Here is a 66,890-nt window from a genome sequence, read left to right on the forward strand (position 1 = left end):
TAAATTTAAATATAAATAGATGGGTTTTTTTTCTATATATATGAAATAGGGAAATTAATTAGCAAAATAGATGATGAAAATTAATTTGTAAAATAGTTGAATTCGGAGGGGAAGACTTGCCGACTTCTTTATAATCTTTTTCTGCTCAAATAAAGAATGATAAAAATTCATGAATAGTCCCCCATATTTTATCAAATTCTCATGATAACAAAATTTAGTTAATTTCAATTTTTTTTCTCAATTTCAATACAATATTAATAAGTTTAAAACCAAGACTTTCGTGGGAGCTACAAGTAAATATGATATTGATTTTATTAATTTCTTCTTTTCAAGAATTTATCTTGAAATGTTGATAAAATTACGAGGGACCATATGATAGTATTCCATTTTAAGTCCAAAGCATACAAACAAGCGGTTCTTTAGAGGTTAAGCTCAACTAAAATGGAATAATATCACAGATGGTCCCTCATAATTGTATCAAAATTTCAAGATAGATTCTTGAAAAGAAGAAATTAATAAAATCAATGTCATATATATTTGTAGTTCCTAGAAAAGTCTTGGCTTGAAACCTATTAATGTTGTATTGAAACTGGAAAAATAATAATTGAAATTAACTAAAATTTGTTATCATGAAATTTTGATAAAATATAAGGAACTATTCATGATATTTACCATTCTTCATTTGAGGGAAAAATTTATACGGAAGTCGGCAGGTCAGGGTTGTTAAATAATTTCCTTGTTTCATATACGGATAAAAAAGCCAGAAAAAAAAAGAAAAAGAAAATGAGATTTACCATTTTTCAATAAGATAAATGAAGTTGGTAGGGCAAAAGTCAAAGTAGGAAGGCCTACATTGATGATTTTTTTAATCTTTTCTATATTTCTCTCCCTTTTTGGAACATTTTCTATTTTCACTTTTGGGAATAATTTTTATTTTTTACTCTAAAAAGCGGGCAAAATACCATTAAAAGCATTTTTTAAAAAAATTATTAAAATTAGCCCGGTAAATAATTAATTACCGGAATGGCTCAATTCCCTGAAAACGCATCCACGTCAGCGCATTGTCAGTTGACGAGGTAGGAAAACGCTTCCTCAAGGAAGCGCTTTGTCCACGTGGACATAAAGCGTGCCCTCAAGGACGCGTTTTCCATCCACGTGGACGCTTCCTTGGCGTTTTGCCCGTGCGTGAACAGTAGCAACGGCTACTTTTTTTACCGTTGGTGACCCCCCAACTGTAAAAAAATATATAAAAACCTCATTTCATTTTTTTCACACCTAAATCCTTTCTCTCGATTTCTCTCTAATATTCTCTCAAGTTCCTCTCAAATTCCTCTCAAATTTCTCTCAAAATCCTCTTAAAAAAAGCTTTAATTTTTTTATTATTAAAAAAAGCTTTAATTTTATTTTTTTTATTTTTTTTAAATCGTAAAAATTTGATCGTGTTAGCAATGGCCAGAGAATTAATTTGTCTCGATGACAAGCACATATCCGTCAAACAAATGAAAATGGTAAGTGTTAAATTTAATTTTTAAATACTATTTAAGATTTTTTTTATTTATGCAATTTTAAATAATTTTTATTTTATTATTTCTTATAATAGTCTGTAGATCAGATATTGCAATGCTATATCCATAATATGCATGGTCCTCTATCACCATTGGTAGAGAATTACCTGCGGGAAGTGGGTTTTTGGCACGTAGCGACGGTAGGCCGAGGATGCAAGTTGGACCTGAAACTCATCAGTGCATTGATTGAGTGGTGGAGACCCGAGACGCACACATTTCATCTTCTATGTGGAGAGTGTACTATCACTTTGGAAGACGTCAATTTGCAATTGGGATTGCCGGTGGACGGGTACGCAGTCATCGGGTTTGTTCAATCTGATGATTGGGGAGCAGTATGCTACGAGCTTTTGGGCGCTGTTCCGGAGAATATTAACGGAGGTCGGATCGAGATGGGCTAGTTATGAGACATTCCCGGAGACGAATGACAATTCTACCGAACTAGAAAGAATTCGATATGCTCGGTCATATATTCTTCAGATAATTGGAGGTTATCTGATGCCGGACTTGTCACGGAACCTTGTACATCTAAGATGACTGCTGAAACTCGTTGATTTTAGAGTAGCTGGCGAATTTATTTGGGAGTCTGCCGTGTTGGCAACATTGTACAGGGAGATGTGCAGGGCGACGTGACCGAATAAAGCGAAAATCGGAGGTTGTCTGTCACTACTGCAGTCATGGGCACGGTTTCGCTTTCCATTTTTACGTCCTCGAGTAGACCACCCATATACATTCCTACTCATAACGAGGTAAATTTTATATTAGATTTTACAATTATTATGTAGATTTAAAATATAATCATATGCTAAAAATTTATTTAATTAGGTGGAACCATTCGGCAAGTTATGCTCGATTACCTACCTCTCTTGAAGATATAAGGCTTCTATTAGACCAACAGTCGGAAGCACAAGTAAGTATTAAATAAATTAGATATTTCCATCATGAGCTAGTCGATTGGTATTTAATATTTAGTATTTAGTATTATGTATTATGTATTATGTATATAACTAATATTTCCATCATGTTCATATAGTTTCAATGGACACCATACGAGGATCCGGCAATTCGGGTAGTAATTCCGAATGAGTACTTCCAAAATCCAAACGCTTGGCATGTGAAAGTCCCATTGGTCAACTATGCGACCGTGGAGATACACCAGTCGGACAGAGTATTACGACAATTTGGATTTCGACAATCGATTCCCATGGCACCTGAGGTGTTGGATGATCATCACAAAATCGAACTACGGTAATTACATATGAATTGGTCAAGATTCTGGTCATACTACATCCAAATGTGGGAAGATCGATATGATTATATACCTACTCGAGAACTGATCATCGTTCCAGAGTTAGCGTGCTTGCCGGAATACATATCATAGTTTAGGATCCATGGCAAGCCGTATTTACTGTAGGTAGAGGAGAGGTAGCGGCAATTGCGTGTCCAATGGGAACGACATGGCCCTTTAAATCCAAGAAGAAGGGATAATGACGCAAGCCCATCAACAGTACCCAGACAATCACCCGACCCATAATCAGCGCCCATACAATCATCAGGCCAGCAACAGCACTAGCACAGTCACTCGACCCAGCACTTCAACCGACGATACCCACGGCACAGCCTTTTTAAATGATGTCAGGTGCGTATCCTAGCCCTTTTATGTATCCTAACCCTTATATGTTTCCTTTTTCTAGTCCTATGAACGGTTGGAGCCCATGGCCCAGTTCATCTCCATTTTCGATTATGCCGTGTGGACCGCTAATGTATAGGCCAGTGTCGCACGAGGGATCGCAAGAGGGGCCGTCGGGGAGCTCTTCTTTTTACCAATCCCCATCAACGCATGGGTTTCAAACAGCTTCACCGTTAGTGATGCAAACACCTCCACAGTCACTATTGTATCAAGGTGGCTTATCGTCCCAACACCGACAACCAGATCCCTTACCGGAGGAACTAGAATCCCCGTCGGAGCAACCACAACCCCCGCCGAAAGCTGGACAAAAGAGGAATCCAGAGCGTAATCATCGACGGCCGCCATATGGACTGAATCCGACGACATTGATTTTTTTAATATATTTGTACAAATATTTTGAATATTTTGATATTATTTGATGTAATAAAATAGAAATTATTCTCTATTATATCATGTAATAAAATAGAAATTTACTTTTACATTTTTAATATAATAGAAATTCTTTTAAATAAGGTAATATTTTGAATATTTCTATATTATTTCATTTAATAAAATAAAACTTTGTTTTGAATAAATTAATTGTAATTTACTTTAATATTTTTAATAAAATGGATTTTCTTTTAAATAAGTCAATATTCTGAATATTTCTATATTATTCGATTTAAAAAATATAAATAATACAAAGTTTTTTTACAATAACGTTCAACTATTGCGATTTGGGCATGATCGGCTTGTATGGCCTCGGTTCCTACACCATCAACACAACTTCTGTTGGCTGGCTATTTCTCGGATATCCATATTGTTACGTATTCTAGTTGAGCAAGGTCGAACCTTTGGTTTACGACGCAATTCTCTATCCGGTAACAGCTTAAAGGGAGCAAGCGATACAGACGGCCACTTACGTTTATCTGGGACCGGTGGGAATACGTGTCTCCAGATGTTGTACATGTTTTCTAATTTGTACACTTCGTCGACATAGCTCATTCGATCTAGACGGAGATTCTGACAAGCTGCAATTACATGAGCGTATGGATAACGAAATGTGTCAAACATCCCACAGTCGCAAGTCCTATTTCGCAAGTGTACAAGATATTGCCTGCCAATAACACCTTGATGTGGTCTATCAAACTCTGTGATGCAAAACCATAAGTTGTCTCGACCGTGACAGACTGTGTGCATGGTGTTCGCCCGCGTCTTGGCCTTGTTAATTTCTTGCACTACCTTACTGCACCATACATGGCCTCCCTGCATCTAACCTGCATAACTCGCTGGTCGCTTTGGAAATAGCGTCGCTAAACGAAAATTTGTCTCTTGCACAACCGATGTTATCGGTATATAGTGCGTTTCTTTTAATTAAGTAACCCTAAACCCTAATTTATTTGAGTTTTTCCTTAATAACCCTAAAACTAAACCCTAAACTAATTTTTTTAAACTTTATAATTAATTTACTCAAGTAACCTTAAACCCTAATTTATTTGATTTTTTCTTAAAAACCCTTAACACTAAACCCTAATCTAATTTTTTAAAAAAATTAATTAAATTATTCAAGTAATCCTAAACCCTAATTTAATTGATTTTTTCTTTAAAAACCATAAACACGAAACCTAATCCAATTTTGAAAATTTTATAATTAATTTAATTGAGAAACCCTAAACCCTAATCCATTATTTATTTAATTGTTTTCTTTAAAACCTTAAACTTAAAAACCCCAAAACTCTAACCATAAACCCTAAACCAATAACACAAAACCCTAGCCGCAGGAGACACGGGCAAAACGCTTCCTCAAAGAGGAAACGCTTTTTGTCCAAGTGGGCAAAATGCTTACTTGAGGAAGCGTTTTCCTGCTTCGTCACCTAACAACGCGCTGACGTGGACGCGTTTTCGAGGAAATAGGGCCATTCCGGTAATTAATTATTTATCGGGCCCATTTCAATAAATTTATTAAAAAAATGACTTTTATTTGTATTTTGCCCCTAAAAAGCTTTGGTTTTTAGTTTTTTAACATTTTATTGTATAATACATTCACGGTATATATATTTATACATCGACAAATTACACATTAACATGATATATAAATAATTAAAATTTGAATTAATTGCACTATACATTTTTAAATTATGATTCTCATTTTAAATTAATTCTTCAATTTTAAAATATTTTAATTATATTTTATTATTAAAATTATTAATTTAACTGTTAAATGAAACATCTAATCTCATATGGTATAATATAAAATATATTTTTTAAAATGAATATTATGAAACTAGATTTACGTTTTTAAAGAAAAAATTTAAGGAGGGAAGGAAATTATTTATATAATGCGTGACGATTGTAGAGCCTAGATAATAATGCCATATGTAAAATAAATAATTACATTAAATTAAATTAATAAAAAAATTACTATAAATACTAATTATATATTAGTTACAGCACGTTTGGTTCGCTGTATTGGAATAGAGGCGTAATGGAATAGAGGTATAATAGCAAATCAATTGTTTGGTTGAATATAATGGAATAGAGGCGTAATAGTGTTCTTGTGTTTAGTTGAATGGAATAGAGGTGTAATAGCATAATGGAAAAAAACTAAAATGACTAGAATACCCTTAGCATAAATTTGTTTGGGTAAATGATTATTGTTATTGTTATTTAAATTTTAATAAGATTATTAATATCAATAATAAATAATTTAATCATATTTAAACATAGTTATTATTAAATATATTATAATTAAAATATATAATTTAATAAAATTCTTAATAATCAATATTCTTATATGAATTTACTCAAATCATAATATATGATACTATAAAATATAAATTAACATAATTCTTATTAAATATATTATAATTAAAATATATAATTTAATAAAATTTTAATAATTAATATTCTTATATGAATTTACTCAAATCATAATATATGATACTATAAAAGATAATTTAACATAATTATTATTAAATATATTTTAATTAAAATATATAATTTAATAAAATTCTTAATAATTAATATTCTTATATGAATTTACTCAAATCATAATATATGATACTATAAAAGATAATTTGAAATAATTATTATTAAATATATTATAATTAAAATATATAATTTAATAAAATTCTTAATAATTAATATTCTTATATGAATTTACTCAAATCATAATATATGATACTATAAAAGATAATTTAACATAATTATTATTAAATATATTATAATTAAAATATATAATTTAATAAAATTCTTAATAATTAATATTCTTATATGAATTTACTCAAATCATAATATATGATACTATAAAAGATAATTTGAAATAATTAATATTAAATATATTTTAATTAAAATATATGATTTAATAAAATTTAAAATAATTATAACTAATAAATTTTCTTATATGAATTTGTATAATTTAAAATAATTATTATTACATATAATTTAATAATAATATATAATTTCATAAAATTCTTGATAATATATTTTCTTATATGAATTTATACAATTTAAAATAATTAATATTAAATATAATTTAATAATGATATATAATTTCATAAAATTCTTAATAATAAAATGTTCTTATATGAATTTACTAAAATCAAAATATAACTTGAGAATTATATTCTGCATAAACATAATTAACTTATATTAAGAAAAGGTTAGATGAAAATGAAATTCTACATCATAATCCATATGTTGCATAGTTTTACAACATCAAAAAGTTTGAACATTGATTTTTAATGGTCAGAAAGAAATCTTCTGACCCATTCCAATCGCGCAACAGAAGGTAAACTAAAGAAAACGATCATTTGAGTTGGATGATCTGGAATTTTACTCAAAACTCGATACCGCTCATCGTCGGTTAAACCTTCAATTTCCCATAAGATTGAATATAAATTTGAAGCTTTCTCATGCATGATCTGGAACTCTTCTGACTTCTGCTGAACTACCACATCAGAGGCAATACTCCTGATTTGATCGCCAACGGCCTTGATGTTTTCAGCCAATAAAGTGGCAGCCTCATCAAATGAAGAGTACATATTATCACGAGCATCAGATTTCTTCTTTCTCTTGTTTGAAGATGAGGAACCCCCTTGGTCCCTATCTCGTTGCGGCTCCACAGCAGAAACATCCATGTCATCCAAAGAGATGTCAGCTTCGCAGTCATAGAATGAGTTTCTTTCTTCATCCATACCTGTAGTAGGTACACCCTCAGCATTTATTTCTTCAAGAACATCAGCAGCTGTTTGAGCATCTTTCCTAGTTGTTCGATCTCTTGCGTATATGGTAGTAAGCTGGTCGTAGTAAGGGAAAGTACGATGTCTGAATTGAGCGGCTTCTTTGTGACTCTAAAAAAATGAGGAAATCATATTAGTTATAAGTTTGGTAAAAATAAGATAATAAAAACTTGAAATAATCTTACCTTTAAATAGGAGTCCCAAACTGCATCTTCAGCAACAACGAGCTACCTATGCTCGTCCCAACCAAAACCGCTATTGTTTTGGCCATTAAGCATGTCATAGATGATTGACCACTCCCTTTTTAATAACCTAATCCTCGATTCAATATTAGGTCTCGCCTTCAACATTGCATTTGGTAAAACCTTTTGTAGCATTCTTTCCAACTCGTTTAAATAATCTACTTTGAACCCGGTATTAACATAAATGTTCCAACATTGTGCAGGTACACCATGTAGGAAACCAATGCTGCATCTTCTTCTGGAACCCATTTTCTTTTGCTTCCTCGAGAAGCTTGAGAAGAAGCATTTGATTCTGAAACACCTGGCATAATTATCTTAAGAATAAAAAGAAACAGATTATATTAATTACTATTTTAATATCATGAATCAAAAGGTGAACACTTTATAAAATTATAATTAAGTTCAATATCATGAATCAAAAGCTCCATACCACAAAAAATTTAAAATTATAACACATGCTGAATGAGAAGAAATTAAATTATAATTCAACAAGTTTAGTACAATACAAAAATCAATACAAAAGTTTCACAAACTAATTTCTAGATGCTTGCCATTCATCAAACATTTGGTTAGCTAGTTCTATCCTCCAAGTAGCCCAAGCATCCAATGGATGAATATTTGTCATATTCGGTTCATCGTCATCCACCACATTACTAGGTAATCCTTCTCCCATCTCCGCTTCAATGGGATCAATACTCATATGGGTTCGAATAAAATTATGGAGCAAACAACATGCAATAATAATTCTATTATGCACCCTTACAGGATAGAACGATGGACTCCTAAGTATTCCCCATCTAAGTTTTAATAACCCAAAGCATCTTTCAATAACATTACGTGTTGAGACATGTTTCATATTAAAAAACTCTTGCGGAGAACTTGGCTGATAACCCTGACGCCACTCGTTCAAATGATATCGTTGTCCTCTAAAAGGTGCAAGAAATCTCTCACAATTTGTGTATCCAGCATCAACTAGATAATAACAACCGATAAAATAATTTTTTTTAAAATGATTAATTCAGCACAAAAAGTTTTATCTTAATGAACAATATCAAAGTCCTCTAACTATCCACTTTACCATGAGGAACTTTTAGTCCATGTCTTCTACTAATGGCATCTCGAAGAACCCGTCCATCGGCAACTGAACCTTCCCAACCAGGAAGAACATAAACAAATTGCATCTCAGGTGTACAAACACCTAACATATTTGTTGCTATGTCACCTTTTCGTGTTCGATATCTAGGTTTATCAACTGTTGGAACCCTAATCTTGATGTGGGTTCCATCAAGAGCACCTAAGCAATTCTATATCACATGATATAAAACCTTGAGTTAGAATACTAATTTAAATCTAAATCAACTAAATGTTGTACAATCTATATATAAAACTCAGTCCAATACCTTGAACCATTTCCACCTTGTGTCAGAAGAATTGACTGTAATTGGCTCCGGCTTTTTAAATAACACATCTTGTAAGCGTATGACAGCATTTAAAACACTATGAAATGCTCTGCTAACAGTTTCTCTGGACCTTCTAAAGTGATGCTTGATAACTCGATTTTTCAGGTGATGGGAGATGATATGTAAAAACATTGCTACTTGCTCATCAACAAGCATGTTTCTTGACGACTTCAATCCTCCTATCGATTCTAACATCTCATATAGTTTAAAAAAGGCAGTTCTATTCATCCTAACTTGTTCAATACAAGTCTCGTCACTAGCATATACAAGCCTTTTCACATAATCCCGTTTTGCATAAAAATCTAAGGTATAGGACCTAATCCTTGATTTATAAGTCTGTAGGCTAAGGCTGGCACCCATTCTAAATAAGAACCAAATCGCAATTCTACAGATTTCCAACCATTTTGTCAATGCAATACCAATTCTTTTATGCCTCACACTTTGTGCAATTAAAGGCAGACGAGCCATTACTGCAACATATTAAAATTGGAACACACTATCAAAGAATTGAAGTTGCAATTACACATTATCAAATAAAAATAAACAATACAAATTTAGAACACACAAAGCAAAAAAGTATCTATTAAATGATATCGTTGCAACTTTAATTTAATTTCTTTATCAATCACCCAAACAATAAAGAAATTATAAAGCATGTATAATTGACCTAAAATTAATTATTGGTATATGTATAATTGACCTAAAATTAATTGTTGGTATTTGTTAGATTATAACTAAACTCATTATAATTTAAAATTATAAAGCATGTTCAAAGTTTGAACATTGATTAGTTTATTTATTGATGATTAGTTTAATTAAGGTGACCTAATTTTAAAACAAATAAAATAAAGAATGAGGATTTGGTTTAATAATGAAATTGAAGTTTATTAAATTTCATTTCGTATAAATATATTGATTAGTTTATTAAAGCATGTTCAAAGTTTTAACATTGATTAGTTTACTAAAGCATGTTCAAAGTTTGAACATTGATTAGTTTATTTATTTATAATTAGTTTAATTAAGGTTTTCTAATTTTAAAACAAATAAAATAAAGAATGAGGATTTGGTTTAATAATAAAATAAATAATGAGGATTTGGTATAAATTCACCATTTGATTCACTGGCAATGCACAAGGTTAAAATTTTGTTTGAATTTTAAAAATATATATAGAAGGATAAAATTCATAAAGTATTTTTATTATTCTATTTTAGATAATCAGAGTTAGAATTCGTAGTGTATTGATAACCTTGTATTATCATTTTGTTAATGAATTATCTTTGATTTTTAATTTCCAAGTTGTTGAATTAATTAGGTTTCAAAAAGTCAATTCCATTCTTTATGAAATTAAAGGAAGAAGAAAAAATGATGGAAAACAATTGGAATGCATGATTTGCGGATTCAAAACAATTCGTAGTGTATTGGAATGCAGACTTTTTCCTTTGTATTATGGTTTATGTTCAAAACACATGCTCTTGAAATCATACTCTTATCCCAATCTATATGCCTGTTACAGCACGGTTTTAAAATTCTCTCAACACAACTATAACCAATTGGGTTAATTATTTTTTCTAATTCAAGTCAATTTCAGGTTGAATTTTTAGACTGATTTATTGCAAATTTAAATCATACCATGTCCGAATAATTTGTATATGAAATCCTTTCGGGTTCATGAAAAACTTAAAAGGCTCCAAATCCACTATAAGATCTTTCAAAAACTATGTTTAAGCTCCAAGTTGGTGGAATCATAGAATACACCTCAGATTTTGCAGCAACAAATGAAATGAGCTGAAAGATAATATTAGCAGTGTTCATTGCCCACGGTAGAATAATTTCAGCTACGGTCCCATTGCATAAGATCCAGGTCATTTGGTTGCAAGTAAATATATGCAGGATGAAGATATATTTCATAACAATTCATTACAAATCAATGCAAGAATATCAACAAACAAAAATATCATTATCATTTCTTAAGCCTAATCCGATAATCGGGTCGTCTGTGGAATGCACAAGGTAAAAACGAAATGAACACCAAAATTTGCCCTATTACAGTACAATTCAATATACAAATCCATCCATATTCAGGCAAATAAGGGTATCAAAAACGACAGTATCATCTGTTAAGCCTAATCCGACTATTGTTTTCAAAGGATTGTCGGTCCTATGCTGATGAATAAAGACATACATGCATAATTTTCCTATAATTACACTACAATTCAATAGCCCCATCCATCCATATTAAAGCAAGCAACACTATCAACAAACAACAGTTATCATTTCTTAAGCCTAACCAACAACACAAAACACATAATTTCCACTTAATTACACTACAACTGGATATATAAATCCATCTATATAAGCCAAGGCACCTTATCAACAAACAACAGTTATCAATTCTTAAGCCTAATCCGAAAATTGTTTCTCCGAAACGGAATGCTGTCCTATGCAGAAGAGTATACATGAAATGCATAATTAGCCCTTAACTAGAGTAGGATTCAATATACAAATCTCGTCCATATTAAGAAACAGCAATAGAAACATGCAATCAAGGAAAACTAAACATTTCAATCGGACATGCAATACAAACAAAATACCTATGGAAAACTAACTTGTAATGAACAAATCGGGGCAGAGTGCGATGAAGAAGAACCTGTAATGAGAAAAGGGGAAACCGATTAAGTGAATAGTGCAATAATCGATGAAGAAGTCAATGCACTAACAAGGCAGTGATTCGAATCTGCTTACATGCAGAAAAAACAAAAGACACTAACAAGGCAGCCAATGAAACTCATTACAGAGAGAAAAAGAGAGTTAGAAACATTAAAGCAGTTTGAGAGCAAAAGAGAGTTAGAAACCTTTACCTTTCAGTTGCAGTAACTTGGAAACCCACCAACTGAGAGCAATCGAAAGAGTGACAGAGAGAAAAGAAAAGAAAAGGTTGACTGGTTGAGAAGGCCAAGCGTAATGTTGTAAAGAAAAAGAAAAGAAACAAAAGACGCAAATCGGCAGAAACTGGAGAAACAGAGGGAGCAAATCGGCAGAAAAGAAAAGAAAAGAAACAGAGGGAGAAAATCGACAGAAGCTAGAAGGAAGGAAGAGAAGACGCAAAGAGAAGACGATCGGGAGGGTAAAACAGGGAGGGTAAACGAAGCAGCACCTAAACTGAGCAAAAGGGGGATTAGAAATCGGTGGATTTCACCGATTAGGTCAGTAATGTATTAGACCCGTAATAGCAATACCATGAACCAAACAACGAATTAAAGGGGGATTAAGTGGGGCCACCGATTAGGAGTGTATTAGCTACCAAACATGCTGTTAAGTAACTGTGTATGTTCTCTCACCACAAATCTTTTTAAAACTAATCACTTTTTACATTTCACCAACTATTTTATTCACATTTCGTAAAATTAAAAAAGGAAAAAGTGTTTAGTTTTTTTTTTAATTAAAAATGGTATATTAATAATTAAAATCACCATAAGAGGAGAGGGACCCTCCTCGAGCTACACATGGTTTTAGTTTTATTTGTTTTTAATGCAATATGTTGTCAGTTTATTTTTTTGGTAGTAACATGTCAATTCTTTAAAAACCATAAATTGTTCAACTCTACACTAATCAACCTAATTAAATCTTTCTTTTAACTATCATCAAGTCTATAAGTATTTTCTTTTGAATATTTATTTTTAAAATAAAATTCTGATTATGTTAATAAAAATTGAAGTTTTAAAATTTCAAGTGTTTAAGTTCAAATTTTATTGTAAATAAATTATGTATGTCTTTTTCAAATATAATTTGAGTTATCGATATTTACAATATTGAATTCTAAATGAAAAGAAAAAAGTCAACGGAATTTAGGTAAATAATATATTCATATGTGGTTATTATTAGTAAGAGTAGATTAAAGAAATTTAATAAAAATGAATGTAACATGTGATGCATAAAATAATTAAGTTTTAGAGATGTATGTATATTTAAATTGTTAATGAAGTAAACTATGTTATTACTCTAGGATAAGATAGTTTTATAAAATTGACTTGATAAAATATTTTTTTAGAAAATTGATTAAGCGGCTCCATGTGTTAGTTTTTCATCCTGTAATAACAAAATATAACAAAGTTGGTATTATTGTGTTTATAGTAATTAGGGAACGTGGGCTCAAATTTATTTTTTTCTGTAAGGATTGGAAAAGGATCACAAGAACAAAATAAAATAAATATTAAATTATTATTAAAAAACAAAAGCTTTCATTTCGACTAGTTTAGTTTGGTTGGTATCAGTATCATTGTTAATAATTTGAATATGCTGAAGTGTGTTTATCCTCTTATTTAAAGATATTAGAGAGATTATAAATAATTTTAGACATTATATAAGAATAAAAATACAATAATTTAATATGATGATATAAAAAATAATTTACTTAAATAAATTTTGAAATAAAAAAATATAGTGGTTGATAAATTCGTTCGAGATTTGTTGTTGCTTTCATGTCATTGCCGTGATTCCAGCTCCATGTGAGGCGTGAAGGTTGGGAAACTAATCTTGGATTCAAATTCCAACATGAATTCGAGCTGTTTCATATATGGATCAACCTTAACTTTGAACTCATTTAACTCGTTTTAAATTTATAATATATGTCTTTTAGTTTCTATCCTACAAAAATTAAATATATTATATTATAATGTCAACAATAAAACATAGGTTAAATTCTAAGTGTCCTTAATATGGCATTTTTAATCTCTATTTTTAATTCCTCAATTAGCTCATGTAACTTTCAAATTATTTATTACATATATTTTTTCATTTAAAAATTAGGTATAATCATAAATTTAGTCTTCAACATTTTTTTTCTTTCGCAAATTGAACAATTTCAATTACAAATTGATGAAATTGTTAAAAAATTACACTAGATATTGACATAGTGGTTTACATGTATTTCATAGCTCACATGACATTATTTTAATATAATAATGCCGTATTAGCTATGAATACACGTAGATCGTCAACTAGGATGTCATGCCAGCGTCTGTTACAATTTCTAATTGTTTTGTTAAATTGTAAGAGAATTTGTCCAATTTGAAAACAAATAAAAGGATAAGGGTCAAATAAAGCAAGAAAAAGGGGTAGATTGATAAACTATAAAAGTTAATGGTTAAATTTGTGATTATGCCTAATTTCTAAATAGAGCATCTAAAGCACTGAAATGAGCAATTGAAGTAGAGAAACCAATTTTGAACAAAAAAAATTAGAGGGACTAAATTTACATAAATAAACAAGTATAAGCTAGTTCATGATATTTCATTAAAAAAGTTAGATAAAAAAAAAAGATAATATCTCAGTGTAGAAACAATTGCTAATTTCAGGAATTATTTTGGATAAAAAAATAGTTTAGACTCCAATATGTGATAACTGCCAAGTTCAGGCCTCATATAGTGTATTAATTTATAAAAAACAGTTGATAAATTAAAATTTTGTATTTTAAAAATTACGAGACATTATTTGTGTGTTTTTTTCTTTGTTATTAGATTTTTATATTATATTTGTATTGTGCAATAAAATATATTAAATTAGTTTTCTTACTCGGTGATGCACTGTTACACCTCAAAATATAATGGGTTAATTGTAATCGATAAATAAGAAATAAGACATAGGTTGAATAGATAAGTAATAGAGTATCAATCCTAAAAGTCTTAGGTGTTGACACCATTTTTTTGACAAAACGGGGTCGACTTGGGTTTTGAAAAATGAAAGCAAAAACGGGAGTCACCACCAATCCTTTTTGATAAGGTGTGATCGGATCACCTTAAAAAGTGGTTACTTTTAATAAATTATTTAATTTTATTAAAACAACGATTTTGGCCTACAAAATTCAGAAAAACAGGCTCGGGAGTCGGTTACGTACGAGGAAGGGTTAGCACCCTCGTAACGCCCAAAATTGGTACCTCGTTGATTAGTTAATGTCTTAATGTCGAAAATTGAAAACTTTGAAGAGATTTAAAATATGATCCTTTGTTTTAAAAACTTATACGAAACGAGATACTCGTTAAGATCCTCTCATTTCAGAATGAGAAAATGTCACACCCAATGAGTTAGGGCACGATATTTCGCCTCTTCGAAAATGAGCTTATCTAAGAGCTCGCACAATAAAATTTAAAAGAATATTCAATTGTTTAAGTCATATAAGAAAAATCGCAACCCAATACTTTAGGGCACGATTTCTCAAAATTCTAAACATTGAATATTACTTTTATTTTATTTTTTTGAAAAATTCTCATCTTGAGAAAGCAACGTGTCATATTCAATGCGTTAGAATACGTCGTATTGAATTCCTGAGGATAAGCTTTTCATTCAAGTTTAAATTAAAAAGTATTCTCGACTACTTAGATTCAACGAAAGAAATTGGAACCCAATACGTTAGGGCTCAATCCTCTCCAAGATCCTAAATACGAGTATTGCCTTTATTTTCAAAATTTTCTATTTTTATGAATTCGAGTAAAAATCAATGTAATGTTACATTGGATACATGCATAAATGCCACATTAATTAATGACAATTGTGGATATGATAATCTGAGCATAAATAATATGAGTAACAATAAAAGAAATAAAATACATAAAAAAACAAATCAAGCATATATGAAATAATAAATAGATAAAAGAACTAAAGCATTTCTTAAAATGATAACGACCACATAAATAAATAAATAAATAAAACAACAATAACAAAATGAATAATAAGAGATAAAGCATTAAGGTATATATATAAATCATATGAAAATAAGTAAAAAAAATATGAATATGCGTATGTGTTCATAAAAGTAAAAATATGTGTATACATATATAAAGTATAGAGCATAAATAATGTATATCTAGGTAGGTATATATATATAAACTAAAAAAAAGAAATTTATGCACACACATACTATAAAAATATGTATGTATATATGTATATAAATTATAATGTATATAAAAATGTACGTATGTACATATATGAAAATTAGAAATATGTAAGTGTGTATATATATAAGTATGTATATATATAAAAAAATCTAAAAAAGGGTATAAATGGGTAAATAATAATTATAATAATAAATGCAATAATAATAATAATAATAAAACTGATTAGTTTAATAATAATAATAATAATAACAGGACTAAATTGAAAACAAAACAAAATTCCAGGGGCAAAATCAAAAATAAAATAAGGTGAAAGATCAATCTGTAATGCGCATTGAAGAAGGGGGACCGATTAGGTAATTATTCCCAGCCTTATGCGCGTCAGTCCACGCAGGACTAAAATGAAACGCCCGAAAAATAAATGGTCGAATTTAAAAAAGTGAAAATAAACAAAAAAGGGAGTAAATTGAAAAGGGCATGAACACGGAAGGGCCAGGGTTGCAAATAACCCATCCGCACAGAAACACGCGGACCCTAGGTACCGCCGGGTCAGGTCGCAGGTCGGATCTCGGTTTAGACTCAAAACGGCGTCGTTTTGAGGCCGAATGAAACAGGCCAAAACGGCGCCGTTTCATTTGGGTATTTAAACCAAATTTTTTGTTCAAAATTTCATTCAGCCCCCATTCCTTAAAAAAATCAAAACTCTTACCCTCTTTTCTCTCCTATCCGGCCACTGAGTTCCCCGAACCTCCGTCGCGCCACCACCATGGCCGGCAACTGACGCAGAGCAAAAGAGGCTTTTTAGCCTCGCTCCAAAGCACCCACGGAAGCCGAGCCCTCTCTGCCCGACCCAAAAGGAGAGACCTTCCCCCTTTCAACCCGATTTCAACGACGAAAGGGGAGATTCCGGTGTCGGGGCTCGCGGCAATTCAGGTGACTGTTCTTCTCCCCCTTTTTTCTTTTTTGTTTCATTTTTTGTTAAGAAGGGTCGTAGAAAATAAAAAAAATAAAACAAAATAAAAACGCAAAACAGAAAAAGAAGAAGCACTGGAGTCAACCTTTTTTTAGGCTTTTTGATCTTTTTTTTTATTAAGTAGTTGTAAAAAAGAGAAGAAGATTACAGTCTTGGTATTCGGCTCTTTATAGTCGATTTTCACAATATTTTGTTTCTATTTTTGCTCTATTTTCTTGCTTTTTGCCTTTGCATGTTCTCTTTTGTTTTTGCAGGTGGAGCAGGAGAGTGAAACAGTGGCGGTGACAGAGGAGGAGATGGGACGGGTTAGCCTGCAGTGACGTGCGGCGCGACGGTGGCGGCACTGGCAGAAAAGTCAAAAGGCCCTAGGTGCGGCGCACCTAGGGTTAGGGTTTCCTCTTTTTTCTTTTTTGAAAATAGGCATTAGGCTTATGGTAGTTGGGCCTAGTTGGGCTTGGTTTGTGGTGTATTGGTAGTTGGGTTTGAGTCTGTCATTGGATTAAAGTTTGTAAACGAGTTGTCTTGGTTTGGTTTGTTTTTGCTGGTACGGGCCCGGGGAAAAATGAGCTTGTACATTAGGTTCAAACCTCATTACTCCTATTTCTTTTACTTTTAATTTTTAGCAACCTAAGATAAAAGTCACACTAAAATATATACTATTTGAAATAAAAATTAAATAAGAAATAGGCCTTAGGCATAATGGTAACGAGCTTGTCTCCCTCCCTTGTGCACCCAAGTTTGAGCCCCCTCTTCTCCTTTTTATTTCATAATTTCACCAAAAACGCCCCAAAAACATATATAAATAATTAAGCGTAAAAAATAAATCAGAAATGGGTGATAACCCAATGGTTAAAGTGTTAGCTTCTTCCTTGTAAACTTGAGTTTTAGCCTCCCCCTTCTTTCCCTTTTCATTTTAATTTCAAATTTGAAAAAAATCTTGGAAAAATTACAGGTGATGCCCCTAGGGTTTATAAGCCTTAGGAATTTAATCAATTCTTTCCTAATTAGAATTCACAACTTGCTCCTTCTCAAAATTTCAATAGAATTAGAATTCCACCATCTTTTTCTCTTCTTTTCCTAATTAAATTTTTAATTTGTCCCTTTTCAAATCCTAATAGAATTTGCTCTCCATCTTTCTATTTATTCTTTTTTCCATGTCTTTACACCATATTTTCATCCTAATTGTTGATAATTATTTTACTTTCCCGAATAAAATAATCTTCCATACAATCGTTCTCTCTATCAATTTCGTAATTTTCATCAAATAGCATCCTTAATAATTGCCAAGAAACGGTAAGTACATCTCATTCCAAAGTTTAGATCCTAAATTTTCGTAGAATTTTTATCTGATGTTAATCTTTCAATTCAACTACTCAATCTTTTACGGTTCTTGACAAATCTTTTGATAATCTCGAGAATTCTTGAAATCAATCATTAATACATGTGTAAATGTCATTTGAAGGACCTGATTTAGGTGCGTCGAATCATATTTGATCATGAGGAACATCGATCGAACTCTCGGTGAAAGATGTGTGTTCTTTTACAAGCGAATTGGGGCGAACCGTGTCTAGGTATAGGGCTACACGGTCTCCCATGTGAGCGTGTAGACCACATTGGGTGGACCACATAGCCCTTCACACTATCATGTACCCTGGAAACCCTAGGCTAGTTCGTAAAGCACACGACCAAAAACCTTCTACACGACCGTATCTCCCCTATAGGTTAATTTTTGCATTTGTCACATAGCCACATTCTGTTACATAGACTTGCCACATGATTGTGTAACCCCTTCACATGGTCTATAACATCCCACACGGCCTAACCACACAACTGTGTGCCCTCTATTTTATAGTTTTTCCTAGAATTTTATGAATTATTCAGTTTAGTCCCTGAATAGACCCTGAACTATTTTTAGAGTTTTATTTCACTCAATTAGGTCACTAATAATACAAATATTTTGGAATCCATGATCTGATTGATTGAATTACTATTGTTATATGCATGATATGTAATGATAAATGCATATTGTCCCTGTAATTCTGATAAACTCTTACTGTTAAATTCTGTCACTATATTATTGTTGATTGCATGTTAAGCATGCCTACTGTTACTATTAAATCGAACACATGCTAAGAAAAGTTTATTTCTATTGTAATGATATATTATAAGCATGATCATTGCTACTATTTCAACTAGTTATAAGCATGTTATTGCTACCATGATGATTTATTATTAGCATGTCATGTTCTATTACATGGGGTGAGGCGATTTGAATGGAGGAAGTAGTCAGTAGTTTATTTGCACAACCAGTGGTTCATCCACATTGGATTTTAGTCGACAGTCTATCTGTACAACCAGTGGTTCATCCACAACGTATTTTAACCGGTAGCTTATCTACACGACCAGTGGTTCATCCACAACGTATCAATAGTTTTTATTTGCACTAATAGATGGTTTATCCATCAATATTTTTATCGTTAGAAGTTCATCTGCAACGATCAATGGTTAATCCACACCATGGTGTAAAGGTAGAGATGAGTTCAAAGGAACTCCTACTGTGGCATGTACCAGTAGCATAGGACCTTTTCTGATAAATTGAAATTGCATTACATTCATAAGCACTTACATGGCTATGAACACTAAGATATTATGTTGATGAGTTGATCTGGATTACCAATATTTGTATTGTTATTCAATTATGATTTATTCTATGGATTGATATTTTGTATGATTTGTCTACTGTTTACACTAGTTTTCTTGTAATTGAACTCACACTGAGCTTGTAACACCCCAAACCTGGCCTAGACGTTATGGTCGAATCAGAGGGTGTTATGAAGAAGAGGTTTTGAAATCAATCTTGTTATGTCAAATTTCTCACATTTAATTGTTGCTAAGAAGAATCCATATTTATCAAACATATTACTATTCTCGTTATGACAACGTTGTTACTTTGCTCTCTTAGAAAACTTATTTTGCAGCAAAAGTTTGATATTGTCAGAGTTGAAAACCGAGTTTGTGTTTTCAAAAAATCATTTGTTTGCATAAAACCATGATGTTGTCAAACGTTGCAGTATAATAGTCCAAACACAATCTAAACCAACTTAAAACAAAATAGTCAAGAGAGTCCCAAAAATTACAAACTCTCAAAATAATCCAGAATTAAAATAAAACTTTTAATCAAACCAGTTCGTGAACTAGTGGTCACCACTGAGACTCCGTCGCATTGAGCCACCTATACCTGAGGATTACCTGAATAGATGTGAGTTTTTGCAAACTCTATGTGTAACTTAACAGAGACAAACATGTATAAAAATTCAAAGTTTCAGTTTTTCAAAACAGAATCGGACATAAGTCCCTAACAGAGTCAAATCGTATCAGAATCAAATTTTTAGAACATACAAATATACAGATATACAGAGTCCTGCCCCCATCTTCTACACACCATCTCCATCCATCCCAACACACCACGTGGGGTATAAAACACCCACTCATCCCTATACACCACATAGTGTCTAAACGACACTAATCAAAATAGTATGCAATCAAGCTTCTAGTAAATTGACGATATGTCACCTCTCAGAACACTTCCTCCACATAAACCAAACCCACCCCATATACAGATACAAATAACAGATATAGATTTACAGAATTAACGTGTCTTGCATGCTCATATACATATATCATACATGCTTTTACAAAATAGAAAAATCATGCATATCAATTTCTTAAACTCAAATCAGTCCATTAAATTAGAAAGGTATTATGCATTAGGGTTTGTTTGCCCTTATCGACCCTACGGAAGTCCCACAGTCGATTGAAACGACTTATGTGACCCTAAGGAAATCTTCAGACTTTTGGGCCTACATGCCCGTGTGGCTCACCCGTGTGGCCTACACGCCCAAATTGGCCTGGCATGTGTGACTCACACGGCCACACACTCACTCGTCACACAACCGTCTGTCGCACACGGCTAGCCACACGGCCAACCACACATCTGTGTGGTGTCGACAGGTCACTTTCTCAGCTTTCACCGAACGTCGATTTCTCGTATTTTCGTTACACACCTGGTTCGTTTTTATACGAAAACAATCCCAAGACCACCAAAACCTGAAAAATAGTATTCCAATGACCAATTAGCAATCAATCCATGATTTCATCAATGCGCATAAACTTACCGCTATTAAAACGATCACACGCACAACTTAGACCGTTGGAGCAAAAACCACTGCTTCACCGTCTTCTCCTACACAATAGATTCACAAAAATCAAATCCCCTAACGCACCACCACATCTTTTCAAAAGAATACTCCACAATTGGTTCATAGAAACTGAAAGCAAATGAATAGGGGATAAAAACTCCACACCACTTACCAAACAAGACAAAGGAACCGTGAATTCAAGGCACAGTGATATGAACACCGAATTATGACAAAATCAAAAAGGAAAGAGGAAGGAATTTGACAGAACGCACAGAAGAGCAGAAAGAAGAGAGAGAAAACATCAACAGAAGGAAGTTTTTGGGAAAGAGAAAAATATAAAAATAAAATTTAAATTAAACTAACCCACTCCATCCACTAACCATTTTATCCCATAGAATCCTACCCACTAACCATATCCAACTACTCAAGAACCCAACTTTACCGAACCTCTATCAAGCAACCAAAGCAAAAATATTATCTATGCTCACACGAGGAATCAAACACAAGACCTTAGGTCAAGTTGACACCTTACCACTTGAACCAGCAGGCTTATTCTAATGTGAGTTTACCAAGAATATAATATAAGCCCACCCAACAGAGATAAGGTTAGGATAAAAATAACAGAATTTGCCAAAAATGATACTTGAACCCAAGACTTCATACGCACACCTAGAACACTTAATCACTGAAGCAGATACATATTTGTGACAAAATTCTTAGAAACAAAGTTAAGAAATTTAGGGCGTTACAGAGCTTCACAAGCTCACTCCCCCATTATTTTCATATTTATAGATAACTCAATAAGTTAGGACACAGGCTTGGCATACGAAGGACTCGACACAGATTAATTTTTAGTAAGAAGTATTTTAGATTTTCTATTTAAAATTTCTGTTAATTTGAGAATTGTATCACTTTATTTGATGAGACTTCTATTTTGGGTTTATTTAGCATGCATGGTATTTAATTTGAATTTAGGATAATGAAACATGAATTTATAATTAATTTAGCTTAAGACTATTCTAATTTTACTTAACTAAACTAGGTTGAATATAACTTTTCTGCTACTAGGTTATAAATAAATTTTGAGTAATAAAAAATTAGAAATTGACTAAGTTTTCAAAAGTAGTCACTGTTACAAGGAATATGTTTTATTTAATCAGTTTTTGTTAACTCGTCAATTTTTCTGAAAATAAAGTAAGTTTTCTTCTAAAATAAATAAATGTTTTAAAATAACTGTTCTATAAACACCATTAGCTTATTGGGCCATTTTAGTGGCCAATGTAATCTTCCGAATTCAGGTCTAACGTCTAGGTCGAGTTGGGGAGGTTACATGCACAAATTTAGTTGTACATATAAATTAAAATATATTAAAATTATTTTATAATTTTGTATAAGTTTACTTTTATGACTAATATTATAAATAAATTTAAATCATTTTATAATTTTTTATATGTTTTGTAATTCAATATTTTATTTGATAAAACTATTGTCATAAATTATTATTATTATTATTATTATTATCATCATCATCCTCATCATCGTCATCATCATCATCATCATCATATGCTATATATAATTTGTTAGATTAAACATAAATGAAAATGTGTTTATGGAATCTATTAAATTTTTTATTTATAAAATCTATTTATACTAAATGTTTTAAATTATTTTAATTCAAAAAAACTCAACCTTGTATGTATTAATGTAAAATTCATATAGTGAATCATAATTAGAATAAAAAATCATTTAGCATGAATTATATAAAATTTTATTTTATTTTTAAAAAATAAATTGTGAAAGAAATTTAAAAATTCAAATCAGTACCAAAATATTTTAAAAACAAAAATTTCACTGTATTCAATACAATCATACACAATTAATAAATTTATCTTCATTGAAAAGAAAAATGTAAAATATATATTTTTATTCCCTCCAAATTTGTATAATAATCTTGTATGCGTGTTTATATTAATAATTAAAAGCTTTAAAATATTTTTAATTCTAATCATAATAAAACTTGAAAAAATTTGTGCATCCAACAGATTGATTGTGCATGTTTATTAAATATGTTATATTTATTTGTTAAATTTTTTACAAAATTTTCAACATCTCATAAATAAAATGATTTTGATTTTGAAAAGCGAAAAAAAAACTCTAATTAGAAGTTTAAATTTTAAAAAATAACGTATTTTATTAATATTTGATAAATAGACTTGTCCAAGAACCAAGTCGAAGCTCAAACTTAAAAAAATTCCAGGTACGAGCTTGGGCTCGACCTGGCCTAACCCATCCAAAAAAAAATCATTATTTTAAAAATGGATAAATCTCAAAATTATATTGGTCTAATGAATAATTTTATACATGAAATTTGATTTTGTGTAATTTTATACATGAAATTTTGATTTAATCAAATTCTCACAAATTATTAACATAATTATTTATATATCACCATTTTAGGTTTATATATTACATACACAAATAATTGTACTTATCCAATAAAAAAATTTGATGTATTTATTTCTTTAAATGTGTATGATTGAATCAAAATCAAAATTTTATGTATACATTTAGACCACAATCAAAGTTAATGTATTATGAAATGCATATTAAAAATCAAAGTTCATGTATAATTTTAAGATTTGTCCCTTTTAAAAATAATAAAATATTAAAAATATATTAATTTATAATAATACAATTAAATTTCAAATAAAAACATTCAAAAATTTGTTTAATTTAAGCTCAAGGGCAAAAAAAAATCTTTGCCCAAGCCCAGCTAAAGGGTAAAAAAATTATTTCATTTTTTGTCCATTATTTTGGATGAAAATAGTTCATATCTAGTATTAATTAAAATATTTAAATTTATTAAAATTGACTTTGAAATTTATGCGCTGAAATATTAAAATCAAGTAAAAGTTAAACATTTTTAATTAATTAAAAATATTTTAAGCTTGTAAATATGTTTTAAACTGTTAAATATAATTTAACATTATTTTTATTTTTAAAATTATTATTTTTAAATAATTTTAATTAACTATTCTAATTTTTATTTTCTTTTTTAATATTTATATTTTTAAATTATATTTTTAAGAAGTTAAATATTTTTTAGTTTAATTAAGGTGGTTTGAAAACGAAAACGTCTTTGATTTTTATAGTGTATTTTTTAAATAAAGTAAAAAAAAGATATCTTTTTTAATTTTAAATTCAAAATATGTATTTTTTTAAAAATTAAGATTAATTTCAAATTTTCAAAATTAAATTTAACTATCAAAATTATCTTTAAGAAACTACAAAAAATTAAATTAAAAAAAAAAACAAATGGAGCCACTTATCATACATAGCTTACATACCTTGTTTATATATATATATATCATATGATATTGGGAGATTTAAGCAAATTGAGATTACTTTCTAAGTCAAGCTACCCCATATTTGTAGGGAATAATATTGTATCACATTGTAACACTTTTTACATATCTATTCTTCCTTTTATATTTGAGAATAGTAGTATAATAAAATACAAAATATCTTTCATATTTGTGGTATGTTTTTTTATAATAATGTCCAAAAATCTAGTCCTACCCAAAACTAAGATAAAGTGACCCCAGTAAGATATTAGCCGATCACTTTATTTTTCAAATTATTATTTCTGTTCTCATAATTAAATTGCCACTATTTCACATGTTTCTAATTAAGTTCCATAAAATATAATATAAATTCGAAGTTTATAAAATACTTTCGTTATAAAAGTTGTAAAATGATGACCCCACGTCAAATTCAAATTTCATTGACTGAATTCACGTTTTTTCACACATTGCATTGAAGTATTATATATTTATTATAATTTTATACTTTATAAGTTCTGTCACATTAGTTCCTGCCAAACACTTTTAATTTTGAAAGATGAGAATTCTTTAGATTTAAGAGAAGGTATATACAATTATCGGCTTTACAATTCTCTTCCTGTAATTTTCGACCAACTCTTAAAATTTGGGACCAACCACTTTAATACCAGCTTCTCTCTTTTTCCTTTTTTTTTTTTTTTTCTTTTTCAACTTTTCCCCGTCTCCCTACTATGCAAACTCCAGGATAGACAAAATTTTGGCAAAAGCATCCCAAAATTTGGGTAAAAATATATTAAAAAATTGAAAGCTAAACCTAAATTTTGCCAAAATTGCAGGTCCTAATTAGATATATATATACATTTTTTTTACAGACAAGCAGCTGGCTTCAATCAGTTAGCTTCAATATGAACTGGCCGGAATCAAAGTCTAGCACGCCGTGATCCAAAAACCCGTGTGGTGCTTCAGTAATATAATCTTTAGGCATACTACCGCAACCATGTCTTTAAACAGCTCGAATTCAGCCATTAAGTTTTGCTAAAAACTGGCTCAAATTGTACTCCTCAGTATATTGTGATTGATCCCAAAGCTCCTCCAAGCCACCAAGAATGGCTTTTAATCCCTTCCCTGTACCCATTAATTTCGGGTCTCCATCGATACCACTATCTGAACGTTTTGAGGCAGTAGCTCCCTGCAAGTCAAAATACATTGGTATCTGTCATCTAGAAAGATCTAAAGAGAGGAGCAACGTTACTTGTATGCAGGTGCAAGTGTCGAATACAAAATGTGTCTTGACACAAATATGTTAAATTTATTTGAAGTTCTTATTCTTTTAGAGGGTCATTACCCCGTATCCATGTCAGTATATGCATTGAATATAAGTATTTTAAGAAAAACGAAGACTCGAAGTAACTTAGAGAAGGAACATGAAAATTCAGTAGATTCCTTTCATTTCTATATTCTATCGTCTTAGAAGAACTTAAATCTAAACCATCAAAGGGAAAGGGGGGGGGGAGACAGCCTAATTCCTACATGAGGCCACTGTATTCAGGCAAAAGCTTACTAAAGCATGGAAGAAATTCGGAAAAAAGAATATAAAGAACCAAAAATAATTTGTCAAATTTATATTGTCTATCACTTGAAAAAGAAATCCAAAGTAAAAATACCTTTTTAGATGTTTCGGCAGAGGCAAATAGATCGAGCAACTGGTCAGTGTTCATGGTTTTCAAACTGGCATTCTCGGCATTGATAACAGCATTGGCAACTGATAGTTTGAACCGTTGGAGGCTCATAACTTTTTCTTCCAGGGTACCACGCATGATGAGACGGTGGACATTAACAACTTTCCGTTGGCCTAATCTATGTGCTCTGTCCATTGCCTGAAAGTGCGAATAAGCCATAAATCATTAGAGATCACTGATGAATATTATATATTAAGAAAAAAACAAAAACAATTAGCAAACTTCAGAAAATGGTAAAACAATTTAAGACAATAAATGTGGAGTGCATGCATCTGTTTGAAATACCTGATAATAATTGGCAATATATTATACAAACAAATATAGGCTGCCAATAAAAGAGGCATTTTTTTTTTGTTAAAGATTAATTTGTAAAAAGTTATTGTAGAACAGTAGTAGTTGAAATGAATTTCATTGGATCATCCAACACATGAATAGCATAATATTCTGCACAAAAATATGTAGTATTTAAGTTACCTGATGATCACGCATTGGATTCCAATCATGTTCCATGAAAATGAGGGTATCAGCAGAAGTCAAGTTCAGACCAAGACCACCAACTGCAAAAGAGAGCCTACAATTAAGTAAAACATCATAAAAGAGATCCCTCAGCAAGAAGAAATGTCTTACCGTGTGTTGTAAGAAGCAGGGCATCTATAGTTGGATCAGAATTGAAAGCTTTCACAATGTCAAAACGCTTTTCTGGTTCAACTGATCCATCCAGTCGTAGATATGTGACACTGTTTGATGCAAAATATTAAAATTGATAATACTTTAGAGATTTGCACAGAATAAGCACTGTATTCATAGGAAGGCAAAATAAGCTACAAACAGATGCACAAAACGAAGAAGAAAATGAAAAGATCTTGAACTTGGTTTATGGTCATCGCATACTCTAAAAACCTCTTACAAAGCCAAGTAAAACATAAAAAAATTTACAGTTTTGCAGTTGTCAACAGTAACCTTGGCAATGCAAAGAACCATGATTTCCAACTGGTTCAGAAGAACAAAGAAGCACTGACTAAATAACCAACCTATGAGAGTTTGACACTTGTTTGAACATTCAAGATATCCCTAACTGACTTGATTTGAATAGTGCGTTCTTACAAAGCAAAAAAGGTAAAAGATACTAAAACGCCAGACATAAACCTGAAAAGGGAGGACAATTGGAGGACAAGACCATATTTGATTGGATCCAACAGATGATTGCCTCACAATAGATGTAGAGATTATATTACTCCACAATATTATTTCCACATATTTGAAGAATCCTTGGAGATCATATCCCCGAGGACCCCAACCCATGTGTCAGGCATAAGGGTCAGAGACTAATACCTTAAGAAAAATAAAGAGTTGGGAGCAACGTAGTCTCACCACATATGTAGCAAATGGCTATGAAACCGATTAGATCCACAAGTGACTGGGAAAATAATGTATGTCCTCCATCCTATGTAAGGATGACTAAGCTAAATGGTAAAAGAAGGAATAAGCAATTGCCTTCTTGAACTACACCACATGGTTAAATTAGCCAATGCAAATTGACTACAGCACAGAATAAAGACAAAGCAGGAGAGAATCTCCTTCAACACAGTTCAGCCAATCAAACCATACCTTTAAAGCCTTAAGAGCATATACCATCAGTTTATGACTAAATAATATAAATTTTGTAAATGCAAGTCAAACAAATAAAGGATGGGCCTTTACCGCATTAGCAGCTATGAAGATTAGCAAAAACAAATTACTTTAATAAAATTTCTTCAGTTGCGTTAAATTAATAAATGAAGAACACAAAATAGTCTCCTAAAAAGCAACAATTCTAACATTCAGCCATACAGTGGTATTAGAAGACTCACTTCTTCATGTGGGTGTGAAACAAGTCCTTTTCAATAATATCCAGTAACGCCTGAATGAAAACATTGTTAAAGAGGTAATTCTGAAATGAATCAAACAAGCTCAACTAGAAAGCAAAAGGGATAGGATGACCATTACTTTATGTTGAGCAAATATTAGAACTCTGTGCTGCCCAACTGTGACAGCGCCATCAGAAGCAGAAGTATCCACACCAATTCCACACTCTTCCAGAATCTCCTGAAGAGCAACTAATTTGGGAGAGTGGTGGAGTTTACGAAGTTCAGAAATGACATCTGAATTTGCTGGAAAAAGCTCTGACAACTGCGATGTAAGTGACTCTGGAACCTTGTCTCCAACGACAAGCAGGGGATGGCTACAAAGTTTTAGCAAGTATTGCAGTGCCTAAAAATAGCAAAAGTGATATTTACTCAGCCCATAGAAATTAGAAACTTCATGCACTGTGGAGAAAGAAAATAAAAAGAATGAAAGGAATCGAATCATTTCACCTGAAATACATGTGTAGATGCCTTTGGTGAAGTCTGCTTTGCTCCTCCTGCAACTCCAGACTCATCTGTCTTTACCATGCTTGAAATTTCTTGTTTCACATGAGAACCAGAGAACTGTTCATAAAGTAATAATTGGGCAGGGCTAAGGTCACAGTATCTGTCCTGAATGATTTTCTCTGGCAAGTCCGACAAAACCTCATCTTTTGTTCGACGAAGTAGGAAAGGCATGACCTGTTTGTGCAATGCTTCCATAGCAAGTGCCCCAGCTTCAGCATCCTTTGCAGAACATTTAGGATCTCTAGCAGCCAGCAGTGGCTTTCCGTAGGTGGCTTGGAACTGTCAAAATGACATCATATCAAGCGTGTTAGATACCAAGATGACAATAATAACCACAGTTTTTTAGGTAAAAGAAAACCAAATAATAGAACTTGTTAAAAGCATATCAGACAAGAAACATTTTCCACAAAACTCATAGTTATCAGTGATAAGCCTTTTGAGGAAGTATCCTGAATATACATAAAGAACAAACAGCATATCTCATGTGCATGTAAAACAAGAAACCAAAGATAGAGATACCTGTCTCTCTGTTCCAAGAAATCCTGGCATTAGAAAGTCAAAAAGGGACCACAGATCCATGATATTGTTCTGAAAAATAGAAAAAGGGAAAAAGAAACTTTCTCAGGATACTGGAAACTCTAATATATACAAGTCAATAGAGTTTGACCTTACCTGGATGGGAGTCCCACTAAGTATTAACCTGTGCTGAGCTTTCAGCTGCTTTACTGCCAATGTTATTTTAGATTTAGCGCTTTTGATGATATGTCCTTCATCTAAAATACAGTAGTTCCAGGGAAATTGTGCAAGATACTCAGCATCCTTGCGCACCACATCATATGATGTTATAACTACATTATGCTTATCAAACTGTTCTCTCAAAGCAACACGATCCTGAACAGAACCAACATATTGGAGAGTGGATATCAGAGAAGCATCAATGTATTTTTCTATTTCAAAAGCCCAGTGTCCAACAAGGGTTGATGGACAAACAATTAAGGATGGAGGAGGATCCACATCCTTATTTGAAGCACGATACTCAGCTATCTCAGATGCTACAATTGCTGATGCTTGAAGCGTCTTTCCAAGCCCCATATCATCACACAAGATCCCGTGAAGCTTGAAACGTTTTAGAAAGGCCAACCAGTTTATACCTTCTTGTTGATACCTGAAGGCATGCAAGCAACGGGAAGACTAAGGGTAAATAAATTATTCTAGGACTGACTACTGAAATGCTGCATTCAATTTGCAAACCAGTATTGCACAGTGACTTCAGCTTTAAGACCTAGACTAACTAAATTAAAACAGTTGCCTTGCCGATAAGAAGAAAAATAATACATCTCGAGAAGGAGCATTGATCAAAAAATGCATTGCCCATTTCGAGAAGAAAACAAGTGAAGATAAAAGAAAAGATAACAAATATGTGTATGACCAGCATGCACTCCAATAATTGGCACAAATAACATACCAGCCATGTCAACCCCATACCCCAAACTACTTCCCAACAGAGAAACGACCAAACAAGGTCAAATATTGTCCACAAATCTTCTGTAGATACTTAATGTGAAATCATCAAGAAAATTTTAGACCTCCAAGAAGATAACTCTGATGCCAGATTTAACGCTTCCCCAGCCTAGATTCAACCTACAGTTGGTTTTTAGAAAAAGAAGGGAAAGGAGAGTAATTGATAGGCCCCAGTACATTAACTTGACCAACTAAACCTCCAGTTCACACTTCAAAACTATAAATATGTGCAAATAATCCCCAGCATAGCATGCAGTTGTAGACAAGTGCAGTAAAGAGAATATACAGAAGACGAAACAACACAGCAGTAAACAATAATGCATTCTTATACAACAAAGAAAGCCGAAGTAGGGAAGGGAAAAAGAATATTAAGAAAAGAAGCAATATTAGTATAGAGACAATCATACCTCCTCAGTGTCACTTTCAATTCAGTGAACAGCTTGTAATCATCAATGTGGGAATTATCAAGCAGTTGCTCCAAAAATTTTGCATCTTCTGCATTTCTAGATAAACCTTCACTCAGTCCAACAGGTGGAGGAAGGCCTCTTGCTAATGGAAGAAGAGGCACCAGGGCAGCAAAACTGCGTGTCACACTCTGTCTGACAGAATTATCACAATCACTCATACACCTAAGAAGAGGGACAACTAACAAAGGTGCATACGGAACCAGCTCCACACTCAATCCTTGAACAAGTAAAGTAATAAGCATGCCGGCACCTTGCCTGGCATGGACAGACGTCACATCCCCCAACATTGGAATGGCATTCTCAATCACAGCCCGCATTACATTTACAGTCATAGACTTGGCCATAGTCATAATACACCTGGACGCGGCCAATCTAACTGCCACATGGGAATGACTAACGCATTTGAATATGCAAGGAAGAAGCATAAGCAGTTTAGGTTTTAAGGATTCATCCAGTACTGGAGCAATAAAACGTACAACCTGACAAAAATAAATTATATATACATGAGAAATAAATTAATCACAGATACCCACGAACACCATCGATTTCCAAGAAAAGACAAACCAGAAACAAGTATCATTTTCCACCGTACATTAACAGAGAGAAATAATGTACCTACAGCATTCTGTATGGAAAGAGTGATGGTTCCAAGTTATTATGATGATTATGCTGTTTTCCCACAATCAACATTAACCAGTTAAAAAAGAAGTCAATGACACTAAAACCACTAATTTCAGAGAACTGAAAACCCAACTCTGAATTAATCCTTCCTCTTGACACTATGAACTTAGGAAACTAATGTCACCATGAAATTAAACAATGTAAAGGAGGTGATTATCATCACATACAGAGATCCATTAGTTATGATCACATCTGCTTCCACCAGATAGGCTGATCTAACCCAGATGTATTTCACTCATTAAAGCGCATCTTTCAGTTGCATTTTTTTTGTTAAATTTAAGAGCAACTTAGATTTTGTTTCCAAAAGTTAAACGAGAAGACATAAAATGGCAAAAGAGAATTGAAAACCAGGATCTAAATCCAGTGCCGTAGAGCACTATCATTAAAGAATATCTAGCTTATGCACTTTAGAAATTCAACATACTTTGAGCCAATTATGCCACCAAGTTTCACATAATAAGTTAACTAATCTAGAGATGCATGCATGACTTGGGGTGTTCCTTAGGGAGGAGGGGGCAGGGGCCCTGGCCCCCATGGTTAAGTGGAATATTATCATTTTAAAATTTTATTTCACCCCCCCTCCCAACAATTACCAATTTACTGGCTTTGCCCATGTGTGAATATGTATTTTTTTTTTTTGGGGGGGGGGGGGATGTTACACCAAAAACAAATTCTAACAAGCCATATCAATGCTGTCAATCAACATAACAGGGAGAAAATTTCAGAAGAAGAAATTAAGAAAAATCAAGGAAGATAATGACCTGGATATTATTAATCAAGATCTGAGGATCTTTGACAGATTCAACAGCCTGCAAAATTTGATGATCTTCTGAAGGACTGCTAGGCAAAAGAACTTCAGTAATGCAATCCCAGACTTTGGGAAGCTTCTCAAACAATGTAGGACCAAACTTCTCACACAAATGTCTCAATGCTAGTTCTGACCCTCTTCTGCTGATAAAACCTTCCACTTTTGATCGATCTTCAGCACCAGCTAGCATGTGAACCTTTGATTTTGGTTTTCCCGTACTAGTACCAAAGGAGAGGAAATCCTGGTCATCAATAATCTCCATGGAATTGATAACTGCAGCTTGAGGAGTCTCAGATGGATCTGAGCACGCCAAACTACAAATATTCTTTATTAACTTATCATTTGGGCTGGGCTTGCGAGCAATGCAATGATAAATAAGTTCAGCAAGTGCCTCTGCTGCCTTCTGTTGCAGTATTTCCTCCTAAACAATGTATGAGAAATATATCAGAACCAAATCTATTTGTGTTCTGTCACCAAAAACAAAAATATCATCTTGAAAATAATACCTGTTCTCTTTTAATTGAGGCCATTAAAGGCAAAATTATAGGATTAAGTCGTGCAGGAAGCTCTGACATCCAGACAACAGCAGCAGCAACCAAAGAGGTCACTGTAACATGCAAATTACTCTGGGCGGAAAAACAATTTATTGAATTGTCAAGAAAATCAATGGATAGACTACAATATCACAACAGTAAAATTGAATCACAAACAAACCTGAACGCATTTTAAATAGCCTGAAGTTGCTATAAGGCGTTGTTTTGCTGACTCTATATCATCAATATTCCTTTTCATTGATTCATTCTCAGCATTATCATTAGATAATAACAACAATTTTGAAGCAAAACTGATCGCCTCATCCACAGTTACACTTTCTACGTTAACTTTCATAGTTGACAATATATCCACAAACATGCCAGATGATTCAACAGCATGTAGTAATTGACTAGCTTCATTGCGCATCTTAGCAAATGTCCTTGACAGCTCAGCATAAGGTAGAACCGAATCTTTAGTAGGGAATGCAGGGTCAGAACATGCTAGCAAATCCAACAACCATTTTCTAAGATGATCTGGAAAAGAATGTATAATTTCCTGGTTTCCTGATGAATCCCTGCTTTTGATCTCTTTGAACCAAGAAATAAGAACCACAGATGCCACCTGAGAAAAAACAAAAAATAATTGACAAATAGAAGATATGACGGAGCAAATTTTCCTGCTGGACATAATTAGAAGCTACCTGTCTTTGAACTCCAGACAAGGAGGTAAGTGCATTCCACAGTGGATCAACTACACACTGCAAAGAATTTGCCTGCAACTTGGATGCAAATATCCCCAATGCTGAAGCAGTAATGACTCTAGTATTAGTCACAGACATTTCTGCATCAGCACCGACAATTATCTTCACTAAGTTGGAAGAAGTATCCCCATTATTTTCCTGAGAAACAGCTCCTCTCACAGAATCCAATCCAGTAGTTCCATGAGATTCATTCTCAAGCTTCACAGCTTTCATTTTAGCTGCTGCTTTATGGTGACTCTTTCGAGGAAGAGCAACCGGCCAAAACATTTTTGTAGCATCTAATGTCGAACCATAAGAAGTAGTTGCAAGTTCAATCCAAGATGACATAAAGGATGCTGCGGCAACTTCCAAGTCCCCAACTGGGCACTAGAATCATTAAGAAAAACAATGTTTTAGAACATCGCAGGAGGTAGAAATAGCCCAGTAAATAGGATGCAGACAAAAGGTCTAACAAAAAATTAAGCACAGTTAAGAATCCCAACCCCAACAAAAAGGGGGGAAAAGCATATCCCTAATTCAATATCACTCTAGTAGTCAGTTCAAAAGCTTGAAAAAGACACTTCTCCATCACCAAAAAGAAAACGACAAATCTAGCCAGCATAGACCAAATATTATCCCTGATGATTATTTTGATTTCTGACAATAGAGGTTAACTAAAAAGGTGCTAAAGCAACAGGAAAAAATTTCTGAAACTAAAGTTGAAGTCTAACGGAGTACAGTGAGCAAGGCCCCCTAAGCTGCTTGGAATAAGCTCAGAATCTAGAGGATATAAATGTATTTTACTTATAATGTCCTTTCTCTTCTGATAAGCAGTGTCTAGGATATTTGCATATGTAAGTTTCATGACACCGGTGTTGCCAAGAAAATTTTCTGTAATAAAAATAAACTCGCCGAAGGAAAATGCTAGAAAAGCTCCAAAAGAAAGTTTAGCCTAAACTGCTTGGAAACAGCTTCAACAAAAATGACATGTTTTCTGATGATTGGAAGTTGGCAATGGCATTTATTGGCACCAAACACCTAATGAGTTGTTTTGTGATGGATTTCATCTCACCACAGAGTATGTAACAACATAGCCAAGGTCTTTTGATGTCAAACATGATTTAGCTTTGATGATTGCTATTAATGCTTTAATTGCTCACCAATGCTTGCCTAGATTCACCAAAACAAGCAAATTTCATAGCTTTTTATTCAGCTCTGCAGTACATCTATGAGTTTTCTACCCCAATCCCATTTCAGGAAAACAAAATCTAGTCCAACTCAGTTAATATCTGTGCAGCTCTCTTTTTTTCCGACAGGAGAAATTTCGTGCATTATTTTGCATGTACTCAATATTGACCAGTAAACAGACAGGCAGTGTTTCAAAGATCCATTTCATATGTTTTCAACTGTAAATATGCATGCAACAATATAGAAATAGGCATCGGCACCAATGGTTTATGAAAGGAGCAAAAATAGGATTCTTTCCATGGTTTGACTCATTGCTTTTTTTTTTACTGTGATAAGACGCAACAACAGCACTCACTACACCCATTTCCTCACCCAGCTAATTCAGTGATCACTTGAATCTCTCAACTGAAAAAGGTTCATACTTATCTCTTGAAACTTCAGCTAAAACACGCTAAAACGAGGATAGAATAGTGAGTTTAGGTACCCTGGACTCTAAAAAACAGAGCAAGTTCACCTATGGTGACAAGGAAAAGAGAAATGGCTTGTAATAAAAGTTCCTAACGTGAGAACTAAATAAAACATTAAAATAAAAGTCTATAACAGAACATTAAAAAAAGGGTACTCATATCTGAATTGGTCAACCTATAGGATTTCATATGTATTGACCCTTTCAAGCTTCAAGAATCCAATTACATTGCACCGCAAAGGAAAAAATGAGCATGACACAGTCAAAAACAGAAGATCCAAAAAAGATCTTTCTAAATCTACCTCTTCTGGTACAAACATAAGTTAATACAACTGAGATGAAAAACTGAAACAGAAGAATCAATTTACCGTTCAAAAGAACAGAAAGAAAGACATATACCATACAAAAAATCATTGAAACAGGCTATAACTTATTTTCATATTATAGTGAATTATTAAAGAATAAGAACTGAGTAAATAAAAAGAAAGCATGAAATTGCAACTTCTGATAATTTCTAGTGAAATACCTGCACAAGCAACCTCCATACCCTCTCAGAACACTGAAGAATTTCCTCATTGGATTCTAGGAGCAGGTTCTGGAATACAATCCTCAGGGTATCACCCAGAATAAAAGATGGCCAAAAGGAACTACCAGAAGGCTCAGAAATGCTCCTTTTATATCCAGCTTGAAGAAGCCTCTCCTACAAAATGAAAATTTCAAGTTAATAATCCTTCAAAGAGTATGCAAACATTTATATTAAAAAGCATTGCAAGCAAATACATATCCCTAAATTGGACACATACATGAGGCATGCCCAAACTAGATAATCCTAATGACCCAAATATGAAGCCAGCTAGTCAAATAATAATTTTGTGTTTTGACAAAATTTACGAGAGATTGATACTCAAAAATTAAAACACTGTAGATAAGCAGTTTACCAAAGTACGAATGGCTGAGTGTCGAACTGATGTAATACTGTGCCTCATGAAGGGCCATAATCGTGGTGCTAACATAGACAACATATACGGATTTTCCTGCAAATCTTTCGCTTCTCCAACCTCATCAACATCAACTACTTCATTTAGATCAAAATTCTGCTTCTCTTTAGCTGTTGGTGTCCCAAACATCTTGGGCATCATATCTTCTTGGGAGTATATTTCAGCCAACAGATTCATAACACTGCAACAATAATATTCATGATAAGGATTAAAACAGGGCTCCACAATCTCCTCCAGACCTTACTGCTAAATCTAAACTAATATACAGCTACATGAAAAAGTCATATTCAAATGTGTGAGACAATATCAAAGATTGCCATTATTTTTCACACCATGCATTAAACTAAGTGCTTTTGTTAAAAAATTAAGCTGAAGAAAACACTTAAGGAACAGACAAGGCATGACATGGAACAAACTAAACTGACATATTAAAGAAAGAAAATAAACCATACATTGCACATTTTCTCAATTCTGTTCAACTGCATAACAGTAACCAAAAGCAATGCTGAACACACCCTTAATCTAACAGTTCACATTCAGTTTGAGAGATTCCTCTTATCCCTTTTCTTTCTTTGTTTATTTAAGCATGCACTTGCAGATCTTGTCTTTTTAACTCAAATGTTCTGTATTTAAACACAATTGAGAACATAAGCTCTGTATTATCATTTTCTTTTGTTATTATTTCTATTTTTTTAGTTCTGAAGATTGTAGAAATATGTAAATGCTGGTTGCCATACATTTCCAGAATGCACTTGCAGATTCATTTGGAGTTAAGAATGAATACAACAGCCAGCAGGCCATGAGCAGTGTATCACAGCGTTTCAACCTTTTATCATTTTTTAATCATTCACTTTCTCGACCCTGCATACTACTACTGTCTTATTAAAAGCTCTTGGATGGAATTGTAGAGGTTTAGAAAATTTGAAAATTTTCAAAGGGTCTGCTTCTTTAGTTGAAAATTAGTAAAATGTAAAGTCAGCAGTAAAAAAAAAAAGGTAGATTTTTAGTGTGCAGATAAATCATATCAGCTAGAATCGCATTGCTTCATAATTGACATGTTCAAATGCAGTATTTAGTCAAGATATTGCATTTTCAGTTTAGAATCCTGATACCTTTTTCCTTAAGTGCAAATGCTTTCAAATGTTTCTAATGACAAAAACCAGTCATTGCTTACAAGTCCTAGACAAGTTCAATAAAAAAACACCTGCAGTTGCAATGCAACTCTGCAGCCAGGTAATGCATGGAAAAGATGCCTTCCAAAGGATTACACTTACAACCACAAATTGTACATATGAGAATTGAATAGTAAGAATATGTTAAAAGTACTCCTGAAGTTCAAGGTTTTGCAATGTATCATTTCTAACTTCAAACAAAATTTTCATCAGGAAATGCAAAATTAGGATAGCATATAGAATTAGTGTATCGACTCAAAAAGGTTACATTAGGTTCTTTTCCCTCCACATTACGAAGAATTTGATGTGATTTTTTAGTAAACAAGAAAACGTGAATATATTTACCTGCTAGTGGATGGACTAAGGTCATCCAAATCAAGTAGTATATCCCAAAGCAGCATAACAATTGAATGCAGTGATTGACCTTTTAAGGCAACAATAGCATCTGCAGCAGGTATCAGAGCATCTGCAGCCACAGCTCGTACATCATCATCAGGGTCCTCCAATCCAGCTTTACAAGCAGGAAGAACATAGCCAAGCAAATCTTGCAGCATCTCCTAGAATGCACAATGGATTGTGATAACAAAGTTAATGAAAAGGTCAAACTGAAAAAGAAAATCCAACTTGAATAAAAACCTCACACATTGCATGTAAACACAGCATATCAAAAGAGACTATGCAGATGGATGGGCTATAATAACAAAAATCCTACTAAAACATAGTCTAATAAAATGAAACTGACCATAAGCCATGACAAGCGAACTACATGCAACACAAAATCCAATAATAGAAAATATTAAGTCCCTATTACCATTTCATCTATTTTCCCCCAATCTCGGTACTATAGAAACGAGACAGGATTAGAGAGCACCACTTGTGACCTTGCAACTTCATTTATTAACAGATTTGAGAGCACCACTTGCAAAGGCTAATTATTCTAGAGAAACAGTTATGAACATTTCATTTATTAACAAAAAATCAGGCAAAACTGCTTCCAAAGGATAATTTAGATAGACAACAGTTATTTCCCAGAAAATATAGAATTTACATACTTAAGTTAAGAGTATTGCTTTCAAAGGCTAATAATTATAGAGAAACAGTTGTAGAAGTTAATTTATTAAAAGATCAGGTAACACTCCTTCCAAACACTAATTATGATCAACAATTGTTGCATAAGATATTGAATTTGCATACTTAGAAGAGGCAAAAGAGTACTGAAGACAACAAATTCCTTACCTGTCGAACAGCAACCAAGTACTTGATACCCAAAAGGCTTCCATGACGAATTTCCCATTCTGGCCTACGCTGAACAAAGAAGGACGACAAAATAAAAACCACCATACAAACGGTAAGAATGGAACACCTACACCCTTCACTAAAATCAAGGATATTGACCAAGAGCTTATCAGGTCTTTACCTGCATTTGCAGCAAGACATTCAATGTTTCATGAACTAATGAAGGGTGCATGTACTTAAAAGTAGCACCTAATGCTTGTGCACAAGTTTCTCGTACTGGAGCAACAACCTGATCAGATACGTAGTCTCCGAAACTGCAGGAGAAAGATATAAAACAATAAACATAAGGACATGATTTCTTAAACAAACACCTATTTCTCATCCACTAACATTAAAAATGTACTAAATAAATCGCAATTTTTCGTCAAATGAAACCAATTAGAAGTGTCCACAATATAACTAGCACCACAGAGGAAACAAGGCATACCGGTCTAGTGATAGCACACACAAGAAGCGAACTGCACAGTCCTGAAGAAATTCACAATTCTTAAGCCAGGAATGCCTGGCTAGCTTAACAAAGTTGATAAGTTCGCAATTTTCAGGTAGATCTTTTAACACATCTGAATTTGCAAATGCACCCTTATCTTCATAGTAACTTTTTGGCTCTTCCACTACAACGGCTTCTTTAGACTGGTACATCACATCATTGTCATAAAATTCAGTCTCCATCTTCATAGAACTAATATCATGTTGACCATTAAACTGCCCTGAGGGAAAGGTCCACCCACTATCCTCAATCTTAATTGCAACATCAAAGCCACCATGCTGGCCTGCAGAGGACACTTTGTCCAACACCAGAAATGGTTCATCTTCAATCTTTGGCTTCTTCAGATTTGGCTCCAATTCATCTGGTGAAACTTGCATATTCAAATCAATTTCTCTCTCTCTCTTAATTTTAATTGGATATTCTATATCTTTTACTTCAAGAAACAGCGCATCATCTGAGTTCAAGTCAGGCAAATATACTCCGGCAGAACCACCATGATGTGTTAAAATTTCTCTCAAAGCCATAACACTACCATGGCGAATCTCCCAAACTGATAAAAACACAGTCAAAGAAAACTATCATCAGATTAGAAAGTAAAAAATGAGTAATATAACTCCTGAAGTTCATAAAAAAATGCTAACCAGGATCAAACATATCAAGAATGAGTTGCTCGACAAAACTATGGAAAGGCCAACGGCCATCCCCATCATGATCAGAGCTGTCTTCATCAGTAACAGCATCAAACTGTACATAAAGCCAAGATTATTTGCTAAGCATGGTAGCCTAAAACGGAAGCAACACAGAAGAAGCAATTTATCTCTTTGAAAAGTAAATGACGAAGAAAATACCTCATAAATCCTATTTGTAACCTTACAAACTAAACCAGTCTTGTAACAAGGAAATTCCAAATTTTTACCCAAAACAACGATGGTACGTAACATCATCTATCCGATAGTTTGCTGGTTTAGTTAAGGTTTTTCATCTTTATTAACTTTTTATCTTGTAGCTGCAACAGGGTATAACAAAGAGATGGAGCAACATAGCTGCAAGCTACATTTGCCAGCCTTTTAACAGAGAAATTCCAATTTTTACACAAAACAATGGTCGTTTGAAAAATCAACTGACTGATAATTTTCTGGTATAAAGCTAGAAAGCAAAGGCTTTCTATCTTCATAACCATTTTATCTTAATAACTGCAACAGGGTGCAGCAACTTTACTCCAATTGGCCGATCACATTTCTCCAAACATCAACCTATTCAACAATTAATCCATTCCATCGATAAAGAATGCCGTTTTGACTTGACTCAAGAGACACCAACCACTTTTACTCTAAACAAGATTTAAGGACATTCTCATGAATTTACAGACATGTTGCTTGCACACGGTAAGTTTTATGTATTAAATGCATAATCGAAGGATGAATAAATAATCTAGCAAATATCGTAAAAGATTCACAAATATACAAGATAAATGTTCACAGAAGTTCTAGAACAATGAGAAAAGAATGGTTGAGTAATGGTGGTGGTGAGACAGAGAAAAGATGAATAAGAATTTAAGTTTTCCAAAGTAAGTCATGCTTACTGTAGGGGTAAGCCTCAAACCATGAAATTCATTCTAAAAGCAGATTAATGTTAAAATAATTAATTTAAGCAAAAGGTTTATTACTCCTACAACTTCTGGTTAAGTAAAGCAAATGTAAACTTGCAAATATTTGTTCATAAAATTGTTGTCACTGCAAATATTTATATTTTCATGTGGTAACAAAAAAAGATCAAACAGATTGTTCTAGTTCTTTCATATTTTTTTATTCATTTCTTTGAATCCTAAATAATTTAACAAAAAAATATATTTCCATATAAAAACTCAATATATACATATCAAAAAATTGAAACAAGGTCCTGGTTAATGTCAAAGCAATCCAATAAAAAATAAATCCCAACTCTAGAATTTAAGAGAAGTTGTCACATGTGCTGTTAGCAAAGAAAGAAAAGGATCTATTAAACAAAAAATGGTGTAGTACCAAACTGATATGAAGTTTGGCATTCAACATAAATAAATAAAACATTAGATTTAACAATTAGAAACTCCCGGACCAACACTATGAATGTGTATGTTAATTACGAAGTCAGATATTCAAATACCTTACTCGAACCTAATGGATCAGGACATGCTGCTCTTGGAGTTGATATATTACGAGCAGGTGATAAATCTGTATCTCCATCATCAGACCAGCCTTTTGCTTGATCTTTCGAATTTATTTTAGCTTTTCGCTTTAACATATTCAACTCCCTGGCACTTGGCCTTCTTTTAGAAATAACATTAGGTACCATACGTGAAACAAATTGCTGGATGTTATTTACAGATGGTGGCGTGTAAAATCTATTATCTAACCCATTTCCTTGGTGGTATTTGTGAACTACAAGGTCCTCATCTCTAATCATATCACCGACATCCATGAACTGCTCACACATATCCAAACCTGCCCATAACAACCAAGTCTGATGTAAGGAAACCACGTACATGGGAAGTATAACAAACCAAACTCAGTAGACTCTCATGAACTCAATAAAGGAGAAGATTGAAGATAAAAAAAGAAAAGAAGTCACATAAGCAAACCAAATTAACCATTTCTGAAGTAAAAAATATAACACTATAAGAAAGGGTAAACTGCCACAAATTACAAAAAAGAAAGAAATGTAAAAATAAAAATGCATGTATAAGTGTCAAACCCACAGCAGAAAGTCCTACACTTTACACCACCAACCTTCCTTGGTCATTTATTTCACAGGAATTGGATACAGTTGCAGCATAGGCTTTGTTTATGGCTTTATGCTCATATAAAATTGCACTTTCAACATGTTTTGGACATAAAAAGTTCATTTACTTTTGGATTTTTTTCCATAAGGAAATTGAAGCCACTTTACAGTTGACAGCAACCTTCAGTGGGAAAATGACCCCCCCCCCCTAAATTCTCATTTTGACATATGTTAGCATTAGAATATGGGAGTATCAGGTCCCACCCACAAATTCCATCTGATATCACATTTAAAGTTTTAAAAGGGAGAAGCATATGAAAGGTTAAAAGGTATAGAAAGATCAACAAAGTTTTCAATGGTAAAAATGAATTTCTATATGATTAGTTTTAGGCAGAAATTAATAGTGATATGTTTTACTGTACATCCAAACAAAAGACGTTGAATCTATAACTGGAACCTACAGGGCACCAATCTATCAATGGTCCTCGGTATCTTAGTTAATATTAAGCAATTTTGTTAACTTCAGGCTAAGGACCGATTTAAACAAGTTCATCTAAATGGAACCTAATTGAAGACTTCCAATGTTAAAAACACAATTCAAAAGTTTCCAAGTTCTGGAAGTAACATAATCAACACTTCCTACTTAGATTACAGTTAAGTGTAGAATAACTGGCATATATAGAAATTGTATACAACAAATCTCAACTTATTCCATGCAGTGGACTTTTGCCAAGCAAGCTTAGAGACATGTATGTACATCAGTCATACTGTGTACTGACACCATATCAATAAAGAAATATCTGCCAAGATTATTTCAATTCAAAACCAAATATATTTCAGTTTGAGACATTTTGAACCTAAAGATCATAAAGGGAAAACAGAATGATAATCCACTAGTTCATAAACGCTCGCCAATGTACAGATGAATAGAAACGAAAAAATCAATCATTCAAACTTACAAAGTAGCTCAAAATTTTGAACTCCTAATGACATGGCCAACTTTTCCACTAATGGAATCATCTGATACAAACTTCTTTCCCATTCATTTTCTCATAAATTACATGCACATCTTTCTATTACCATATGGTAATAAACCGAAAGTCAAACGCAATAAAAATCTGAAAGTATTATTACCATACGGTACTAACCTAGACGTCTTTTTAGATTCTGTTTCTGGCGAGCCAATCTCTCTTTAGGATTCTTTAAGTTATCATTCGCAATATCATACTCCTGCATTGGAAATGTTTCAGTGTTATCATTAGCACAGAAAATATAACGTGATAAAAGATACTTGGGCTAAATTCTTCAAATAAAATGGAGATCATTAACCTGTCCACCTGAGGCCAATAACGCACCAAACTCCAACACCTTGTTGATGTCAAAGCTGTTAAAAGAATTATACAAAGAAATATGTCACTAAAACAAGAAAACTAGATATTGTATAGAAAAATCCATACTTAGAAAGATGCAAACTGAAATCCATGACAAGTGATATTTTTAAATCATAAAGTTTTGGTAAATCTGATAAACAACCTTCTAAATGAAACATCTGATACAATTTTAGAATGTAACTCAGGTGATACCACCACATCTTTGACATTAGCAGATATCCCAGCCCCAGTCATCTTTGCTCCAACAGAAGAGAATAAATCAGCCAGAGAAGTGTGCTTAACATTTTGAGCAATAGCCCCTATGGCATGTGCAGCAGCAACCCTCGTTTCCCAATTTTTACTGTGAAGATACGAAGAAACCTAATTGCAACAAACAATGGTGTTCAGATAGATGTTAAAAATACAAAACACAACACTACCAAGCTACCCATAGAGGATAGTCAATAATAAAAAGAACATGAGGGAGAAAAAAAAAGGTTGAAACACATAATTAGAAAATTTGAACTTCACAGAATAATTAAGTAAAATAATCCTAACAATGCTAAGGCCAACCCCTCTACTAATTACTAAACACGGAAACTTGAGCACAACTCAAAAAATTAACTCAATTGTACAGCATTCTGAATATACAACACCAAGTAAAATACATTCAAGATAAAATTTGACCAAGAATCTTAAAGTACAGTGCCGATGATTTTTCTAGGTTGATAAAAATGAATAATTTCATAGAATCCTGCAATGCAACAATTTGAAATATCAATGCTTAACAAATTCACGGTTTAGAAAGCACAATCACTATTGCAAGTGCCAAAAAACCAAAACATGGAGAGGTATAAAATTTATGCATTGAAAAATATTGTTCTCCTCTGTTGTTCTTGGAACAAAAGAACATCGTAGCGTAAATTCCTCATGATCCTAATTTAGCAGAGTTCACTACCACACCCCCTAACGAGCTTATTCTACCTTATGTATGGAACAATACAAAATGTAAAGGCTTCTCTGAAATCTTGGTTCAAAAAATGAAAACAACTAATCATTAAAAGAACGAACTCATTGCTGTCAATTAATATGAAAACAAAAAAATAGGGAAATATAGTGTCTTTTTTTTCTTCCTCAATATAACAACAATTCCAAGCTGCAAAATTAGCCAAATAAAAAAAACCATGAAAACTCACTAATCAGACTGAATTAATAGCTAAGAATGCATAAAAATAAGTAAAAAATAAAAAACAGAAAATTTGAAACCAGTACCTTCTTGAGAAGAGAACTCAAATCCTGCGGATGCGATTTGGCGATATCACCAATCTGCCGCGCTGCAGTGAATCTCGTCGCTTGCGTTGAACCAGCTTTTTAAAAACAAAATGAGTCAAAGAAACCAAAACAAAATGCTTCTTGAATTTCGCAAATTTCAAATCAGATCCAAATGAAAAAAAAATTAAATTAAATTGTTCTAAAAACAAAAATTAAAAGAAAAAAGGATACTGTCCAACAGAGTGAGTAAACGATTGAGACGCGAGGATTGTTGCTGAGCCATATAACTGAAACTCTCGTCGGATTATATAATTCGTCAGTAATTCTTCGGCATCGTCTTCGATCATTCAATTTGAAAATGAAAAACAAACAATACAGAGGTAATTCTTCGCTTCTTGAAAACAAAAAAACAAACGTTGAAAGAAGGGAACTGTTGAATTCGACGTCGTTTTTTTCTCTTTTTTTTCTGTTGAATCTGTTTGGATTTCGTTTTCTGGCACTGGTTTTCTTCTATTCTGTATATAATTTTTTATACATTCGAGATTTGGTGATAAACGATAAGAGAATGGAAGAAAGAGAAAAAGGGATAGATGGGTAAAGTTAGGGTTACCTATAAAACGACGGCGTTTGCATGAGTTTTAGGAAGAAGAGGATGGCGTTGCTGGTTTTTTTTTTTTTAATTTGTCAAAGGGGACTGTAATTTTTTAAAATTTTAAATTTAATTTTTATATTTTAATTTGGAGACATTAAATTTCTTAATTATTTTTATTTAAAAATTTCAATTCCTCTATCTAATTTTACAATTACAAATGTTCACATTGCAATTTTAAAAAAGGTAAAATAATATTTTAACCTTAAATGTTCACCATTTTTGTTAATTTGGTTATTATTCCTTTTTTGTAATAACAATGATAGGCTAATACCTTAGGCTAAGGGTGCGTTTGGTTCGCTGTATTGGATTAGAGGTGTATTGGATTAAAGGTGTATTGGATTAGAGGTGTAATAGCAAATCAACTGTTTGGTTGAATGTAATGGAATAGAGGCGTAATAGTAATCTTGTGTTTGGTTGAATGTAATAGAGGTGTAATAGCATAATGGAAAAAACTAAAATGACTAGAATACCCTTAGCATAAATTTGTTTTGGTAAATGATTATTGTTATTGTTATTTAAATTATAATAAGATTATTATTATCAATAATAAATAATTTAATCATATTTAAACATAATTTTTATTAAATATATTTTAATTAAAATATATAATTTAATAAAATTCTTAATAATTAATATTCTTATATTAATTTACTGAAATCATAATATATGATACTGTAAAATATAAATTAACATAATTACTATTAAATATATTTTAATTAAAATATATAATTTAATAAAATTCTTAATATTAAATATTCTTATATGAATTTTCTAAAATCATAATATATAATACTATGAAATATAATTTAACATAATTATTATTAAATATAATTTAATAAAATATATATTTTCAATTACTTATTTAATATAAATTCAAATTAATGACGATTAATTATATTAGATATATATGATCTTGTACTAAAATTATTTTAAATTACCATATTATTTAATAATTGGAATACAGTTAATTTCTTACCAAATTATCTAAAAATTTTAAAAATTGTGTTTGGTAAAAATTTTAAAATAGCTGGCACAATAATTATGTTTTAAATTTTTTTTTACCGTACCATTCTAAAAAATTCAAATATTGTTTTCTTAAAAAATATTAAAGTGCGAAATTATCATCATACTATAGATAAATATTGAAATTTGTCACTGTACTTTATTTTTATTTATATTTGCCGTTATTTTTTAAAAAAATATGAGTAAATTTGTAACTTAATTTTTATGTTATTGAATTTTACCACTAAAATTTAAATTTTATTAATTTTTGCCACTAACTCTTATTTTTTAGTTAAACTCTTATTTTAAATTTATATTGAATTTTTATTTTTTTAAATTACAAATATCTTCATTTAACTTAACGAGTAAATATAATTATTGACTTTCCTTTCTCATCATCTAAACAAAAGCACAATAAACAAATTGTCAAAAAGAAACCCAAATCCAATAGTTGGGAGATTCAAAAGCTTTCTCCAATAATGTGTTTCTTCTATAAGAAACAATGCTTATAAGCAGCTTGTCAAAGCTCAAAATCTATTTAGTCCTATGTCATACATCCAATGTCATTTGAATACAAACAGATAACTGGCTTTAAATGGCAAAAGATATAACCTTAGGTGGACTCATTACAAGACTAGCAAGAATTTGACCAGTGATGTTAGAACACACATTCACAGATGCTAATTTGTATATATGCTCCCTCACATCAGCACCAAACCCAGTAACCTCCATGTAACCTCCCCTTTTTCCACACTCTCCATAATACCCTGGAGACAGTAAAAGAGTTTATATTCTGTGTCAAAATTCCAAACTTTGTATAAGCTCATTCACATTCCGTAAATGAAATAATAGAAAAATGAAATTGCATGAACCTTTTTCATTTATAATATACTTTTCTGAAAGCATTTCATTGATACCTGTCCTGTTGGGTTGCCTGGATTTATTACAACCAAGGCCCTAACAGTGATGCCATTAGACTTGGCTTCCTGCAGTTGTTTCTTAAGCTCAGATACTTCCAAACCCCATCTTGTAGCTTCATCAAGATAGTAGGGAACTTGTAAAATCCAAAAGAAAGTTGTAATTACAACAACTGGCCGATCAAAAAATGGTTGGACGGTTAAAGGAAATCTCTATTGCCAATCATTTAGCAAGTTCTACCGGGAAAGACAGCTAAGAAGTAATCCTCAAGAAACATAACGCAACTTGATATAGGTCAGTTAAAGCTTGGTCAATGAAGCAAAAAGTGAGTACTTACTTCACTAACAGATAATTAAAGACAGCTTACAAATAACTAAATACTAAATAATGCTTTAAGTTATTATATGCTTGGAAACTAGATGCACTAACAGTAAAAACGTGACAGATAAAACAGTCACACAAAGCAAAGACAGCATTCTCTACATGTAAACTAGTGTATCCCTAATTCATAATAAAACCCAATGTAAAGTCAATCAATATCATATATCAAGGGAAATCAATCAAGCATACCCCAACAGATGCCAAAACATGAAGATCATGCTAAACATTAAGAATAACTCAATGCTGACTACCTTAGGACTTAAAACCATGCTAATTGGACTTATATTTCAACACTCAACATTGAAAACAAGGGCCCCTTCTTTCTCATTAAAAGATAGAAATGAAGTAAAATAAACACAGCATAACCATTTTCTCAAATGAAAAATCATACTCTTAAGGCATATAGAGGTCATTGCAATTAGGACTTCTTAATATTATCAATATCATATAAAATATTATCGTTCAGGTACATATACATCGTTCAGGTGCATATAGAGGTCATGCAAAAATAATATACATATAAAAGCCTAGATTGAATAATTAGGACCCATCCATCCCTGAAGAAATCATCAGTTTAAAGCTCAAACTCGAAATTTTAACATCCATCAAGGTCTCTCTTAACATTGCAGAATCTAAATTTAAGCTAACCAAATCCATTGCAAGCATTGTAGAACCCATATTTGTTGTAGCAAACGGTACGCAAAAAGGATTCATCTTCCTGTATGAGATCCTCAAAGCTTCAATCGCAGCGTTGAAAACCTGTTCATTCCACAACAAGCAATGTATATGAATCGATGGATATAGAAAGAAAACTATATACCATGACACTTTCCTTCTTCTAGAAAAGATTTTACCTTCATGCCACCCATTGCTGAACCAATCAAAACTCCGCATTTCATTTTATCTAACTCCTCCATTACATCTTCATTTACTCCCCCATCTTGCAAAGCTTTCTTTCCGGCAGTAAGAGAATAAAGCATGAATTTGTCCATCCTCTTGGAAAATTTTGGTGCAACCCATCCATCAGTTGAGAAAGATTTGATCTCTCCAGCAATCCTCTGGAGAGAAAACAGGAGCAGTAAGAATGAGTAGCAGTACAAACAAGAGCAAAACAAGAGATCCCAACCAAAGACAACTTACTTTCGGAAACTGAGCGCAGTCAAAAGTCTCGATTTCACTTATACCACTAACACCCTCGAGCAGGTTGTTATAGAAAACATCAGGCTCATGTCCAAGCGGAGTTACTACTCCCATCCCGGTCACAACCACTCGTCTTTGCACTAACAAGGCAGTAACCTTTACCTTTCGAGAGAGCAATCGGTCGAAAGAGTGTCAAAACCGACTACTTGAGAGCAATCGAAAGAGTGTCGACTGGTTGAGAAGGCCAATCGAAAGAGTGACAGATAAGTTGTAAAGAAAAACAAAAGAATGGAGAAGGTAGAAGGAAATCAGTCGAAACTTGAGCAAATGGGCAGAAGGTAGAAGGAAGGAAGACAATAGGGAAGGCAATCGGGAGGGTAAAACAGAGAGCAAATCGACAGAAAGCAAATCGGCCAAAAAAGAAAAGAAATGAAATGGGGAGAGCAAGCTTGAAGGAACGGAAGAGGAACACAGGGGATCGGGGAGGGTAAAACAGGGAGGGTTTGCTGAAGTCGTTCCTAATCTGGGCAAAATGGGAGGAATAGAAATCGGTGATTTTCACCGATTAGGAAAGTAACCGATTACACCCGTATTACCAATACTTTAAACCAAACACGGGATAGAGAGGGATTAGGTGGGGTCCACCGATTAGGGGTGTATTGGCTTAGCCAATACACCAAACCAAACATGTTGTAAGAAGTGCCAAAAGCAAACTAACTCAAAACACAGTAGCAAGAGTATCACGTTGATTCAGCTCCATAACTGTAATTAGTGGGGAATCAAGGACATGTAGAGACGACAAATGTGCATTTATTTGTTGGATCTGGTGCCTTAAGTATAGTAAATTCGTTTGTAGACTTATAATTTTTTCGAACTGATTGGTTAATAAAACAATTCATGGATTACATTAATATAATTTGTATAATGTTCTCATATGATTTTTGCATGCAAAGCAAAATAGAAACAAATATTTGCTCACTAGTTGTCTAATGTTTAACTAAAACTAAGTGGTATTACGTGGTCAGATCATAAAACGGAAAGATAACTTGTATTAGTAGATAAACCTAAATATTTCCTTAGTCTAATTGTAAATGAGCAAGACTAATATGTCGTCTATCAAGTCCAATTGAGGAAATGTTTTGTCTTGGGCATTGGAGTGGATGACTCCTAGAAGATAAAGACATAGATGTGATTAACTAGACTGATAGTACATCAGACTAGACTCAAGAAGAATAGATCATGTATCAAGTCCAATTTGGGAGATGCTTTGTCTTGCACATTAGAGCGAATGACTCCCAAAAGATAAAGACATAGATGTGACTGACTGGACTAACAGTACATCGGACTAGACCCAAAAAGAATAGATCATGAATCCGTTTATGGATTTATTCACTTGTAACGTTCAAAGTGTGGCATACCTAAATCCTGAATGGATGACGGACTATGTATATGTGACTCGTATACTTTGATGTAAGTAAAAGCCTGAGTTTGAATAAATAAGGAACTGAAAGCTAGTGCGTTGGGTATACGACTTCTGTAATGTGTAATGTCATTCATAATAGTAGAATTCATAGCCCAAGATATGGCTAACGGTATCCCTTTATTAGCATTACATGACATATGAAAAATAAACATGGTCATGAGTTGTTCGTTTTTGTGATGAATGACTTGATTACTATTTAATAATAATTGACTTTTCATGAAGGAAGATGTAATGGTTACCATGAGATAAAAATAGGATCATATTAGGAGAGTAGATTTAACCCAAAAACATTAAGGATATCCTATGAGGATAACACAATTATGACAAGGTCATTGGACGAACACTGATCGAGTTACTTTCGTAATGGTATGTCGTTGGGGAGAGCTTAGTCACGATACTATAACGAAATGACTTTGTGACTAAATGAGTTTATAATTAATAGGCGAAAAGTTGGATGTTAAATCAAATGAATAGAACAAAAATGGTAAAAATGGAAAAATGGAAAACATTTAGAAATGAATGTAGTTTTCTCCAAAATGAAAATGAACTAGAAATGAATTTATGATTTTTGAATTAAATGAAGTTTGAAAATGGAAATAAATAATTTGGTCATAGTGAATCCATCTGTAATAGCCTGTTTTCAGTGGTGTCAAAAACAGTGGTTTCGGGACCACAAATTCAATAAGTGAGTTATTATTTTAATATTTATTTAATGTCTACAGGATTATTTTAAGGTGTAATATCCCGAAAATTACTACTGTAATACCCCGAAAATTAATACAGTAAGAAAGTAGGTATCATTGATATAGTAAAATAAGGAAATAAAATGACAAAAAGGGAAATTTTGAGTTATGGCAACATTGGGAAGTATATTATGATATATTAATTCAAGAAATGATTAAAGCGCAAAAGTGAGAAAAGTTTTGTTGGTTAATAGTAAATACTCAAAATTTGAGGGGGTAAAGTGTAAATAAGAAAAAGTTGAAGGACCAATGGTGAAAATATTTTAAGGGTGAAATAATCTAGAAACTAAGGAAAATGGATGAATTAGGACCAAATTGAAAAGGTGAAGAATTTTGAGGGACTAAATCACAATTTTACCAAATTAAGTGATGACTTACGGATGGAATTTTTAAATATTATAAAGGGCAAAATGGTCAATTAGAAGAGAGAGAAATCTAGAAGGCAATGATGATGTTGGAGATATTTTAGATTAATTAAATAAATATTAGTTTATTAATATTTTAATTTGATTTTTAAATAATATTTTATTATTTTATTATTTTATTTAGTATATATATAAGAAAAGGAAGATGAAGAATCACCATCCCACATTTTTTTCCCATGCACCAACGTGAGAAGAAGAGAGATAGAAAGAAAGTTTTGCTTTCTTTACAATTTGGTCCTTCCACCAAAAATTCACCATTTTCACCTAGAAATCAAAAGAATTTCCATATCCATCAAGAGAGAAAGATAACAAGGAGACTATGGGGAGCTAGAATATCAAGTTAGATTTAAGAAATAGAAGCTGGAGGAGAGAGAAAATCAAGTTAAAGTTTGAAACTAATATGACAAGGTAAGAACATCAAGATTTCAATATATTTTTAAGTTTGATATTATTGAAAAAGCATGGAAATGATGTTATAGTAGAGTTTTATTATAAGAGAAAGTGATGAGAAATATTATATAAATAAAGAATAAGAGAGTTTTAAACTTAGTAATCAACATATTGCATTAAAACAGTTTTGGACAGCAGCAGTAGTCTAACTTTGAAAAATCACCAAAAATTGTGGGAATCAAATGAGAAGATGAATAAAATATGAAATTAAATCTTAATGAGTCTAGTTTCTCATAGAAGAAACGGTGTAAGCAATGAAGTTTTAAATCATGAGAAATAATAAATTTTGTGAGACAATGTTAGAATAATTTTGGGTTCCCCTGTTCTGACTTTGAAAAATCATAAAAAATTTGAGAAAAATAATTAGGGGCTTAAATTTATGTTTAAATTCTTAATGAGTATATTTTCAATAGAAACAAATGGTAACATCATCTAAATCCCGTACGAGAAGATAATTAATTTTTAGTGAAGAAGGGTGGAAACTGTCAGACAGCAGAATAGGGATGACTTTAAAGAATAAACTGTACTTATTGGCTAAACCATAAATTCTGAAAAGTTTATGGTAAGAAGATATGTGAGTCTAGTTTCATAAAAATTTAGCGGATATTAATTCAGAGTTCTGTAGCTCAATATATAAATAATTTAGTGACTATGACTCAAGTGGACAACTTTAAATGAACATATAAATAAATAGTGGAATTATAGATAATGTTACATATAAGCATGTTATATACATTAAGGATGTGGAATGGAGAGGAGGAGGAGGAAAATATATGATTATTCAACTAGCATGAGTTTTCATTAAAAATGGCTAATTTGCATGGTTTAGGTTCAGGGACTAAATTGAATAAAAGTAAAATTTTAAAGGTAAATTTGTAAAAATGTCAAAAACTGACCAAATTGCATGAAATGAATTTTTTTATTATTTAAATTAATAAATTGAATGAAATATTAATTTAGATCAAGATTGGGTGGAAATTCGAGGAAAATAGAAAATTACCAAAATATCCCTAAATTTTGGTATTTCTGCAATTTAGCCTGGTAAGTTCGTATGAACTATATTCTGTATAATTTTAATTAAAGTGAATATTATTTGGTGATGAATATGATATAAATATTTGTTTTATTATTGGAATTGAATTATTATTGGTAATATGTATAATTATTAGATGCATTGAAATGATTATCGGAAGCTCGATTGGGTTGGAAGCTTGTCGGAGATATATCACACTATCCATTGGTTCTATCGGTAATTTTGGATGATTTGATTCTGGTTATAATGGCATGTATAAGTTAAATTGGCCAACGTTAGCTCATTAATGTTTTGATTTTTATTGGTTATAAGTATGAATGCTTGATGAAATGAAATGTATGTAAATTAATTTGTAAACTCTGGTAATACTCTATAACCCCATTTTGGCGATGGATATAGGTTAGGGGTGTTACATAAGGTCGTATTAAAATTTTTTTAAGAAATTTTGATGTTTAAACGATTAATTAGGTAAAAAGGACTAAATCATAAAATGTGTAAAAGTTGAATTCTATTAGTTAAAGGGGTCAAATGGCTATGAAATTTTAAACTGATGGACTAAGATAGTAATTATACCATTAAAAGAGTTAGTGGACAAATATGGATAAGTTTAACTTGGAGTTTTATTATTATTAAAGGTAAATTGGTAAATAAACCTAAAATAAACTAAGTAAAAGTTATCATCTTTCCTATTTTCTTCTTGGTTTGGCCGAATTCACCATTTTTGAAGGGGGGAGAGCTTTGGTTTTAGTTTCTTCTTACATGGTATGATTTTGTTTCTCGTTTTTAATGATTTTTATGTTTTTGAATTCGTTTTAGCTTAATCTAGCTAGCCCGGGGTTAATTTGTAAAACTGTTAAAGTTTGAGGAACTTGCCATGGATGTTTTTGAATGTGTTTTGATGTTATTTGATAGATTTTTAATCTTGGTTGTAAAATAAACATGTTTTGTTAAGGGATTTTTTATGAAATTGCAAATAGGGATTAAATTGTTGAAATTGTACATCTATGGACTTTATTGTGAAATGTTGGTAATAATGGGTTGTTTCAAGGTCCCTTGTAACATTGGTTAACATGGATTTAGTTTAAAATGACTAATATTCAAGTTATGAGTTTAAGGACTAAATTGTAAAAAGTTAAAGTATTAGGGGTAAATGTATAATTTCACATAAATCTGAATTATGGACTAAATTGAATACAAGAAGTGTTTAATTGAATGAAATTATCTATTTAGATGAAGATAAACCACAATCGGACTTAAATTGAGGAAAGGCTAAAGCTTCGGATTAGTTTACAACTCTGCTTCTACGATCCCAGTTATCGAGGTAAGTTCGTATGAATTATGATCGTATTATTGATAGCCTAATTGATTGTTTACTATGTTGTGTTAATATAAACAGACTTGAAATTTTATATGTATCGATGTTTGAGTAATTGACAGATAACGAATCCTATTTGAACTTTAAGAATTCTTAGGATACAAAGACATGTCATTAAGGATTTCATGTTTCGGGTGCTGGTCTTGAATGTCCTACCGATGGATGAGGCTCTACATTTTTTACGGATTCTCAATAATTTGTGTGAGCAGCATCGTGTAGCTAACATTCTGACCCATAGCTCTTATGAGTAGGCCCATTTCACAGCTCGTGTGAACATTATTGAAAAGGTATATGGAAAGACACACTATGTGTGTGAGTATTCCTGAGTATCCGGTGCAATTCTAGATGATTCAACGGGCAAGAAAAGGAAATAAAATGGTAAGTATACAAATGAAACGGTTCATGATCATAGGAAAAAGTTGATGAATTAAATCATGTATATGTGAAACTTAATATATGATTGAATACATTTGTTTCGTGGATAAGCATACTAACTTGTTAGTTTGATGGTGCTTGTATAAGCTTATACTAAGCTTATGGTCTTGGTAATAACATTATGCATATTTAATAGTTTGTGCTAAAGAAATGGTAAGTTATGTTTGAATTTATATGAGCTTACTAAGCACTAGTTGCTTACGTAGTTACTCTCCTGTGTTTTATAGATAATTGGAAGCTCAATCGGTTGGAAGCTCGCCAGAGACTTATCACACTATCCAGCAACCATTTCGGTGGTTTTTGAGTATTTTGGCCAAGGTTATATATGACATGTATAGGACCTTTTGTAATGATAGTTCATGAATGTGTAAATGGTTGATTTAGTATGTTTATGCCTTTGAAGTTTATGTTTGGTTTAATGGACTTGTAATGCTTTGTTAAGTTAGGTCATTTTGTCCACTTTTAGGTAATTGAAATGCAAAGTCTTTTGGTATGTTTGTGATGGCTAGGAAATTGTCATTTGTAATATAATTTAGTAAATGATTGAACTAGGTTATGTACTTGAAAAGTAGCTATGTTGCTTTAGTTTGATCCATGATGTTTTCATAGAATTGTGGTGCCTTTGAATGACAGATTGGTTAGATGAATTAAGATGTTTGAAATGGTATGTTTAGGTGTGTTTGAATGATGTTTAAACCCCTTGAATGTGTGCTCAAATGGAATGGTTGGTTAGATATGGTTTGGTGTTGAAATGACATGAATTTAAGGTAAATTTTTAAATCACATGGCCGTGTGTCATTTGTAAATTCTTAGTGTTTTAAGTCAATGAGTTACACAGTCGTATGTGGCAACTTAGAGAGTTACACGGCCGTGTGACTCAACTCAGCGAGTTACACAGGTGAGGACACGGGCTGGGACACAGTCGTGTGTCCCTTGTTTGATTGTTACACGGCTGTGTGACCCCTGTTTTCACATTTTTGTATCTTTTTCTTAAACTTTTGTTTTGTTTCAAATTAGTCCCGAATTACTTCTAAGCTATTTTAGGGCCTCGAAGGCTCGATTTAGGGACCAAATGCGTATGTTTGATATGATTCTGATTTAGACTGATTTATTAAATGTTATGATGATAAACGTTTTTTGATTGATCGATAATGCTCTATAACCTTAATCCAACGATGGAGACGAGTGAGGGGTGTTACACCGTTGAATGTAAAAATATTAAATATATCATAGATTCTTTTACGATAAAGTCGTCATGATTTTAACGAAATTATAATTGGGTTGAGAAAGTTATTTAATTGAGAAATTAATTTATTCAAATTAAATTGATAAGTTTATTTTGGGAAATAGAAAAACAAATATCGGGTTAGATCGAATTATAAAGTACTAGGTTAAAAGTCCATGAAGTATTTATAATTGGACTCCATATAGGAGACGCTCAAAAGCCCCTTATGTTTAAAGAGAGGGACGGTTAACCCTAGTTTGTTTAACTAGTTATAACAACCCGTTTTTCAGTGATCTAGAAAACAGTGGTTTTCGGATCACAAATCCGACAAGTAAGTTCGTATAATTGGTATTAAAATTATATGAGTTAATAGTAATTTTTATATTGGATTTTGATTTAATGATTTTAAACAATTGAATTAAAAGTTAGTGTAAGTGATTAGGTTCAAAAGTCAAGTGGTTATTGAAAATGAGGTATTAGGACCTTGTTTCCGTAATATAAAGTCGTAAATATTTTTATTAAATATTTACAGAGTCGTATTATATGTGAATTGAAGTTGGGTCCAATAATTTTGAGGATTTACTGGTTAATTGAAGTAAAATGATTAAGTTGTAAAAGAGGTAAAAGTTAATTGCTATAGATTTAAAATACTGAAAGGACTAAAATGGTGATCAGACCATAGTCAAAAAGTTCAAGCTGTGGTGGATGTCAATCATTCCACTAACTTTTGGATTATTTATTCATTTAGTCCTAATTAGTTTAAGGCTAAATTGTAAATAAGTTTGTTTCATTAGAATTTAATATAATTGAAGGACCAATTGTATAGTTGGACCCTCTTTAAATGACCTAATAATAGAAAAGATATGGAATTCTCTAGATTGTAGTAGATTGCAATTAATTCCTAATTAATTGAGGATTTACTAATTAATCTATTTTCTTATATAATAAAAAATGGTAGTTTTGGGGGCCACAAATCTGATGTTTTAGATTGTAAATATTAATTATTTAATATTTACAAGGTAATTAATGTCGTGTTAAAATTTGGTTATGAAATTTTATCGTTTAGATAGTTAATTAAGTGAAAAGGACTAAATTATAAAAGCTACAAAGGTTGAATTCCATTAAATTAAAGGCATTAGATGCTAATTGAAAGGAAAGATAAGGCATTTAAATGGTAATTAAACCTTTAATAATTATAATGGATGGTTTGGGTAGCTAATAACATGAAATTTCATTAAAATTTTAAGGTTATAATGGTAATTTTGTAATTAAGCAAAATTTAAATAAAACAAAATGCCAAAATGGCTACCATCTTCTCAATTCATTTTTTTTAAAACCGAAACCTCTATAGCTTAAGGGAGAAGCTTTCGGTTGAGCTTTGGGTTGCATTCTAGATCCTAAACAAGTGGGAAATTGAGGAAAAGAGAAAATTACCAAGTAGCCTTTGTTCTTTGTTGTTGCTGCAATTTAGTCTGTAAGTTCGTTCAGTTTAATTTTAGTACATTTATATATGTATTATATGAACTTAATTGCATAATGTTGGATTATATTGATGTGTATGATTGGAAATGGAAATAGTGAATTGAAATGACATCGATCACTAATTGAGATATTATAAGTCGTTACTGCAAATCAATCCTGTAAGTTGTGCATTTATTTAAGCTTCCAAAAATCTTTATATTCTTTGTTAACATACTATTATTGAATGTTATATTATATACCGAATGAAGTTTAGCTAGCAGTGTCCACCGATATACTAAATGAATCTCAAATAAGCGTTACCTACTGAATCTACTGAAACGTACGCGCTATTAAGCCATACCTACTGATTCTACTGAAAGTTGCTCAAATGAGCATTACTCACTAAATATACTGAAATACTGTACAGACTGTTACTTCTCAGACGAATGTTGCAATTTACAGAAATTTCATTACTTAATTTTAAATTGATTACTACTATGTTTGGTTGGAAAGGCTTACTGATTTATTAAACGAACTTACTCAGCTTTATTCAAGCTTACTTGTGTTTGTTTCATTTTGTAGATTACGTTTTGAGGGCTCGAAAGATCAGATCAGCATAAGAAATCACACTACCGGGAAATCTTTGGTAGACTTTGATTTTAGTTGGTATATATGGCATGTATTAGGACCCTTTCGTATGTATGATATTGGTTCTTAGTTTTGAGCAAGTTTTACTTGAACTTGTGTTGTGTGATTGGAAAATAAATGAAATTAGGCATGTTTGACTAAGATAGGCTTCTTGAGTAAGAATGAAAATATTGACAATATGATGAACTATGGTATGAAATGGAAATTGATGTTTTCATGTGTAAACTATAACTTGTATATGCAACTTGAAGGTGTAATGTCATGAAATGCATTGTGGTGTCAATGATGGCACATTAGTTAGGTAAGTTAGGATGTTTGAAGCGACATGTTTAGGTGTGTTTGAATGATGTTTAAAGTCATTGAATGTGTGCCCAAAATGAAATGGTTAGCAATGCATGATATGGCCTTGAAATGGCTTGGTTTTAGGTAAATCTTTAGGTTCACACGGCCTAGTGACACAGTCGTGTGTCATTTTGAAATTTTTTAGTGTTCGAAGTTAGTGAATTACACAACCTAGCACACGGCATGGCACACGGACGTGTGGGGCAACTCAATGAGTTACACGGGTGAGGACACAGCCGTGTTTCCCTTGTTCGAATGTTACACGGCCAAGGGTGATGTCACACGGCCCGGCCACACGGTCGTGTGACCCCTATTTTCACATTTTTGCATCTTTTTCTTAAAACTTATGTTTTGTTTCAAATCAGTCTCGATTTGCTTTTAAGCTATTTTTAGAGCTTTAAAATCTCGATTTAAAACCCAAAACCAAATGAGCTCTTTTATATTAAATATTACTTGTAATTATGGAATTGAATTGATTTTTGAATGTAAATCGTATTAACTATTCTAGCTTGACTGGTAACATTCGGTATCCTATTCCGGCAATAGAAACGGGATATAGGTGTTACAAGGGTTGTTGCCCCCTACACTCCTAGTTAGAATAGGAGTTCGTTTTTCTATTTGAAATAGACTTTTACAATTCAAATAGGGTTTCACCTCTTCTCCGTATAAATAGATGGCACCGTTAGAGCTAAATATAAGAACTTTGAGATATTATTCTTCCTGAAAATAATGAGAAATTTTTTTGTAAGTATAAATTATATTTTCTAGAATAATAATTCTATTGATTTTTATTAAGAAAAATTTTGTTTTCACACTGAAAGAAAAGAAAACTATTTATGGTTCTATGTTTAATTCAAATCGTTTAAGCCCGCCTTCAAAGCAGCTCGTAATCTTGAATATGCATAATTATCAGGCAAGTTTCACATACATCTATTTTTCATGTCAAATTTTAGTATATCAAATAATTATCATTTCTATGTATTTCAAGTTTAATTTCATGATTTTAAATACTTATCATTTCTTATTTTTATCCCGTTGAATTTCTCGAAATTTCGATGGATTTTCAGGGGTACACTTTAGTGTACAAATTCGGGTTCGTCAATTCATATTCATGTGCGCAAATTTCCATTTCAGAGAGCACACTCCCGTGAACCTCATCCTTACAGCAGGATTACCAGCCCAGGCTAAATCCCCTGTAATATAAACTCATAGTGTATTGTCGGGATTACCAGTCCAGGCTCAATCCCCTGCAATGACAATTACTCTAATGAGCTTGGATCTGAATTACCAGTCTAGGCTAAATTCAGACCCTAATTCGGATTACTCGTCCGGGCTAAATCCATTTTCCACATATTCTTCGGGAGGGCTATATCAAGATCATCGGTCCGGGCTAGATCTTTTTCGCACATTTTCTTCGGGAGGGCTATATCAGGATAGGATCACCTATCCGGGCTAGATCCTTTTTACCGTCAATTCCTTTTCAAAGATCCATCAAATTTTCCTTTCATTCAATCGGGATTTCTTCCCCTTTTTATCAATTATATCAATGTTTCAATGAACATTTAATTCATATTCACAACAATAACATACATTTCAAGAATTTAAGAATATAATTTAGGTTACACGAACTTACCTCGTTACTTGTTCATGTTTACAATTTCACTAATCCAATGTCTTTTCTTTTCCACGTTCAAGTATCGTATTTGAGTCATTCAGATCTTTATAAATAAATTTAATCATCATTTTCATTCATTTCATATTCTGATACATTCAATTAATGCTTTAGACAAGATTACTATTTTGCCCCTAAGCTTTTAATTAATGACGATTTTAATCCTTAGGCTTAGAAAAATAAATTCCTGTAATTTTAATCCATGTTTTAAGCCTAATTATTCCCATACATATTGATAACAGCCCATGAATTTATAAAATATCAGAATTTTTCATAATATTAACACTTTTCAATTTAATCCCTAAAACATGTTTTCACCCGATCTTGTTCTAATTTCATTCAATTTTGTAATTTAAATAAATAAACAATCCATTTCATGCAATTTGGTCATTTTTTACATTTTTACAAAATTACCCATAAAGTTTTACTTTTATTCAATTTAGTCCTTGAGCCTAAAACGTGCAAATTATCCATGCTAGCTGAATATTCATTCATTCATATATATATATTCCCTCCTCCTCCTCTCCATTCCACATCATTAATTTATATAACATGTTTATAAGTAACATTATCTATAATTTCACTATTTACTTGTAAATTTATTCAAAGCTGTCCATTTAAGTCATAGTCACTAAATTATTTTTATCTTGAGCTACAGAACTCCAAATTAGGATCCGCTAATTTTTCCTGAAACTAGACTCACATATATTTCTACCATAAAATTTTCAGAATTTTTGGTTTATCCAATAAGTACAGTTTATTCTTTAAATTCACCTCTATTCTGCTGTCTAATAGTTCTTACCCTTCTTCACTAAAACTTAATTATCTCTTTGTACAGAATTCGAATGATGTTCTTGTTTGTTTCTATTGAAAATAGACTCAGTTAATATTTTAAAAATATAAATTTAAGCCTCTAAATATTTTTATTCAATTGTTTATGATTTTCCAAATTCAAAACAGGGGAACCCAAATTCATTTTGACATTGTCTCACAAAATTTATTATATCTCATGATTTACAATTCCATTACTTACACCGTTTCTTTTATGAGAAACTAGACTTAATAATATTTAATTACATATTTTTTTCATCCTCTAATTCGATTCGCATAATTTATGGTGATTTTTTAAATTTAACCTACTGTTACTGTCCAAAATTATTTTAGTGCAAGATGTTTATTACCATGTTTATAACACCCTTATGTTCTTTCTCTACACTATTTCTCATCACTTTCACTTATTTTCTCTTCACTAACATATCAAGAACATAGGACCATATATACGAAAACTTTACATTAACATCATTTCCATACTTTTTCAATAATATCAAACTTAAAAATATATTAAAATCTTGATGTTCTTACCTTATCATATTGATTTCAATCTTTAACTTGATTTTCTCTCTCCTCCAGCTTCTATTTCTTGAATCTAACTTGATATTCTAGCTCCCCATAGTCTCCTTGTTATCTTTCTCTCTTGATGGATATGGAAATTCTTTTGATTTCTAAATGAAAATGGTAAATTTTTGGTGAAAGGACCAAATTGTAAAGAAATGAAAGTTTCTTTCTATCTTTTCTCTTCATATGTTGGAATGCATGGGAGAAGATGATGATTCTTCATCTTTCCTTCCATATATATATACTAAATAAAATAATAAAATATCATTTAAAAATTAAATTAAAATATTAATAAACTAATATTTATTTATTTATTTAATCTAAAACATCTCCAACATCATCATTATCTTTTAGATTTCTCTCTCTTCTAATTGACCATTTTGCCCTCTATGATCTTTTAAAATTCCATCCTTGAGTCATCACTTAATTTGGTAAAATTGCGATTTAATCTTTCAAAATTCTTCACCTTTTTCAATTTGGTCCTAATCCATCCATTTTCCTTAGTTTCTAGATCATTCCACCCTTAAAATATTTACATCATTGGTCCTTCAAAAATTTCATATTTACACTTTTACCCCTCAAATTTTGAGTATTTACTCTTGGGCAACAAAACTTTTCTCACTTTTGCGATTTAATCCTTTCTTGAACTAATATGTCATAATATACTTCTCAATATTGACATAACTCCAAAATTTTCCCTTTTTGTCGCTTTATTTCCTTATTTTATTATATCAAAGATAATATCTTATTGTAAAATTTTTTGGGGTATTACACAACGTGAATCGATACTGCAACGAAAGTCCGTGGTGACAAAATAGAAGACGTAAAGTATGCTTTGGGGTGAATTTTGTAATTTTTATTTTTCTAATATGAAATCATGGAAACTTTGGTTGGTCAAGGTCATTTAAATTTTTATGTTTTTATTTATGTGATAAGTGTGATGATATTTATTTGACTGCGAATGTATGTTCATGCATATGTATAATAGGCATGCCATATAGTTTAGGTAAGAATGTCACATGTACTTGTATGCCTATTTTGATTATTCATGATATAAATTGGATATTAAAAACCTTGCATGTTTTTTTAAATATTGAGTGGGAGAAAGTTCTTAAACAAGACCTACGACCTCCATCAATGGTATCTTATGATAGCATAGCAATTTAACTACCCCATGGTAGGATTGTCATGTAAACCTCACTAAGGAGATTTCCTGAAAGCAAGTATAATTGTCTTGTAATCGTATGATCATTGGATCAGCCCTGTGGTAGTATATCATGCGATATAATAAGAAGTTATTTCTTCAAAGAGGACAACTAGTCACAGCATGTCACTTGGTGATATTTTTCGACGATGACTCATTTGTGGTATATAATGCAATAGGTGTTGAGTTGATGGTTATACACTCAAGATCTTCTAGTTAAGTAACCTCCTACGAACCTCTATTTAAGTTAGAGTGATAACCAAACTTTCATGTAATGATTGGATGGAAATCAATGTTATTACTAGTTGATCATGATCACCCCACGGTGGCTTGATCCAATGGGTGTAGTAATTATCCTTATAAAGACTTACAAATGTTTTAAAGGTTTAATGTAAGACGCATGCATCATCTTAATGCATATCATAATGTTCCAAAATGTTTTCAAATGTTTGCTTAATACAAAAATATTAATAAATGAATGTTTTATTTTTAGTTTGAAAATGGCATATACTCCCTTATTAAATATACTAACTGAAAACAAAATGAACGAAAATAACTATAAGGAATGGAAAATGAACCTAATGGTTATCCTAAGTTGTAAGAAACTTAAAATAGTTATTGATAATAATTTCCCTCAGGCCACTCAAGCTGAGGCTAGAAAATGCTAGGAAGAGTTTGATAAGATAGTTCGTTGCTATATGTTGGCAAGTGTGACTAGCACCCTTTATAAGAAACTGGAGAGTTGTAAGACTGCCAAAATGATTCTAGACAAACTAGAAGACATGTACGAAGGCCATGCTACCTTTGCTTGACAGTTGACTATTACTAGCTTGATGAATGCTGAGCAAAAGCCCGATACTCTGGTCAAAGACCATATGACTACTTTTATAGGATACTTTGTCAAGGCCAAGAATAATAAGACCAATTTGGATCAGAACACTCAAATTGAGATGGTGTTCAAGAGTTTGTCCAAAGATTTTGCAGGCTTTCAAGCCGCATATAACCTTGGGAACAAGAACCTAACACTTACACAACTTATGAAGGAATTACAATCCTATGAATTAATATTGAGTAATAGTTAGTCGGTCTGAATAGCAGAAGAAAACATAGTAGTCATTTCTTCCGCAAAAGGGAAGGGAAAATACTCTAAGAAAAGTAAGGCTAAGGTCTCTGGGCCACCACAAGTGGAAAGGAAGAGAACCAGGAAGCCTAAAGACTTATTTACGTGTAATGCTTCTTTTATAGTAAGAAATGACACTTTAAGGCAAACTGTAAAGAGTGGAAGGAACACTTGGCCATCAATTGAAAAAGTATGAAACTTTTAATGATAGATACTTGTTTAGTGGAAGATTCAATAGAACACCAGGTCATTGACTTGGAAGCCATTAATCAAGTATGTGTTTTTCTATAGGGTTTTGAGGAGACAAAAAATCTTAGAGATAAGAGTCTACCATTGTGAATTGAAAACAATACAATAATGGCAGCTAAAGCAGTAAGAGATATACATTTTTATTTTGAAAATTTTAGAAAGATTATTTTGAAAAACGTTTTCTATATACTAAGTTTAAAAAAAAAACTTGATTTTCTTGTTGTATGTTTATATAAAGACGACTTGGCCGTTACTCTTAAGAATAGTATTGCAATATTTAAAAATTGCAAACTTATCTGTAATTGATGGATGTTAAATAATCTTTATTTTATCAAACCAAATGTGTACATGCTGCTTTAGACTCAAATTTCGATTAAAAGACTTAAAACTTCTTACTCTAATGAGGCATACCTTTGGCATTTGAGACTTGGTCATATTAACCATGAAAGAATCACTAGACTTATGAAAGATGAACTTTAAGTTCGCTAAAAGAAGTTGACCTTTAACCATCTCTCTCTCTCAGTCCTCTTCAAACGAAAAAAGAGAGATATGAATCAACAATAAGACTAAAACGACTATAAATATTGCAGCTTTACTGCAAGTGTGACAGGTCAATTATAATATTTGTAGTGTTACAATGGAACACTAGAGTATTCCAAGGATCAAACCCAAAGGAGTCAGCGATTTCTATACAAAAGTACATGTAAGAAAAAAGTCTATCTAGCTACTCACTAATTGCTATAGTACGACAAACCATTATTTTGAGAGAAATTAAACTTATTAATAACCAAAAATAGAAAAAGACTAAATTGTAAATAATGCGAAATATAAAACTACTAAATACAATAACAAGCAATGGTTGGTCGATCTCCATGTTGTTGATTAACCATCAAATTAAGGATCTAAATCACTTACACTCCCAAATTGGCTCCATTTTACCTCTCGATCTCAACTTTACCAACTTAGACAAATTAGTCCAATTTATCTCTCAATCTCACAGGTTAACCCGGAACGAAAGAATTGGTGCCTAATAAGATCTCTTCTCGATCTCACTTGTCTTGATTTTTCCTTAGGGGAGTCAATCTTAAGTTGTCAAGTCTATTCGATTTAGTCCAGTTTCCCGATTTAGTTACTAAACCTAAAAACTAACGAAACAATATTTCTATCAACCAACCACCTAGGGTTTTGTTACCCATTACCATATTAAAGCTAACAAACATGAAAGAAACAACTATGGAAGTCATTAACATAAACTTGAACAAAAAGATAAAGGCTTTGATTTTTAACTTAATAAACTTAAACGAAAAGCAACTAACACAAGGATAAAAAAAACAATAACAATAAAGATAAGGGTTTTTAACAGATCAAACTAAAGAAACCTGAAATAACATTAACTTAAAGATGAAAGAGTGATTACAACTAAGTTTAAATTCTTTAACAGTTGGAAAAACGGGTTCAGAAAATGCAGTAGAAAATAAATTTAGGGAAAAATTAGAGTTTTAAATTTTTTTTTTCAAAACAAGATCTTGGTTGTGATATCTAAAGTAATAAAAACTTAATCAAAATTGTACCTTTTCGCTTCATCTCGGATAAGCGCTTCTACCGAGTAGTTTTCTCCGCTGTCCTTAAGCTCACGTCTGCTGAGTGTGGGCTCACTTCGAATTAGAAAATTTTATACAAAAATTACCAGTGGGTTAATTTTACAATTTCTTTAAACTTTTGGGTCAAGTTGTGAATCAGAAAAATATCTCTAAAAATTTTATGCGATAATCTCTTCAGAGAATTTTCTCTTTATAACTTTCTCTTCAAGTCAAATGTGTGTAAATAATGACTCAAAGCTCTTTTTATATAGGGAGAGTTTACAGAGTTCAACTATAATTAAACTTAATTACTTTAATATTATATTAATATAATATTTATCAAGATAAATATTAGATTACATTTAATATTAAATCTTATTAAAATAATAAATTGTTTATCTACAAGATAAACATTAAATTAAATTTAATACTAAGATTATCACTTTAGTATTAAATTAATAAAATACTATTAATATAAGTATTAAATTCATATTCATATTAAACTATTAAAATAAGATTATTTTTGTAATAATTAATCTGAAATCAAATTCTCTGGTAGAGTCACAGTAGGAGTGTAACTCTTCCACGACTCAATCATCGATGACCAACAACTGTCGACCACCTGGACGCCGCCATCGCAGCCACCGACAACGTCATGTCCGGTGATACAGGTGCAACACCCTTATAGCACCCTAAGCCGGCTCGGTCCAGGCCAATGATGACCTGACCGGTTCGGTCTAGCCACCGGTAGAACCGTCAACTCGGTTTCACATATAGAGCCCGGTTCGACCAGTTTTTGGGTCTTGGTCTCAATTTGGGCTCCCGAACTTAATTTATGATCTCAGGTCCAATTTTCAAGTTCAATTACCCATTGGGGCAATTGTCTGACTTGAAAAATAGCTTCTAAAAATATCATATTACTTTTAATTGATTTGATTAATTTAATTTTACTTGATCAAAATTAATTTTTCCAAAAATCACTTAGATTTTCCAAATTAATTTTTTAAGAAAATTTTTTAATCAAATTCTCTAGTTGAACAATTCTTACAACCACCTAATATAATTCCACAACAATAAATCGACTCAATTAAATTATTCCCAAAGTCGTAAAATTTTTTCTGTTTCAAATGCAGTCCGATCGAGCTTTTGTTGAGCTAGAGGAGGGACTAATCGAACATATACAATTCGGCTTTAGTGATTGCAATTATGTCTAGAAGCATCATTCCGATAATTCGAAATTACTTAATCATGGAGTCAATCCACAAGAAGAATCATGATTGAAAACTCCTTATTGTATATGTAAAACCCAAATTCTGCCTGGCCCAATAATAATAAATAAAACCCCAACAAAAAGTCCAAAATTACAACAGGCCTAATATGACCCAAATCAGAAAAAACCCTAAGCAGCCCAATACTCAAAAAATAGAAAAAAAAAGAAGAAAAGAAAAAAACAAAATAGAAACCCTAGGTGCCGCA

General features: G+C 32.1%; 2 protein-coding genes and 1 long non-coding RNA gene across 4 annotated transcripts; all 3 read right to left on the minus strand.

Annotated features, from left to right (window-relative positions):
* Positions 1-25,125: 25,125 nt before the first annotated feature.
* LOC107937609 (TATA-binding protein-associated factor BTAF1) lies at positions 25,126-45,167 on the minus strand. The gene is made up of 27 exons (XM_016870527.2): positions 44,713-45,167; positions 44,482-44,576; positions 43,373-43,590; positions 43,169-43,223; positions 42,988-43,069; positions 41,225-41,562; positions 39,724-39,826; positions 39,023-39,632; positions 38,717-38,849; positions 38,536-38,604; positions 37,645-37,856; positions 36,068-36,308; positions 35,656-35,829; positions 33,437-33,862; positions 32,917-33,357; positions 32,709-32,828; positions 32,156-32,623; positions 30,654-31,192; positions 29,398-29,890; positions 29,245-29,313; positions 28,669-29,004; positions 28,301-28,564; positions 28,165-28,214; positions 26,942-27,051; positions 26,789-26,871; positions 26,240-26,452; positions 25,126-25,764 (listed from the first exon to the last, which is right to left on the minus strand). Exons 1-27 carry the CDS (start codon positions 44,762-44,764, stop codon positions 25,594-25,596), a joined length of 6,165 nt encoding a protein of 2,054 aa, XP_016726016.2. The 5' UTR covers positions 44,765-45,167; the 3' UTR covers positions 25,126-25,593.
* A 1,391-nt stretch (positions 45,168-46,558) lies between these two features.
* On the minus strand, positions 46,559-48,193 carry LOC107940147 (uncharacterized). Of its 2 annotated transcripts, XR_005923059.1 has the most exons (3): positions 48,083-48,193; positions 47,053-47,991; positions 46,559-46,902 (listed from the first exon to the last, which is right to left on the minus strand). It is a non-coding gene; the product is annotated as an uncharacterized lncRNA (long non-coding RNA). The 2 variants fall into 2 exon arrangements; XR_001695369.2 differs by lacking the exon at positions 48,083-48,193 and having other exon boundaries at positions 47,053-48,070.
* A 53-nt stretch (positions 48,194-48,246) lies between these two features.
* LOC121224989 (3-oxoacyl-[acyl-carrier-protein] synthase II, chloroplastic-like) lies at positions 48,247-48,774 on the minus strand. The gene is made up of 2 exons (XM_041108650.1): positions 48,575-48,774; positions 48,247-48,492 (listed from the first exon to the last, which is right to left on the minus strand). The coding sequence occupies exons 1-2, from the start codon at positions 48,686-48,688 to the stop codon at positions 48,247-48,249; spliced, it is 360 nt and encodes a 119-aa protein (XP_040964584.1). The 5' UTR covers positions 48,689-48,774.
* Between the last annotated feature and the right edge of the window lie 18,116 nt (positions 48,775-66,890).

This window comes from Gossypium hirsutum, chromosome D13 (assembly GCF_007990345.1).
Source record: "Gossypium hirsutum isolate 1008001.06 chromosome D13, Gossypium_hirsutum_v2.1, whole genome shotgun sequence".
Lineage (NCBI taxonomy): Eukaryota > Viridiplantae > Streptophyta > Magnoliopsida > Malvales > Malvaceae > Gossypium > Gossypium hirsutum.

Bases quoted from the DNA above. Each gene is read 5' to 3' on its own strand.
- LOC121224989 (XM_041108650.1), bottom strand. From the start codon at position 48,688: ATGGGAGTAGTAACTCCGCTTGGACATGAGCCTGATGTTTTCTATAAC. The intron at 48,493-48,574 runs GTAAGTTGTCTT...TTTTCTCTCCAG, and splicing joins ACTGCGCTCAGTTTCCGAAA to AGGATTGCTGGAGAGATCAA.
- LOC107937609 (XM_016870527.2), bottom strand. From the start codon at position 44,764: ATGGCTCAGCAACAATCCTCGCGTCTCAATCGTTTACTCACTCTGTTG. The intron at 33,358-33,436 runs GTAGCTTCTAAT...GTTTTTTCTCAG, and splicing joins TGTCTGGAGTTCAAAGACAG to GTGGCATCTGTGGTTCTTAT. The intron at 28,215-28,300 runs GTAATGGTCATC...GTTTTCATTCAG, and splicing joins TAATATTTGCTCAACATAAA to GCGTTACTGGATATTATTGA.